General features: G+C 45.2%; 3 protein-coding genes across 4 annotated transcripts; 2 read left to right on the forward strand and 1 right to left on the reverse strand.

The window, feature by feature from the left end:
- Positions 1 to 33,154: 33,154 nt before the first annotated feature.
- LOC127306391 (rab GTPase-activating protein 22) lies at positions 33,155 to 36,116 on the forward strand. Its single transcript, XM_051337018.2, has 5 exons — positions 33,155 to 33,502; positions 33,590 to 33,725; positions 33,812 to 33,861; positions 34,375 to 34,428; positions 34,638 to 36,116. Exons 1-5 carry the CDS (start codon positions 33,354 to 33,356, stop codon positions 35,920 to 35,922), a joined length of 1,674 nt encoding a protein of 557 aa, XP_051192978.1. The 5' UTR covers positions 33,155 to 33,353; the 3' UTR covers positions 35,923 to 36,116.
- A 444-nt stretch (positions 36,117 to 36,560) lies between these two features.
- LOC127306403 (cytochrome b5) lies at positions 36,561 to 38,583 on the reverse strand. Of its 2 annotated transcripts, none has more exons than XM_051337040.2 (4): positions 38,450 to 38,583; positions 38,242 to 38,352; positions 37,130 to 37,196; positions 36,561 to 37,016 (listed from the first exon to the last, which is right to left on the reverse strand). In XM_051337040.2, exons 2-4 carry the CDS (start codon positions 38,326 to 38,328, stop codon positions 36,766 to 36,768), a joined length of 405 nt encoding a protein of 134 aa, XP_051193000.1. In that variant the 5' UTR covers positions 38,329 to 38,352; positions 38,450 to 38,583; the 3' UTR covers positions 36,561 to 36,765. The 2 variants fall into 2 exon arrangements, with proteins under 2 accessions (XP_051193000.1, XP_051193008.1); XM_051337048.2 differs by having other exon boundaries at positions 38,445 to 38,580.
- A 214-nt stretch (positions 38,584 to 38,797) lies between these two features.
- On the forward strand, positions 38,798 to 45,143 carry LOC127306394 (protein HLB1). The gene is made up of 14 exons (XM_051337029.2): positions 38,798 to 39,273; positions 40,129 to 40,251; positions 40,366 to 40,435; positions 40,598 to 40,708; positions 40,961 to 41,044; positions 42,090 to 42,140; positions 43,084 to 43,113; positions 43,238 to 43,300; positions 43,396 to 43,461; positions 43,609 to 43,725; positions 43,826 to 43,861; positions 44,295 to 44,414; positions 44,529 to 44,699; positions 44,791 to 45,143. Exons 1-14 carry the CDS (start codon positions 38,978 to 38,980, stop codon positions 44,899 to 44,901), a joined length of 1,449 nt encoding a protein of 482 aa, XP_051192989.1. The 5' UTR covers positions 38,798 to 38,977; the 3' UTR covers positions 44,902 to 45,143.
- The last annotated feature ends 26,946 nt before the right edge of the window (positions 45,144 to 72,089 follow it).

Below are 72,089 nucleotides of genomic sequence, written 5' to 3' on the forward strand. Positions count from 1 at the left end.
AAGATCATCTATCTGTAATTCTATATGTTGTGTTTGTTGGGATCCGATGGATAGAGAATACTATGTTATGTTGATTATCAATCTATTATCTATGTGTTGTTTATGATCTTGCATGCTCTCCGTTATTAGTAGAGGCTCTGGCCAAGTTTTTGCTAGTAACTCCAAGAGGGAGTATTTATGCTCGATAGTGGGTTCATGTCTCCGTGAATCTGGGGAGTGTGAGAAACCTCTAAGGTTATGGATGTACTGTTGCCACTAGGGATAAAACATTGATGCTATGTCCGAGGATGTAGTTATTGATTACATTACGCACCATACTTAATGCAATTGTCTGTTGTTTTCAACTTAATACTGGAAGGGGTTCGGATGATAACCTGAAGGTGGACTTTTTAGGCATAGATGCATGCTGGATAGCGGTCTATGTACTTTGTCGTAATGCCCAATTAAATCTCACAATACTCATCATATCATGTATGTGCATGGTCATGCCCTCTCTATTTGTCAATTGCCCAACTGTAATTTGTTCACCCAACATGCTATTTATCTTATGGGAGAGACACCTCTAGTGAACTGTGGACCCCGGTCCATTCTTTACATCTGAAATACAATCTACTGCAATTGTTCTACTGTTTTCTGCAAACAATCATCATCCACACTATACATCTAATCCTTTGTTACAGCAAGCCGGTGAGATTGACAACCTCACTGTTTCGTTGGGGCAAAGTACTTGGTTTGTGTTGTGCAGGTTCCACGTTGGCGCCGGAATCCCTGGTGTTGCGCCGCACTACATCTCGCCGCCATCAACCTTCAACGTGCTTCTTGGCTCCTACTGGTTCGATAAACCTTGGTTTCATACTGAGGGAAAACTTGCCGCTGTACGCATCACACCTTCCTCTTGGGGTTCCCAACGGACGCGTGCTGTACGCGTATCAATGTCTTATACATAACACATATGCTTTATTACTACCGTTGACAAAATTGTTTCTATGTTTTCAAAATAAAAGCTCTAGCACAAATATAGTAATCCATGCTTCCCTCTGCGAAGGGCCATTCTTTTACTTTATGTTGAGTCAGTTGACCTACTTCTTTCCATCTTAGAAGCAAACACTTGTGTCAACTGTGCATTGATTCTTACATACTTGCTTATTTGCATTCATCATATTACTTTGTGTTGACAATTATCCATGAGATAAACATGTTGAAGTTGAAAGTAACTGCTGAAGCTTATATCTTCCTTTGTGTTGCTCCGATGCCTTTACTTTGAATCTATTGCTTTATGAGTTAACTCCTATGCAAGTCTTATTGATGCTTGTCTTGAAAGTACTATTCATGAAAAGTCTTTGTTATATGATTCAGTTGTTTACTCATTGTCTTTACCATTGCTTCGAATCACTGCATTCATCTCATGTGCTTTACAATAGTATGATCAAGATTATGTTAGTAGCATGTCACTCCAGAAATTATTCTTTTTATCGTTTACCTACTCGAGGGTGAGTAGGAACTAAGCTTGGGGATGCTTGATACGTCTCCAACGTATCTATAATTTTTGATGTTCCATGCTAGTTTTATGACAATACCTACATGCTTTGCTCACACTTTATAATGATTTCATGCATTTTCCGGAACTAACCTATTAACAAGATGCCACATTGCCAGTTCCTGTTTTCTGTTGTTTTTGGTTCCAGAAAGGCTGTTCGGGCAATATTCTCGGAATTCGACGAAACGAAGACCAAACATCATAATTCACCGAGACGGACCAGGACACCGAAGGAGAGTCGGAGGGGAGGCCTGGGGCCCCCGGACCATAGTGCCGCGCGGGCTCAGGCCTGGCCGCGCCGGCCTATGGGGAGGGCGCCCTGGTGCCCCTCCTGCGCCGCCTCTTCGCCCATATAAGCCCTCGTGACCTAAAACTTCGATACCAATTGACGAAACTCCAGAAAGACTCCAGGGGCGCCGCCACCATCGCGAAACTCCGTTTCGGGGGACAGAAGTCTCTGTTCCGGCACGCCGCCAGGACGGGGAATTGCCCCCGGAGTCATCTCCATCGACACCACCGCCATCTTCATCGCCTGCTGTCTTCCATGATGAGGAGGGAGTAGTTCTCCCCCGAGGCTGAGGGCTCTACCGGTAGCTATGTGGTTCATCTCTCTCTCCCATGGTGTGATCTTTATGTGATCATGAGCTTTGTATCACTATTAATCTATGTGCTACTCTAGTGATGTTATTAAAGTAGTCTATTCCTCCTCCATGATGTAATGTTGATAGTGTGTGCATCATGTAGTACTTGGCGTAGGTTATGATTGTAATCTCTTGTAGATTATGAAGTTAACTATTACTATGATAGTATTGATGTGATCTATTCCCCCTTTCATAGCTATTGTTTACAGTGTGTATGCTATGATAGTACTTGGTCTAAATTGCAACGGTCTATTATGCACTCTAGAGGTTACTTTAATATGAACTCCGGATGTTGTGGAGCTTGTTTACTCCGGCTTGAGGTGTGCTTTTATAGCCCTACACAATGAATGGTGTTCGTTATCCAACAAGAGAGTGTAGAAAGTAGCATTTATTTATTTAGTTATGTGATCAATGTTGAGAGAGTCCACTAGTGAAAGTATGATCCCTAGGCCTTGTTTCTAAGCATTGAAACACCGTTTCCAACAAGTTCTGTTACATGTTTGCTTGCTGCCATCTTTATTTCAGATTGCAATTACTACTTACAATCATCCATATTACTTGTATTCCACTATCTCTTCGCCGAACTAGTGCACCTATACATCTGACAACTGTATTAGGTGTGTTGGGGACACAAGAGACTTCTTGTATCGTAATTGTAGGGTTGCTTGAGAGGGATATCTTTGACCTCTACCTCCCTGAGTTCGATAAACCTTGGGTGATTCACTTAAGGGAAACTTGCTGCTGTTCTACAAACCTCTGCTCTTGGAGGCCCAACACTGTCTACAGGAATAGAAGCGTGTGTAGACATCACATGGTTCTTAAAGCACCCTCGGGCCAGGCCCTAGAACAACGCCCGGATCAGCTGTTTCCACCAAGCCACCCAAATCTCGCACGAAGGTGGTTGATACGCGTACAGCACGTGTCCGTTGGGAACCCCAAGAGGAAGGTGTGATGCGTACAGCGGCAAGTTTTCCCTCAGTAAGAAACCATGGTTTATCGAACCAGTAGGAGCCAAGAAGCACGTTGAAGGTTGATGGCGGCGAGATGTAGTGCGGCGCAACACCAAGGATTCCGGCGCCAACGTGGAACCTGCACAACACAACCAAAGTACTTTGCCCCAACGAAACACTGAGGTTGTCAATCTCACCGGCTTGCTGTAACAAAGGATTAGATGTATAGTGTGGATGATGATTGTTTGCAGAGAACAGTAGAACAAGTATTGCAGTGGATTGTATTCGATTAAAAGAATGGATCGGGGTCCACAGTTCACTAGTGGTGTCTCTCCCATAAGATAAATAGCATGTTGGGTGAACAAATTACAGTTGGGCAATTGACAAATAGAGAGGGCATGACCATGCACATACATGATATGATGAGTATAGTGAGATTTAATTGGGCATTACGACAAAGTACATAGACCGCTATCCAGCATGCATCTATGCCTAAAAAGTCCACCTTCAGGTTATCATCCGAACCCCTTCCAGTATTAAGTTGCAAACAACAGACAATTGCATTAAGTATGGTGCGTAATGTAATCAATAACTACATCCTCGGACATAGCATCAATGTTTTATCCCTAGTGGCAACAGCACATCCATAACCTTAGAGGTTTCTCTCACTCCCCCAGATTCACGGAGACATGAACCCACTATCGAGCATAAATACTCCCTCTTGGAGTTACAAGCATCAACTTCGCCAAAGCATCTACTAGTAACGGAGAGCATGCAAGATCATAAACAACACATAGATTGATAATCAACATAACATAGTATTCTCTATCCATCGGATCTCAACAAACACAACATATAGCATTACAGATAGATGATCTTGATCATGTTAGGCAGCTCACAAGATCCGACAATGAAGCACATAAGGAGAAGACAACCATCTAGCTACTACTATGGATCCATAGTCCAGGGGTGAACTACTCACTCATCACTCCGGAGGCGACCATGGCGGTGTAGAGTCCTCCGGGAGATCAATCCCCTCTCCGGCAGGGTGCCGGAGGCGATCTCCTGAATCCCCCGAGATGGGATTGGCGGCGGCGGCGTCTCTGGAAGGTTTTCTGTATCGTGGCTCTCGGTACTGGGGGTTTCGCGACGAAGGCTATTTGTAGGCGGAAGGGCAGAGTCGGGAGAGTCACGAGGGGCCCACACGCTAGGGTGGCGCGGCCAGGGCTTTGGCCGCGCCGCCCTACTGTGGCGCCGCCTCGTGGCCCCACTTCGTCTTCTCTTCGGTCTTCTGGAAGCTTCGTGGCAAAATAGGCCCCTGGGCGTTGATTTCGTCCAATTCCGAGAATATTTCCTTACTAGGATTTCTGAAACCAAAAACAGCAGAAAACAACAACTGGCTCTTCGGCATCTCGTTAATAGGTTAGTGCCGGAAAATGCATAAATATGACATAAAGTATGCATAAAACATGTAGATATCATCAATAATGTGGCATGGAACATAAGAAATTATCGATACGTCAGAGACGTATCAGCATCCCCAAGCTTAGTTTCTGCTCGTCCCGAGCAGGTAAACGATAACAAAGATAATTTCTGGAGTGACATGCCATCATAACCTTGATCATACTATTGTAAGCATATGTAATGAATGCAGCGATCCAAACAATGTAAATGACATGAGTAAACAAATGAATCATATAGCAAAGACTTTTCATGAATAGTACTTCAAGACAAGCATCAATAAGTCTTGCATAAGAGTTAACTCATAAAGCAATAATTCATAGTAGAGGTATTGAAGCAACACAAAGGAAGACTAAGTTTCAGCGGTTGCTTTCAACTTGTAACATGTGTATCTCATGGATAGTTGTCAATGTAGAGTAATATAACAAGTGCAATATGCAAGTATGTAGGAATCAATGCACAGTTCACACAAGTGTTTGCTTCTTGAGGTGGAGAGAAATAGGTGAACTGACTCAACATAAAAGTAGAAGAAAGGTCCTTCAAAGAGGAAAGCATCGATTGCTATATTTGTGCTAGAGCTTTGATTTTGAAAACAAGAAACAATTTTGTCAACGGTAGTAATAAAGCATATGTGTTATGTAAATTATATCCTATAAGTTGCAAGCCTCATGCATAGTATACTAATAGTGCCCGCACCTTGTCCTAATTAGATCGGATTACCTGGATTATCATCGCAATGCACATGTTTTAACCAAGTGTCACAAAGGGGTACCTCTATGCCGCCTGTACAAAGGTCTAAGGAGAAAGCTCGCATCAGATTTCTCGCTATTGATTATTCTCAACTTAGACATCCATACCGGGACAACATAGACAACAGATAATGGACTCCTCTTTTATGCATAAGCATTCAACAATTATTAATTTTCTCATATGAGATTGAGGATATTTGTCCAAAACTGAAACTTCCACCATGGATCATGGCTTTAGTTAGCGGCCCAATGTTCTTCTCTAACATTATGCAATGCTCTAACCATTCTAGCGGTAAATCTCCCTTACTTCAGACAAGACGAACATGCATAGCAACTCACATGATATTCAACAAAGTGTAGTTGATGGCGTCCCCAGGAACATGGTTATCGCACAACAAGCAACTTAATAAGAGATAAAGTGCATAATTACATATTCAATACCACAATAGTTTTTAGGATATTTGTCCCATGAGATATATATTGTAAAGGTGAAGAATGGAAATTTAAAAGGTAGCACTCAAGCAATTTACTTTGAAATGGTGGAGAAATACCATGTAGTAGGTAGGTATGGTGGACACAAATGGCATAGTGGTTGGCTCAAGGATTTTGGATGCATGAGAAGTATTCCCTCTCGATACAAGGTTTAGGCTAGCAAGGTTATTTGAAACAGACACAAGGATGAAGCGGTGCAGCAAAACTCACATAAAAGACATATTGTAAACATTATAAGACTCTACACCGTCTTCCTTGTTGTTCAAACTCAATACTAGAAATTATCTAGACCTTAGAGAGACCAATTATGCAAACCAAATTTTAGCATGCTCAATGTATTTCTTCATTAATAGGTGCAAAGTATATGATGCAAGAGCTTAAACATGAGCACAACAATTGCCAAGTATCACATTATCCAAGACATTATAGCAATTACTACATGTATCATTTTCCAATTCCAACCATATAACAATTTAACGAAGAAGATTCATCCTTCGCCATGAATATTATGAGTAAAGCCTAAGGACATATTTGTCCATATGCAACAGCGGAGCGTGTCTCTCTCCCACACAAAGAATGCTAGGATCCATTTTATTCAAACAAAACAAAAACGAAAACAAACAGACGCTCCAAGCAAAGCACATAAGATGTGATGGAATAAAAATATAGTTTCAGGGGAGGAACCTGATAATGTTGTCGATGAAGAAGGGGATGCCTTGGGCATCCCCAAGCTTAGACGCTTGAGTCTTCTTGATATATTCAGGGGTGAACCACCGGGGCATCCCCAAGCTTAGAGCTTTCACTCTCCTTGATCATGTTGTATCATCTCCCTCTCTTGATCCTTGAAAACTTCCTCCACACCAAACTCAAAACAACTCATTAGAGGGTTAGTGCACAATCAAAATTTACATGTTCAGAGGTGACATAATCATTCTTAACACTTCTGGACATTGCACAAAGCTACTGAAAGTCAATGGAATCGAAATATCTATCGAACATATCAAAACAGGCAATGCGAAATAAAAGGCAGAATCTGTCAAAACAGAACAGTTCGTAAAGACGTATTTTATTGAGGCACCAGACTTGCTCAAATGAAAATACTCAAATTGAATGAAAGTTGCGTACATATCTGAGGATCACTCACGTAAATTGGCATAATTTTCTGAGTTACCTACAGAGAATTAGGCACAGATTCGTGACAGCAAAGAAATCTGTTTCTGCGCAGTAATCCAAATCTAGTATGAACCTTACTATCAACGACTTTACTTGGCACAACAATGCACAAAACTAAGATAAGGAGAGGTTGCTACAGTAGTAACAACTTCCAAGACTCAAATATAAAATAAAATTAATGTAGTAAAAAACATGGGTTGTCTCCCATAAGCGCTTTTCTTTAACGCCTTTCAGCTAGGCGCAGAAAGTGTATATCAAGTATTGTCAAGAGACGGTGCGTTGACATTCTTACCAGGGGCGTTGCTCTTACCCTTCTTACTCTTATTCCTACTCTTTGGTCTAGGGAATACATGACCGCATCCGGGTGTAGAGGTAAAATTTAGAGTGCCTTTCCCCACATCTATAACTGCTCCCATGAGTTTCAGCAGGGATCTTCCAAGCGTGATTTGTCCTGTCCCTACACATTCAATAACGAGGTAATCAGTGGATACCGTCCTTCCAAGAAAGGTTGTGAAAACACCTTCAGCTATACCCTTAGGAATTATAACAGAGTTATCAGTAAGAGTTATTTCTTCTCCCCCTTCAGTAAGTTCCCAAAGTGTCAAAGATTCATAAATACTTTTAGGCGTAAGGCAAAACTCAGACATAATATCACAACGAGCAGGAAAAGTTTCACCACCAATAGCAACTTTAACGGTAGGCACCCACGTTGAAGGTTCGAAGCTTAATGGAACATAATCATAGTATTCGCGAATTTGGGTGTACACTTCTTTTAAACAGGATATATTTGTTTCAATAGTGTTTAATTTATTATGCATGCTAGCATGAGATGGATCAAAATTATTATCGGAGCTAAATGATGTAATCAATTTCCTTATGGCATTAAAAGCTTGATCCCCATCACATTGAAGGAAATCTCCTCCCACTACAGCATCTAAGGCATATCTATAGCGAAGAATAAGCCCAAAATAAAAGTTACTAAGAAGAAAACTTAGGGTCATTTTAGGTTCAGTTTTACTATAAGAATCAAAAATTCTAGACCAAGCTTCTTTAAAATTCTCTTCACCACCTTGTTTAAAAGTGAAGATTGATTCCTCTGGTGATAGAGTGACAACTACGGGACTAGTCATGATAATAAAAATAAAGTAAATGCGAGTAACTAATTTTTTTGTGTTTTTAATATAGAGTATGCAAACAAGACAGTAAATAAAGTAAAACTAGCAACTAATTTTTTGTGTTTTGATTTAGTGCAGCAAACAAAGTAGTAAATAAAATAAAGCAAGACAAAAACAAAGTAAAGAGATTGGATTGTGGAGACTCCCCTTGCAGCGTGTCTTGATCTCCCCGGCAACGGCGCCAGAAAATCTGCTTGATACGCGTACAGCACGCGTCCGTTGGGAACCCCAAGAGGAAGGTGTGATGCGTACAGCGGCAAGTTTTCCCTCAGTAAGAAACCAAGGTTTATCGAACCAGCAGGAGCCAAGAAGCACGTTGAAGGTTGATGGCGGCGAGATGTAGTGCGGCGCAACACCAGGGATTCCGGCGCCAACGTGGAACCTCCACAACACAACCAAAGTACTTTGCCCCAACGAAACAGTGAGGTTGTCAATCTCACCGGCTTGCTGTAACAAAGGATTAGATGTATAGTGTGGATGATGATTGTTTGCAGAGAACAGTAGAACAAGTATTGCAGTGGATTGTATTCGATTAAAAGAATGGACCGGGGTCCATAGTTCACTAGTGGTGTCTCTCCCATAAGATAAATAGCATGTTGGGTGAACAAATTACAGTTGGGCAATTGACAAATAGAGAGGGCATGACCATGCACATACATTATATGATGAGTATAGTGAGATTTAATTGGGCATTACGACAAAGTACATAGACCGCTATCCAGCATGCATCTATGCCTAAAAAGTCCACCTTCAGGTTATCATCCGAACCCCTTCCAGTATTAAGTTGCAAACAACAGACAATTGCATTAAGTATGGTGCGTAATGTAATCAATAACTACATCCTCGGACATAGCATCAATGTTTTATCCCTAGTGGCAACAACACATCCATAACCTTAGAGGTTTCTCTCACTCCCCCAGATTCACGGAGACATGAACCCACTATCGAGCATAAATACTCCCTCTTGGAGTTACAAGCATCAACTTGGCCAAAGCATCTACTAGTAATGGAGAGCATGCAAGATCATAAACAACACATAGATTGATAATCAACATAACATAGTAATCTCTATCCATCGAATCCCAACAAACACAACATATAGCATTACAGATAGATGATCTTGATCATGTTAGGCAGCTCACAAGATCCGACAATGAAGCACATAAGGATAAGACAACCATCTAGCTACTGCTATGGACCCATAGTCCAGGGGTGAACTACTCACTCATCACTCCGGAGGCGACCATGGCGGCGTAGAGTCCTCCGGGAGATGAATCCCCTCTCCGGCAGGGTGCCGGAGGCGATCTCCTGAATCCCCCGAGATGGGATTGGCGGCGGCGGCGTCTCTGGAAGGTTTTCCGTATCGTGGCTCTCGGTACTGGGGGTTTCGCGACGAAGGCTATTTGTAGGCGGAAGGGCAGAGTCGGGAGAGTCACGAGGGGCCCACACGCTAGGGTGGTGCGGCCAGGGCTTGGGCCGCGCCGCCCTACTGTGGCGCCGCCTCGTGGCCCCACTTCGTCTTCTCTTCGGTCTTCTGGAAGCTTCGTGGCAAAATAGGCCCCTGGGCGTTGATTTCGTCCAATTCCGAGAATATTTTCTTACTAGGATTTCTGAAACCAAAAACAGCAGAAAACAACAACTGGCTCTTCGGCATCTCGTTGATAGGTTAGTGCCAGAAAATGCATAAATATGACACAAAGTATGCATAAAACATGTAGATATCATCAATAATGTGGCATGGAACATAAGAAATTATCGATACGTCGGAGACGTATCAGTGGTGCAAAGGGGAATCTTCGGTGCACGCAAGGGGACGAGGAGGGGGATTGCGGGAGCTGTGGTGCGCATCGGCGAAAAGCGAAAAGGGGGGCGGGAGGATTCTGTCACCTCCCGCCGCGCCCCAACGCCTATTTCTACCCTGCTCTTCCACACTCTCCCCCAAATTTCGAGCTCCTCCTCCCGTCGGCAAGCAGGTAAGAGGCACACAGATCATCCACCGGTGATGGTGGCAGCGGTGGTGACGGCGACTGCATCTGGGTGGCTTCATATTCTTCCTCGTGCAACACTTCTGCACCTCCGGTGATGATTGTAAGGATTCGCTCACCCCGATACCTCAATTATGTTTAGATCTAGGTTAGGAGTTGTTAGATCTTGGCTAGGGTTTGATCTTGTTGCTTGGGTTAGTCCTGAATGTGCTGAGTTATCATGATCTTGCTAGGGTGCCACATTTCCAATTTCTTGTTTGTCCCAAATGTGTTGAGTTATCATGATCTTTTGGTAGGATTTGTGTTGTCCACAATTGCAATGTATTACTAGTCTGATTTATAATGATGTTGGTATGGTTTGTGTTGTCCACTTTAGCCATGCCATTGTTCCCAAGTAGATTCATGTTATATGTACTATGATGTGTGTAGGACTCCTTCTGTGATGAATTTAGCCAGGCGCTTGTCTGCGTTGGGGACTCTTAGATCCCTTCGCAAGTTGCTCCATGCTTGTTTTACACCAATTCATATGTGTTTTGTTTACACTTCGCTGCACTTTTATATGATTTCCGGCAGTAACCTATTAACAAGATGCCACAGTGCCAGTTCCATGTTTTCTGTTGTTTTGTATTTCAGAAAAGTTATACAGGAAATATTCTCGGAATTGGACGAAACAAAAAATCGAAGTCAATATATTACCGAAATGAAGACGCAGTCTGGAGGGGGGATGAAGAGGCGCACCAGGGCGCCCACACCACCCCTAGGTGTGGCATAGGGTTGGCCCGCGCCTAGGGTAGGTGTGGGGCCCATAGGCGCCCCACCAACCTGAATCCTTCACCTATTTATACAACTTCTCGGGAAAACCTTGGAGACCCGAGCCTCAATCCATGAAAAGTTCCATCACGATCGCCATCGCCGAACCCATCTTGGGGGGTCTGAAGCTCTTCCCGACACCCTGCTTGACATAGGCATCCCCAATGGGCCTGCCGAAGATGGTACCCGGAGTTTTACTGAAGGCCCACGACTCGAAGATTATAAATCCCGGAAGCCCAGTCATGAGATAGTTTGGAAACGTAGAATTGTATTAGGAATATTGACTTGTAACTATTACAGGACGGACTCAAATAGTCTCCCGAGCTCTGTAACTTGTGTATCACGAAACCCTCGGCCCCGCCTCCTATCACGAAACCCTGATCAAGTAGTAGCACGTATCTCCAAAAGAGAGTATTTATGCTCGATAGTGGGTTCATACCTCTAGTAATCTAGAAGAGTGAAAATAACTTCTAAGATTGTAGATGTGCTGATGCTACTAGGGAGAAAACAACAATGTTTTGTCTAAGGATAAATCTATTGTTTACTTTACACACATTGCTTAATGCGATAATCTGTTGCTTCCAACTTAATACTGGAAGGGGTTCAGATGATAACCTGAAGGTGGATTATTAGTCATAGACACAGTTGGATTACGGTCTATGTATTATGTTGTAATGCCCAATCAAATACTATAGTAACCTTTATCTTATCATAGCATGCATTGTCATGCCCTCACAATTATCAATTGCCCAACTGTAATTTGTTCACCCAACACATGTTATTTGGAGAGTTACCACTAGTGTAGATAGCTGGGAACCCCGGTCCTTTTGTTATCATCATTGCTCTACTGTCAACTACGCACTGGAATATTTTCCGGTGCCATTGCCTCTATGTTACTACTACTGCTGTTGTGTTACTATTGCCATTGCTCTCATATTACTGTTGCTTTCACATCACCCTTGCTACTAGTGCTTTTTTAGGTGCAGCTGAATTGACAACTCTGCTGTTAAGGCTTATAAGTATTCTTTGTCTCCCCTCGTGTCGAATCAATAATTTTGGGTTTTACTTCCCTCGAAGACTATTGCGATCCACTATACTTGTGGGTCATCAACTACCACCTCCACGCCAAGCAGCCATCCATGAGTTCACGAAACGGAGCAAAAGCTGAACAACGAGTGTCGTCAGCTTTGTCGAAGGGGCTCACTCCGCCGAGAGGACATTGCAGACACGAAGCTCGTAGGATAAACATGTGAGGAGTTTCTGCCAAGGCCATCGAAAGGCATTGCGAGACCGAGATTCCGCCATACTTCACGAACCTTGACTAGAAGCTCTGCCATAGGGATGGCCAAACTTGAGGGGAGAGGAAGAGCACTTGTGTCGCCGAAGGGGATCGATCAACCGAGACCGCACGAGGACAACAAAGCTCAGCACAGAGCCTACAATCATTGTCTTCAAGCTTTCATAGCAGCTTTGAGAATGGAGAACAAAGGCACCACATGGAAGCACCGCGAGGCCACATGCCTCGCTGCCAAATACTCCTCATTGAACAACAACAAGGGGATCCTTTTGTGACGCCTTCGAGAAGGAAGAACGATGCAAGACGCCATCGTAGCTAAGCTTTTGCACGGAACCACCGCACTGGCCGGAGGTGTGTCTCACATACCACGCCCCCAATAGGGCAAGCGACACCAAGCAGCACCGCCGTGGTCTGCTCAGGCAGAGCAAGGGTTTCCCCTCAGAGACACACCTCGAGGCAACTTAGGTTGCATATGAAATGAGGATCCCCCATTAGGAGATGGGGCACAACAGCCAGCCAACCTAGCCAAGGCGACCTTGTGCTGAGAGGCTAACAAGAGAAGGACTAGAAGACCACTCTGACCAGATCCAGATGAATCTGGCCCAGACCATACCACCGGCCAGCCAGAGGCGACAGATCCAAGTTGAGCCCAGGCCTGCAGCAGGCACCACCCCTCGTGTCGTCAAACAACCACCATACAACGAATTGTCACCGCCGCAGATGGCGATGGCCGTGCCGCCAGGACGTACCGAGGAGCCCTCCGCGGGCAGGACCACGACCGGGTGCTGCACCACTCGACGCCCAGCCGCACCTCGCCACATCCACCTTCATCGCTGGGGCACTTCCGGTGAAGGGCCAAGGTGGAGCCCGCCGCGCTGAACGACAGCGAGGGAGGTAGAGGAGAGGGGGGCGATGGCGGCGGTGCTAGGGTTTCCCGCCCGAGCCGCCCTTGGGAGCAACGCGGGGAGGGGGATCTTCTTTGTTTGTAGTTCTATTACTCTGCTATGAATTGGTTCATGGTTATGATCGATTACTTGTTCTTCTTATGTCGTGCTAGTGGTGTTCCGAGGACGGGTTCCAAGAATCTACATCTCATCGTGGATTTGTCAAGACCAAGTCAGTGGCTACTCCAACAATAGCTACATAGGTTATGAAACATTGGAGGAGGCACAAGAAGTGTACCAGAGCTTCTTGAATCATGAGGACATGGCAGTTGAGGCAATCAATCAGCCACTGTTGTTAGCATAGCGATCGCCGGAGGCAGTGCATGTTCTACAAGGAGTACCGGAGGTACGTGAGAGGCAGGTCAAAGATTACATCATCGTCTTCGTGATCATCGTGATCGTGAGGATCTTTTTCTTCTGAATGGTGTGTAATCGTATGTAACATGCTATGGCATGATATTCTCACCCAATTTAAACTAGGGATTTCTATTTTCGTGCCCTCAGTTCCTTAGTTGTGCTCAGTTTTCCCCAGCTCCTTAGTTTTTCCTCAGTTTTCCCCAAGTGCTTGTTTGAAACCCGCAGAAGGCAGCTCAGACGGTAGGATTCCCGTTAAGTTGACCGCTCCGTGCTGACGTGTGGGGCCGCGTCGTGTGGGCCCGCGTCGCGTGGGGCTGGTAGAAAGGGACCGCGTGGGACAGGACGAGATAGCGTTTGGTTGCACGTGAGCAGGAGCTTGGTTTTGTCTCTCTCGGCCATTGGCATTTCCCTTTTAACAGTACCTTTTCTGCCTCCTTCTCTCTGCCTTTTTTCACCTAATTAGTATCAAATCTAGAGAAGCTTGCATTTCTGTCTTTCTTCAATTATTATTTGTGCCTTTTGGCCCTCGTTGTTTGCCCAATATGGCAGCAAATCTAGTAGGGAGCCCAATCTAGTACTCCATCTAGTCCATATGTATGTAGTTAAATCTAGAAGCAAATCTACAGGGAATGTACGATAAATTCACAAGGTCATATAGTAGAATAGGGATAGATAATATAGATAATAAGCTGCATTCAGCAGCCAAACATAGTAGGGTTCGAGGTTCTTCACAGCAGTACAGTACCATCATACTAACAACATAACAACGAGGGATCCCTAGCTAACAACAAAGGGATCCCAACAACAAAATGGAGGAGGCAGTAGCAGCACACGTCCAGGACTCCGCCTACCCCATCTGCCTCTGCCTCCACTTGTTGCTCCCCTTGGGAGCCGTGGGCGTGAGCGGTGGCACGGGCCCCACGGAGATCTCCACCCGCTGGATGCTGCGGAGGTGCATGCCGAGCGCCAAGTGCTTGGCGCGGAAGGAGTTGGGGTTCACCGACGCGCCGACCTTGGGGTTGGTGTGGCCGATGTTCTCGGCATGCGTGAGGACGCAGTTGAAGTCAGTGCCGCCGAGCCTCCTAGTGCAGAAGGGGCACCTGTAGACACCCTTGGCGACGTCGAGGTAGGAGACGTACTGGCCGACCTGCAGCCTCCGCAGCACCTGGCGAGTCTTGACGTCATGGTCCTCGTCGTCGCTGCCGACGTCGCTGCCAGACAGCTGATCCATATCAAACGGGAATTTATTAGTGAATGAGTTGCAAACGTGCATGATAACAAAGTTAGGAAAAACAGAGGCAGCCTCAGTTAGAGTGGACACGATTATATGTCTACAGGGACGGTGTAAGCGAACCAAAGCTCATGCACAACAGATTTGTACACAGAAATGGTTCGCTGAACCCTCCCTGTAAAAATCTGTGCCCACCGATTCATCATAGGCAAAGAAACAGATTTCAGATCTGAACTTGAACACATTCCAGATTATTTGCAAATTAAACTGTTGATATCTTTTGATTCGTGCATAAAATAACTGATTGAGATCCTATGATTACTTGCATAAATTAACCGATTGAGATCCCATTATTACTTGCATAAATTAACCGAACGGCCGAACCCCAAATCTTAAACGAAATCAAGGAGGGATCAAAGCAGAATGGAATAAAATCGGCGCAAATAGTAGCCCAATACTCATCCATCCACAGATCCATCTACACCAGCACAAATAGGGTTCAAAAAGGAATGGGGAACAAAAAAAGGAAGCAAACCGTAGTTACCTCGTTCCATGGGTCCTCTATGGAGGTGTCGTAGCGGTTCGGGGGCGGGACGTACGGCACCGGCTCGTAGGGGTCCCATCCCGGCGGGATCTGGCCGCGACCGGCGGCAGCAGCCTCCGATGCACCGGCGGAGGCAGCGGCGACGTCCGTTGAGGGGACGGCGTCGAAGAGGGAGGCGTCGCGCTTGGAGCCGACGGCGCCGTGGACGATGGGATTGGCATTCTCCTTGTCCATCTCGCCGGCAGAGGAGAGGGAGAGGGTTTTTTGCTTTGGAGAAGATGATGGGACGTGAGAGAGGCGGCGTTGCGTAGGCGAGTGAGAGTGACAGAGATAGTGAGAGGAGGCGTCTATAAAGGCAAGGGGTGGTTAATGCGACCCGCGTCCTACGCGTCCACCGCTGCACGTCTGCACGTCTTGGACTTCTGCAATGCGCCACGCGTCCACGATTGCACGTCTTCAACTTCTGCACCGCGACCGGCGTCTACGCGTCAACAATTGCACGTCTTTCATTTATGCACCGCAACACGCTTCCTCGAGTCTAACCCTGGAAATTTAGATATACTCAGGTATAACCTCGAGCATTATACTAGCATTTTTTGTGTGCTCAGTTTTCCCCTTGAGTGCTAATACTGGCTAGTGCAATATGCTCAGTTTTACCCTCAAGTAGTTGGTCAACAGACAGTCAACAAATGGGATTAACTAGTTAAATGAGTCATTTAATGTGCAAAAAATTCCAAAAAATAGTGGCACATACTCATGGAGTCTTCACCACAAATTGCCAGTTCTCAAAACATAGATAAGTCATAGATAAATCAAGTTTTACCACAAATTGCCACTTCTCAAAGGCCTTCTCAAATCACCTAGTAGCTATGAAGGTGCATGGTTTTCCACAATAAGCCCTTCCCAAAACAGCTTTCCCCAAAACATACTTTGTCTAAATGAGGCCATAATTCTCACACTCATGTATATTTGTATTGCAAATAGTTTGAGATAGGCCAAGATGGGTTTTATTGTACAAAACACGCATTTTCCATTTTTTAAATCTCATATTTGAATCCCTTAGTCTGTTTATTACATAGGTGCCCTTGGTTTCTTGATACTACTCAGTTTTGCCCTCTCCCTCCACAAATTCTCTCACACGTGCAACATTGCCCTGATTGGTCTAGCCCATGTCACGCGGATCGTGCCCGCCGACCGTTGATCGTATGATCTAACGGGCAGGATAACCCCTCTCTCTCTCTGTCGGCGGTTACCTTCCACTCTCTAAGTATGCTAAAGGGCGGTTTTACGTATTTATTTTCACGCGCTAAAAATTATAAACTCTTTTAGGCATTACTTTTCACGCAAAAAATGATAAACCATCACCGATTTGTTGTAGCCATAAATTTTCACGCAAAAAATGATAAACCGTCACCGATTTGTTGTAGCCATTAATTTTCACGAAAATCCCAAATGATAAACCATCACCGATTTGTTGTAGCCATTAATTTTCACGCAAAAAATGATAAACCATCACCGATTTGTTGTATCCATTACTTTTCACGCAAAAAATGATAGACCATCACCGATTTCTTGTAGCCATTACTATTCACGATAAAAATGATAAACGAACCAATCTATCTATCTCTGTATTTGAAGTTTGGAAGGGTTCACCATCTAGTTATGTTAACTTTCGAGGTTTTGACCTGAAAACAAATGGGTATTATAAAGGGAAATAAAAGTTCAAAAAATGTAAAAACGAAACAATCTACCTATCTTTGTATAGAAGATCGTATGTATGATTTTTGAGGTCATTTAGAGAAGGTAGAAAAAAATCCCTTTTGAGAAGGTCGAAAAAACCTAACTTGTTACAAAAGCTGGTTTCAGTGAGACCTAACCAAATTTGGCATACATTATGCCATATCTATAACAACAAGGAATATCTAAAAGGGAAAGTTTCACAAAATTTGAAATTTATGGCGAAAATGATGCCATACATGATGCTGTTTTTCGAGGTTTTGACCTGAAAATCAATTGGATATTATAAAGGGAAATAAAAAGTTCAAAGGGAAATAAAAAGTTCGAAAAATATAAAAATGAAACAATCTATCTATCTATGTATAGAAGATCAGCTGTATGAAATTTGAGGTCATTTAGAGGAGGTAGAATAAATCACCTTGTTAGAAAAGCTGGTTTCAGTGAGACGAAACGGCATGCGTTTAAGCAAAGTGATTTTTTCGAACATCTCCAAATGATCCCAAATGTGCCATACATGATGCCATACGTGTAACAACAAGGAACCCTATCTAAAAAGTGTCAAAAAAGTTTGCCCAACCGTATAGCTCTATCAAAAAGAACCTCACCATGGCGCTAGTATAATTTTGGGCTTAGTTACAAACTTTCGTTACCTAACCTTCAACACGAAACTTGTTTCAAATCACTTTTGGCGTACAAGAAACAAATCCCTCCTTGATTCGAGCACCACAGCCTCCAAACTTTGCCGATGCCGATATCGGCATGGTCCCCTCATTCGATCACTGACACACCAGAGATACCACCGAGACCAATGCCGAACGTACATGCTGATGCCAATGCCGAACATGCATCCACGCCGATGTGGGCACGGCCACGCCGCCCCGCTATGTTGGACGCCACAGACCACCGCGAGGTCTTTCCCTTCGCCACCACACTCTTCTAGCACCCATCTATACACGCCAGAAAGGAGAGACACTAGTTTTCTCTACATTGCTCGCGTTCGTGTCGGACACGGTCAGTCAAAGTTTTGAGGTAGTCGTCGATGTCGTTGACCATTTCTTCTCTTCTTTGCATGGTTAAACGCGTCTAGTTCATATCTATCTAATGCGTCTGGTCTCGCCTCATGCAGTTCTTTGTGGACGTCGATCTCATCTCGGCACTCCGCAGGCCACCTCCTCCGTGCCATCGCTGTAGAGCTCCGTTTAAAAATCTATTCCTACCCGTGTATTGCCCCTTGTATCAGCGCCATGGCCCACTTGTCATTCGATATACCGAAGCCCCACTCGTGCGTGTTTTGGTCAGGGATACAGCGATGCTTACGGTCAAACAAAGATGGATGGTCTGACGTGTCTTTGCGGGCTCTACGTGGCCCCACTAGTCAGAAGATAACGGTCAACCGTCGGGCAACCGGCCGTTACAGCATCTGTGATGGTTTCAGACAAGGTCTTGGGGAAAACTGAGGAAAAACTAAGGAGCTGGGGAAAACTGAGCACAACTAAGGAACCGAGGGCACGAAAATAGAAATCCCTTTAAACTATGGTAAGGTTATGAAACTGTGATTTGTGCAACCAAACAACTGATTCGTGTTTTTGTGCGTCCAAGTTGGACCGAAAGCAGTCAACCAAACAATAGGGCTCGCTTCTCTACCCGGTGTAGAAATGAGCGGCCCAACCGACCAAACAACATGCCGTTTCTGACCCATAACCCGTCTAAGGCGTTTGACGTGGGCACTACCCTTCGTGTAACCGATGTTGCCCTACCCTGTACCATCTAGTTGGAGGCCCATGAAGACACTCGGAAGAAAGGCGGGCCACTAGGACGGTGCACCAGAAGGTTCCTTGACGGGCAAGACAAGGAAGCAGTCGAACAAGGAAAGATCGGATCTAAAACTACTGTAAACCTAGTCGTATTCGGTGAGACCTCTTGAGACCTGGCCTCCTATATAAAGGCCAGGAGAGGGGCTACCGAGGGACACGATCAATCTTAGCAATCTTAGCCAGCAAAAGCTTAGAGCTAGGTGATGTCTACGGGTGCTTCTATTCTTGTAGACAGTGTTGGGCCTCCAAGAGCAGAGGTTTGTAGAACAGCAGCAAGTTTCCCTTAAGTGGATCACCCAAGGTTTATCGAACTCAGGGAGGAAGAGGTCAAAGATATCCCTCTCATGCAACCCTGCAACCACAAAGCAAGAAGTCTCTTGTGTCCCCAACACACCTAATAGGTGCACTAGTTCGGCGAAGAGATAGTGAAATACAGGTGGTATGAATAAGTATGAGCAGTAGTAACGACGCCAGAAAAGTGCTTTGCTGTCCAGGACTGGCGTGTGGTTGATGGTGGTAATATTGCGGACAGTACAGATGCAGTAAACGAACATGTAGCAGAACAATAAGTAAGCGGTGTTTGCAGTATTGGAAACAAGGCCTAGGGATCATACTTTCACTAGTGTAAACTCTCAACATTGCAATCATAAAGGAATATAAATATAAGCACTTCACTATGCTATTCCGAATTACTCTCTGGCAAGATAACGAACTCTAATTCATCATGTAGGCAAACCTTAAAGATGTATTCCCAAGTACTAATGAACACCCCACGCTGTCACTTTGAGCATTCACGGGAGGTACTAACACACCACAATTTCATAGAGACATCCAACTCAAATCATAACTCAGTGAATAAGTATTCTGTGAAATATAGCCTAAGAGACTGATGTCTACGGATGCTTCTATTCTTGTAGATAGTGTTGGGCCTTCAAGAGCAGAGGTTTGTAGAACAGCAGCAAGTTTCCCTTAGGTGGATCACCCAAGGTTTATCGAACTCAGGGAGGAAGAGGTCAAACATATCCCTCTCATGCAACCCTGCAACCACAAAGCAAGAAGTCTCTTGTGTCCCCAACACACCTAATAGGTGCACTAGTTCGGCGAAGAGATAGTGAAATACAGGTGGTATGAATAAATATGAGCAGTAGCAACAGCACCAGAAAAGTGCTTTGCTGTCCAGGACTGGCGTGTGGGTGATGGTGGTAATATTGCGGACAGTACAGATGCAGTAGAACAGTAAACAAGCAGCGATAGCAGTATTTAGGAACAAGGCCTAGGGATCATACTTTCACTAGTGGACACTCTCAACATTGATCACATAACAGAATAAATAGATAGATGCTAGACTCTGCACTCTCTTGTTGGATGATGAACACCACTAACTATGTAGGATTACACGAACCCTCAATGCCGGAGTTAACAAGCTCCACAATATTCGATGTTCATATTTAAATAACCTTAGAGTGCACGACAGATCAACACAACTAAACCAAGTACTAACATAGCATGCACACTGTCACCTTCACGCTACGAAAGGAGGAATAGATCACATCAATACTATCATAGCAATAGTTAACTTCATAATCTACAAGAGATCACAATCATAACCTACGCCAAGTACTACACGATGCACACATTGTCACCATTACACCGTGCAGGTGGAATAGACTACTTTAATAACATCACTAGAGTAGCACATAGATGAATTGTGATACAAAACTCATATGAATCTCAATCATGTAAGGCAGCTCATGAGATTATTGTATTGAAGTACATAGGAGAGAGATGAACCACATAGCTACCGGTACAGCCCTTAGCCTCGATGGAGAACTACTCCCTCCTCATGGGAGACAGCAGCGTTGATGAGGATGGCGGTGGACATGGCAGCGGTGTCGATGGAGAAGCCTTCCGGGGGCACTTCCCCGTCCCGGCGGCGTGCCGGAACAGAGACTCATGTCCCCCAGATCTTGGCTTCGCGATGGCGGCGGCTCTGGAAGGTTTCTCGTACCGTGGCTTTTCCGTCTCGATGTTTTAGGTCTGGGACCTTTATATAGGCGAAGAGGCGGAGTCGGAGGGTGTACGGAGCCGCCACACAATAGGGCGGCGCGGCCAAGGCCTGGGCCGCGCCAGCCACATGTGTGGGCCCCCTGTGGCCCTCCTCTGGTCCCTCTCGGGTGTTCTGGAAGCTTCGTGGAATTTTAAGACTCTGGGCGTTGATTTCGTCCAATTCCGAGAATATTTCCTTACTAGGATTTCTGAAACCAAAAACAGCAGAAAACAGGAACTGGCACTTCGGCATCTCGTCAATAGGTTAGTTCCGGAAAACGCATAAAAATGACATAAAGTATGCATAAAACATGTAGATACCATCAATAATGTGCCATGGAACATAAGAAATTATCGATACGTCGGAGACGTATCAGAGACCCACACGGTGCACACACTGTCACCTTTACACACGTGGGACAAGGAGTCTCCGGAGATCACATAAGTAAAATCCACTTGACTAGCATAATGACATCTAGATTACAAGCATCATCATATGAATCTCAATCATGTAAGGCAGCTCATGAGATTATTGTATTGAAGTACATAGGGAGAGAGATGAACCACATAGCTACCGGTACAGCCCTTAGCCTCGATGGAGAACTACTCCCTCCTCATGGGAGACAACAGCGGTGATGAAGATGGCGGTGGAGATGGCAGCGGTGTCGATGGAGAAGCCTTCCGGGGGCACTTCCCCGTCCCAGCGGCGTGCCGGAACAGAGACTCCTGTCCCCCAGATCTTGGCTTCACGATGGCGGCGGCTCTGGATGGTTTCTCGTACCGTGGCTTTTCCGTATCGAAGACTTAGGTCAGGGGCTTCTTATAGGCGAAGAGGCGGCGTCAGAAGGGGTCTGGGGCCACCAGACACTAGGGCGGCGCCCCCCTGGGCCGCGCCGCCACCATGTGTGGGCCCTCTGTGGCCCCTCTCTGGCGGCTCTCGGGTGTTCTGGAAGCTTCATGCAATCCTAAGACTCTGGGCATTAATTTCGTGAATATTTCCTTACTAGGATTTCTGAAACCAAAAACAACAGAAAACAGCAACTGGCCCTTCGGCATCTCGTCAATAGGTTAGTTCCGGAAAATGCATAAATATGACATAAAGTATGCATAAAACATGTAGGTATTGTCAATAATGTGGCATGGAACATAAGAAATTATCGATACGTCGGAGACGTATCACTAGGTCACCTTAGCGATTAGCCATCTCGACGAGATCTCAGCCGAACTATTCGGCACCCCATTGTAACCCATTATCATCATAATCAAGAACAGACAGGCAGGACGTAAGGGTTTTACCTCATCGAGGGCCCCGAACCTGGGTAAATTGCTCTCCCCACTTGTCTGTGAACCGATGTCTCGTGTCAGCTTGCAGGATTCCATCAACCCTAAGCCCCTATCGGAGGGCATTGACGAGTAGCACCCTCGACAATTGGCGCCGTCTGTGGGGAGCCTGTCGGCACAAGGAAAGTCATCGGCAGTACCAGTCACGTCCGCAGCGTTCTTACTCGAATCACCGACACCGGTAGAGTCAAGAGATCCAATCCGCTGCGGGTCCTTCGAGTTCGTACCGCGCCGCAAAGCACTTCACCCAAACTCTATGGCACCGTCTCACGACACGGAGGCTGTTTTCGGTGGCGTCCACTTCGTCATCGACTCCGGAGGTTTCCTTCGCCTCCCTAGGGCCGGCGCGTCCGACTCAAAGGCCGTACCTCCGGAGGGTGTCCCTTCAGCGACAACCCTAAAAATTCCGCCCAGGAGCATACAAGAGAGCAACCGAGGGGGTCTCGACACCACGGCTGGACAAAGGAAGAGACGAAGAGGCTCACACCGTGAGGAGGAAGGCAGAACAGCAGTTCACCCTCGACAATTCGAGCAAGGATGCCACGACACATCATCAATCAGGGGCCGCACCCGTTCTCCGTACCTTTCGGCTACAGAGCAACTCGAGGCGCCATGTTACCTCCACTCCTACATTGATCCAAAAGATGGTCGGGAGAAGTCTAGTCATTTGTTGAGGAACTGTCGACACTTCCTAGAGATTCGGCAGTTCTGTGATGATCTTAGAGCCGAAGCTATATCAAGAGTTCACATGATGGAGAAGAGGGCAAGGTCCTACGACCATCCGCCAGAACCGTATGTACCAGAACCATACGAACCAATGGAAAAAGATGAATATGTACCAGCCGAAGTATTCCCAGAGCTACGCGGACAAGTCAACATGATCCATAAAACCAGCTTTTCAAAGAGAGAAATCAAGAAGTTCTCCCGAGAAGTAAAATATGCGGAAGTCGCCATAGTTGATATGCCTGACTTCATCGACTGGTCAGAACAAAGCATCTCCTTCAGCAGGGCGGATCACCCGAAAGCTGTCCCAAGGCCCGGCCACGCGGCCCTTGTCCTTGAAGCACAGATTGGAGGGTACAATATGGGCAAAGTATTCATGGATGGAGGAAGCGGCTTGAACCTGCTATTCTCCAGCACAATGAGGGCAATGGGTTTAACAGTCGACATGCTAAGAGAATCTGACACAGGGTTCCACGGCATTATACCGACTCGACCCGCTTACTCGCTCGGCAGAACATCATTGGACGTAGTCTTCGGCACGCCCAGTAATTTCAGGAAAGAAAAGATCAAGTTCGAATTAGTCGACTGGGAATCTCAGTACCACGCCATCCTCGGCAGGCCTGCGTTTGCTAAATTCATGGTCGTGCCTCATTATGCATACCTGAAACTGAAGATGCCAGGCAACAACGGAACCCAATAACCGTTCATGGCAGCTTTGCTCGATCAGACAACTGCGACAGGGAGTTCCAGAAGATCGCCTCGAAGTTTGGAGCCAAGGAAGAACTCAACGCGATTGATACCGTTACAGACCACACACAACCACCAGCCGACAATCGAAACGTAAGATCCGATGAGTTCAACACTGCAAAGGAAGCTAAGAAGCTGCAGGTGCACCCTACTGACCCGAAGAAGACGGTCAATACTTCGGCTGACCTCACTGACGCATAGGAAAGCGCGCTCATCGAGTTCCTCAGTGAGCGCTGGGAGATATTTGCATGGGAACCATCCGACATGCCAGGTATCCCCAGGGAACTCGCTGAGCACACCCTAAATGTTGACCCGACGGCCAAACCAGTACAGCAATCAATGCGATGATTTTCCGAACCAAAGAGAAGAGCAATCGGCGAAGAAGTTAATCGACTCCGCAAGGCAGGATTTATTCGAGAGCTTAAGGAATCTGAGTGGGTGGCTAATCCCGTCATGGTGCCGAAGAAGGACACGACCGCCCTCCGCATGTGCATCGACTACACCAGCCTTAACAAGCACTGCCCGAAAGATCATTTCCCGCTGCCTCGAATAGACCAAATAGTCGACTCCACGGCCGGATGCGACCGTCTCTCTTTCCTCGATGCATACTCCGGGTATAATCAGATTAAACTAAAGAAGGAGGACCAGGAGCTAACCGCGTTCATCACTCCACACGGCGTTTTCTGTTACAACATCATGACCTTCGGGTTGAAAAATGCAGGAGCAACTTACCAACGCTGCATGCAAGCCTGCCTTGGGGAACAGATTGGAAGAAACATTGAAGTTTACATCGACGACATCGTGGTGAAAACAAAACACGCAGCCACGCTCATCGATGATTTGCGGGAAACTTTCGACAATCTGGCCAGATAGAAAATCAAGTTGAATCCCAAAAAATGCTTCTTCGGAGTGCCAGGAGGACAAGTACTCGGGTACTTCATATCAGCCAGAGGAATCGAAGCCAATCCCTTGAAGATCAAAGCTATTCTTGATATGGAGCCGCCAAAGAATCTGCACCAAGTGCAGCAGTTGGCAGGCCGACTAGCAGCGCTCAACAGGTTCATTGCAAAGCTAGGGGAGAAAGCTTTGCCCTTCTACAACTTGATGAAAAAGTCGGAAAAGTTCGAGTGGACAAAGGAGGCACAGGAATCCTTCGACAACTTGAAGAAAATCTTATCGACCTCCCCAGTGCTTGTGACTCCGCGCGAGAAGGAGACGTTGCTCATGTACATAGCTGCAACAGCACAAGTCTTCAACAGCGTTTTAGTCGTCGAACGAGAAGAAGCAGGGAGAGTTCATGGTGTGCAGAGGCCCGTTTACTACCTCAGTGAAGTGCTCACTCCTGCAAGGCAGAGGTATCCCCATCATCAGAAGCTGGCATACGCAGTATGGAGGTCAGCCCGCAAGTTGCGGCACTACTTCACGGAGCACCCGATTACCGTTGTAAGTGAAGCACCCCTGAAGAGCATAATGACCAATCCGGAAGCCACAAGTCGAGTGTCTCAATGGGCTATCGAAATAGCGCCATATGACATAACTTACGTTAATCGAACAGCGATAAAATCCCAAATCCTCCCAGATTTCGTGGCAGATTGGATCCAATCACAGACACCAGCAGCACCCGACATGTCGGGGTCATGGATAATGTACTTCGATGGGTCAAAACGGAGTACAGGTGCAGGAGCAGGAGTGGTGCTGATATCACCGCAGGGAGATAAGATGAAATATATACTACGTATGAATTTCTCTCTGCCGATGAACAATGAAGCAGAATACGAAGCGCTGTTGCACGGAATGAAAATGGCAAAGGCGTGTGGTGCTACCCGTCTAGAAATTTATGGAGACTCAAACTTGGTGGTGCAGCAGTCGATGAACCTGTGTGACGCAGTCAGCGACAACATGATCGCCTACCGGCAGCTGTATCAGAATATGGAAGATAAATTCGAAGGATGCGAGCTCAAACATATCGGCAGAGCCAGTAATGAGGAAGCCGACACTTTGGCAAACATCGGGTCTACGTGCTCCCCCACCCCAGACGGAGTGTTTTACGAAGTGATCACTCAACGATCAATAAAAGAAAAGACGTCGGCACCTCCAAAACCATCGGCTGATGAATTAGAGGCAAGCTCGCAGCAAACTCCTCCGGCTGAAGAATCTCCAACCCCTCCTGCCGAACAAGTCCTCCTCCTCGAGCCACTATGGACCAAGCCGTTCCTAGCGTATCTGACAAAGCAAGAGCTGCCAGAGGACTCTGTGGAAGCAAGGCGAATCGTCAGACGTTCAAAGGCCTTCGCCGTGGTAAATGGTGAGCTTTACAAGCGTAGCATCTCAGGGATCTTCCAAAGGTGCATCGCCATTGACGATGGAAAAGCACTGTTGCGCGAGATACACGAGGGAACCTGCGGGCATCACGCAGGGAGCAGGGCCCTTGTAGCAAAAGCCTTTAGGGCAGGATTTTACTGGCCAACGGCTGCGTCGGATGCTAGAGATCTAGTCATGAAGTGCGATCCCTGCCAACGTTTTTCACCAAAACCACACGCTCCTGCAACGGACCTAATGACAATACCCTTGGCATGGCCCTTCGCTCAATGGGGACTCGATCAAGTTGGACCGCTGCCAAGATCGTCACCCGGAGGACACACGTACTTATTGGTTGCAGTCGACAAATTCACTAAGTGGATCGAGGCAGTACCTGTGCGAAACCAAAAAGCTGAAACAGCGGTTCAATTCTTCAAGGGAATAACTTGTCGATTCGGTATGCCCCACAGCATCGTCACAGACAACGGCTCCAACGTTGATTCCGAGGAGTTCAGGAAATTTTGTGATGATGGAGGAATCAAATTGAAATTCGCATCAGTCTCTCACCCCCAGACCAACGGCCAGGTGGAAAGGATCAATGGTCTAATAGGAGATGGCCTCAAGAAATGCCTTACAGCGCGAATGAACTGGGTCGAAGAGTTACCATCTGTACTCTGGAGTTTGCGTACCACACCCAACAGGTCGACTCAATATACTCCATTCTTCCTGGTGCACAGAGCCGAAGCAGTTCTACCGACCGACGTCCGATTTGAAGCTCCTCGAGTGACAGCATACACAGAGTCCTCCTCCAACATCGCGCTACAAGATGCTGTCGATCTCCTTGACGAAGCACGAGATATCGCCTTGGCAAGAACAACGGTATACCAGCAAGCGCTGAGAAACTACCACAGTCGACAAATACGCAGTCGAAGTTTCAATGTTGGGGATATGGTGCTTCGGCTGAAGCAAAAAAGATCCTTGAAGCTAGAATCTCCATGGGAAGGACCATACATCATCACTGAAGTGATACCAGGAGGAGCATATCGGCTCAAAAATCCAGCTTCAGGAAAAGACGTCGAGAATCCATGGAACATCGCGCAGTTGCGACGATTCTATACATAGGACACGATTGTTTTTAATCATTCAACAGCCTATAAGGTTGCTTTTACATTATGAATAAAGATCTAATCAGATTTTCTACCTTTTTTTTTCCTGCTCCAGGCTTTAGCACCTGAACATAACGTTTGGGGCCCCTACCATCGGCTCTAACTCCCATCGGGAGCGTTGGCCCAAAAGAAATGTGCTCACACAGTGTCATTAATTAAATACTCTCAGCGAGAGCTAAGATTAATGACACACAAAAACAACCAATCCAAGCCTCGAGAAAATACGCGAGTGCTGCAGTCGATGGTTACATTATCACAAAATAAGGCTCAAACCGGTGCACCGCGTGACGAAGCCAAGCTCTCGCAAAAAATACATATCGACTTCGCAATAACATTGCGTAAAATTCAACGAATTCGTCGAGTAAGCAGGTTGAACTGATCACTCAACCGCACTCGACAATAAAATATCAATCAAACTAACATAGCGTGCAGCGCACGCAGTAAACAATCTTATGCAGATACAAGGTTATTACATTCGTGATTGGGTTCCCCGGTCCCAGTGGGCCTTCAGTTCCTTTTCAAGGCATGACTCCATCCGAGAAACAACGGTGTAAGCAGGACCTCTAGCAACATCATAATACTGGCCTAAATCCCTCTCAGTATTCGCTACGGCTCTCAAGTCTAAAGATGGATGGCACGCCAATATCGAAGCAAAGGCAAGCTCAGCACCAGCCAGAAGCTCTTTCCGCACCAACTGTCGAATCCTCTCAGGAGACTTGAATCGGGTGAACAGGCCAGACAAGGTTTCGGGTGCTTGGTCCAGAGGAAACAAGGTGTTCCAAACCATCGTGAGATGAGCATAGTACTTATCAAAATAGTAATGCGCCTTCATCACCCGGTACTTAAACTTCGCCATGACGATAGCCTTCGGACGATGCAGCCATAAACCATGCGTCGGGTGCGCAACATCGGTCATCGCCTCAACCTCTTCATGAATCTTCTTGTTCTCTTCAACTGCATCCGAAGCTACGACTGGAAAAGGAACGAATGTCAGTTAAAAGAACATTCAAGCTATGCCAGAAATCAGAAGATGGGCTAATACTGACAGCCCAAACTTTCGGTAGCAACATGAAGACCATCGAGAGCGTATTGTTCGACAGCAGTCGCTATCTCTCCCTTTTTCTTCACCAAGGCTGCCATCGCGCGAAGAGAAATGATGTCTTTATTTAGACAAGACACCTGATCACGTAAGCGACGAACAAGGCCTGACTCGTCATTACTCGAAGGGTTCGGAAAGAGCTCGGCACGGGAAGAAGATAAAGGAATCTGCAGTACAGTCCCTAGTTCAGACCAAGCATTAACATAAAAACTCCCATCGGGAGCGCTCAGCATACATTATACAGACAAAAGGATGTTTGAATTGGCAACAGAGCCGAATTTTAATTGAGCTACGTCGAGTTACGGATGATCTTATTTACAACAAGTCAAATAACAGTTCAAGGGTTCGCTGACGATGAACCAGGGGCAGACTCAGGAACAGGCTTGGCTTGTGCTTCATCCACCAGCTTCAGAAGTTGGTTGGCGCAAGTTATTGCCGATCTTTTGAAAGGCTCAAGGTCGACCAGATGGTTGTCATCATCAACAGGTAGTACCTTAGAAAACTCCTCCAATTCTGACCCCATCCCATGGCCCATAAGTAAATGAAAAGTAAGAACCGCCCCAACCAAGCGGCTACGGCGTTTCAATACCTCCACGGGCTCGGAAGGATCAACAAGGAAAGCATCCACCATCTCGTCGAGAGTCTTGTCCTGCTTCATCTTCGGGAAGATCATCGAGTATAGCCTCGACAATGCTCCCTTGGTCTTTTGCAGTAGTCCAAGGACCTGGACATTAGACTCAGCGGCAAGTGACAAGGCATCGGCTGTGGAGTCCTCCCGAAGCTGATGACGTCGGCTGACAGTTATATTGGCGGCCTCTGAAAGAAAGACATATCAGTAATCAATGAAGAAACACCAATAAAAAAGCGGGATACCATGGGTTTTTACCTAATAAATCCTTGACGGATTCACGGAGGACGCCTTCCTTCTTATCGACTGTAGCCGCCGCTGCACGCCTGGCATCTTGTTCATCCTTCATCTGCCGCTTCAGCCTCTTCACTTCCTCCTTCAACAAGGCGTTCTCATTCTTGGCATCGGTAGCAAGCCTGTTGGCCTCAAGCACCTGGTCAGCCGAAGATTTGATGGCCTTCCGAAGTTGGGAGTTTTCAGCCTCGAGGCGAGTGAATTGCTCAGCAAAATCCGCCACAGCATCGACTGTAACGTAAATCGGCTGCAGCCAGAAAAATCAAGAGGAGTCAGTTGGCAGAAACTCGACAAAGCCAGATAGATTAAATACTTACATGATCGCGGCCAGTCGACGGAGTGGGAGCATCACCAGGAGGAATGACTTTCAATATTGGAACCTTCTCCACACCCGTTCGCGAGGGAGGTGTTGACTTGGCGGGAGAAGGATTTGACTCCTTAGCCGATGCTGCCCTCTCAGAGACTAACTTGGCCCTCTTCGCGAGAGGAACATCGTCATCATCAGAGCTACTTAAGTACAGTGCACAGTTAGCATGCAGGATGACAAGAAATAAATCAAGAAAAAGAGTATAGATGCTCACAGGTCCAGATCATCTTCGCCCGCGAAGAAACTTGTTGAACTCTTCTTAACAGGAGGAGGCGAAGCAGCTTCATCGGCATCATTATCTCCTCTGCTAGGACTTGATTCAGCCGATGTGATAAAGTCATCATGTACCTGCTTACGACGTCTGCTCCTGAGGAAGGCGTCATCTTCGGCAGCTTCCTCCTCTTGGACATCGATGTCCTCAAGAACATGCTGAGCGTCCTCGGTTCCCTCAGAATCATCATCATCATCCTCTAGTATCACGCCGCTCTCGGGTGAGGGAGGATAACATTGGGCAACGGTGGGAACCTGTCGAAGGAGAGAAACTTGTAAGACACAATAGAAAAAGAAGTAATGACAGCAAGTGGAAAAAGACAGGGGACCACCTCGGTCGGAAGATGGTCAGAGTCATAAGGAGGACGAGCCGATGTCAGGATAATGTTGTCCTTCGTACTGAGGCACGTCAGCCGACGAACCTCGTCCCGCAGCTCATCTGCCGACAGGTCGGCAGAACTGATCCTCGATTTGTCGGTCTTACCGGTGTATAGACATAACTGGTGGGGTTGAGACATCAGCGGTTGCACTCGACGTTGTAGGAACACTGAAACTACTTCAGTGCCGCACATCGTCAAGCCTCCCGCGTTCTTCAGAGCGATGACCCGCTCAAACAGTCTGTCGGCTGTCGCCCTTTCTTCCGAAGAAAGAGCGTTTTGCCAGGACTTTTTCTTCTGAGCCACCAGAACATCATCAAAATGCGGAAGATTTGAGCGCCGCCCGGGCACTATGGGGTCGCGCAGATAAAACCACTTGTTGCGCCAGCCCTGGACGGACTCCTTCATTGGATAGTCGAAGTAGTTGACCTCCTTCTTAACGACAAAGCCAACGCCACCCACGACGGGGGGGCCATTGTTGCCGTAGTGGCGCTTTACGTAGAAGATCTTCCTCCAAAGACCCCAGTGAGGGTCAATGCCGAGGAAGGCCTCGCAAAGAGTGATAAAGATAGAGAGATGGAGGATGGAGTTTGGGGTCAGCTGCCAGAGCTGGATCCCATAAAAGAAAAGAAGGGAGCAAAGGAACTCATGGGCTGGAAGAGAGAGGCCGCGGGCGAGAAAGGCAACGAACATAACAGTGAAACCCTTCGGGGGCTTTGGGCGAGAAACCGCACCTGGAAGACGAATATCATCTTCAGATGTGGAGACGAAGCCGAGGGCACGCAGCCTGTTGATGTCGCGGTTGGATATGGTGGAGGCGCTCCAATCATGGCTGACCTTAGCCGCGTCCGAGCTGCTGGTGCTTTTTCTTTTGCCCATGGTGTGCGAGGCTTGAAGAAGAAGAAGCAGAGGAAGCAAGAAGGTTTGGGCGAAGAAGATGAGCAGTAAAAAGCGTGAGAAGTAAAAAATGGAGGCCCTCTATTTATGCTGCAACAAATTTGTATGAGATCGTGGCCATAACTCCACAGGTATCGTGGGAGGTGGAGCGGATCTGGTTATACACGTGCCACTTGATGGAGAACGGAACCGCCGGCCCATTATTCCCACGTTGTGCAAAAATCGAGGGGACGCCTCGGTCGCCGCGCGTGCATTTGTCAAATCCTACAAACTGCCCGCGCAGGACTAGGGTGGGCCCGTCAGGTCAAGTCTTGTCAATCAAACCACCGCAGCTGCACGACAGCGGTGACGTCACTATCGCCAGCATTTGAAGGAAAAATGAAAAGTTATCGGATGAAGGACTTGAGTCTACGCCCGGCTGCAGACATCCGTACCTAGACTCGGGGGCTACTCCCATCGGGAGCGCTGACGCGCACCCGATAAAATGAAGACTCGAAGGAAAAATGTTTTGGAGGAAGAGATAATTGCTCGACTTAAGTCTGCACCCGGCTGCAAACACCCGCGCCCAGACTCGGGGGCTACTCCCATCGGGAGTGCGTGATACGCACCCGACAGAATGAGCAGTCGAAGGAAGAAGGGATTGAAGAAAAATTGTTTGAATAGCTCGAGTCTGCACTCGGTTACAAGCACTCGCACCCAGACCCGGGGGCTACTCCCATCGAGAGCGCGTGACGCACACCCGATAGAAGTTTTTTGCACTCCAGGATCATGCCCCGGGACTTGATTCTGTGTAGGGTAACGTTGTTTTGCCATCGGCAGTTAACCAACAAAAGTTGGGAACGTTACTCATTATCCCTTGCATAAAGAAAATATATCGGATGATCTATGAAGATTTGCAGAAAAAACTTTGGCAGAGCAAAATATTCGAGTGGTACAACTTGAGTCTACGCACGGATTGCAAGCATCCGTACCTAGACTCGGGGGCTACTCCCATCGGGAGCGCCCGATAGAAGAAGGTGAAGCAGATTCAAGATGAACAAGGACAATGAAGGAGAAGAACATCAGGAGGAGACGTGTTTTAGTCTCTACCCGAACTATCTTCGGCTAGACACTCGGGGGCTACTGACGTGGGCACTACCCTTCGTGTAACCGATGTTGCCCTACCCTGTACCATCTAGTTGGAGGCCCATGAAGACACTCGGAAGAAAGGCGGGCCACTAGGACGGTGCACCAGAAGGTTCCTTGACGGGCAAGACAAGGAAGCAGTCGAACAAGGAAAGATCGGATCTAAAACTACTGTAAACCTAGTCGTATTCGGTGAGACCTCTTGAGACCTGGCCTCCTATATAAAGGCCAGGAGAGGGGATGCCGAGGGACACGATCAATCTTAGCAATCTTAGCCAGCAAAAGCTTAGAGCTAGGTCACCTTAGCGATTAGCCATCTCGACGAGATCTCAGCCGAACTATTCGGCACCCCATTGTAACCCATTATCATCATAATCAAGAACAGACAGGCAGGACGTAAGGGTTTTACCTCATCGAGGGCCCCGAACCTGGGTAAATTGCTCTCCCCGCTTGTCTGTGAACCGATGTCTCGTGTCAGCTTGCAGGATTCCATCAACCCTAAGCCCCTATCGGAGGGCATTGACGAGGAGCACCCTCGACAGCGTTCTTCTCCCTAGCACGATGGTACACTAAGGGCTCATTTGGTTACAGAAAACCCGGCGGGATCCCAACCTTTTTCTGGGGAGATTCTGCCCCTAGTTCGGAGGTCGGGAAAATAATCCCGGAGGTTTGCTCTCGTTTCTGCCTATTTTCGGCCGGGAATATTTACCCGGGGAAGTTTGGCCCGAATAGCCAAACGAGCCCTAAGTTGGTCCAAGCTACCAAACGGGCCCTATATCTACTTTGGCAGATCGAAGTTGCTGTGCCCTCACCAAACCGACGCATGACGTGTCGCACCTGACTCGAGTCCTCCCATGAGGCCCACGAACACGGCCCGGTCGGCCAGTGTCGCACGCACCACTTCGTCGAAATCTCGAGACGAGACAGCGAGAATCGCAGACAGAAAGTAAAAGGACAATCCCGGAGGCCGGAATCCGAAATCGATCGAGGGTCCGAACTGGAGGTGGGGGATCGCGGCGGCGGCGGGGGGAAGCACCGGAGGGTAGCCGTGGAGCGAGCCGGCGGGCATCTGCGCCCGATGTGGGCGTGGGGCCTCGCGGAGCGCGCCGTCGCCGGCCTCCTCGGCTCCGCCGGCATGAACGGCGGCCGCTGGAACACCGCCGTCGCCGTCGGGGTCACGGCCGCCGCCGGCATCGCGCTCGTCGCCATCGTCGTCTCCTCGCGCAGGCTCGAAACAACCTAACCCTCCTCCCCCTCCAGCTAAAGCTGCTCCGTGCCCTGCCCCTGATTGCTATACGCGCGCTCTGGATGCAGGGGCGGGATCAAATCGCCGTGGCGGCGACGGAGGAGGAAGCCCGTGCTTGCGTCCAAGGAATGGCGCAGCTTGTTCACGCCGGAGGGGAAGCTTTACGACGGCGGCGTGAAGCTAGTGAAGAGAGTTCGGAACGGAGTAAGATGTAGATAAGCTTAGTTTCTCTGTTATTTCTCTTGTGAGTTTCAGATTTGTTGGACTAAGCTATATGCTTTTTGTGGCAGGGGATTGAGCCGAGCATCAGAGCAGAGGTCTGGCCGTTCCTTCTGGGAGTGTAAGTACTCTAAAAATTTGTGACCTGGGGACAGCTGCGTCTATGCTTACAGATGTATACTTAGATCAACGAGACACACGCACATTAGTCATCAGGAACCCATGCTCTTTTGTATTTTAGCAAAGGATTCAATCGGTACATGCATGTTTCCTGCATTTCAGTGAAGCATTGTTGTCCATATTACAGTTGTGGGGCTTGAACAAAAACATAATTGGTGCCAAGTTAAGAGAAACATACTCAATTTTTCTATTTTTGCTAGTATGTAACTGGTCAAAATTAGTGTTTCCTCAGGATATTTGCAGGCCATCTGACCTCTGCTTCCGCCCAATAGACTCTAAACTAAATCGATTAGGGAAAATCATGGATATGTTATTTGTGCACATGGTTCAACCTTCTCTTTCCATCACAGTATGAACCGATATATTGTTACAGCTAGAGATACTTGGTAGTCAGGGTTTGCCTGGTAGTCAGGGTGTTTACTTCCAAGTAATGGATTTATTTACTCTCATGCAGTTACAGCCTGGACAGTTCACAAGCTGAAAGGGAAGCAGTTAAGGAGCATAACAGGTAAATCATGATTTTATTTTTCATATCCTAAATGCTTGCAAGAGGACCTTTCCACTTAATAGTCTTGCATGGTTTCCGCAATCCACACTATTGTTTTCTTTACTACTACAGAAACACATTGCCCCTTGATTACTGAATATGGAGTGTTAATTAATGTTGTTTCCTGGTTGTCTAGAGCAAAACTTGACAACGCTGGATGATTTATGTAGGAGGGGATATCTGCTATTGAGGAAACATTGCTTGCGGAAAAACAATGAAGAGAGCAAACGACTTAATGAAACAGCTGCAGTTAGCCATGAACAGAGCATTAGTCCTGGAAAAGTCAAAGAGTCTGTTACTTCTCTTGGATCTGAAGAACAGCCTGAAAAAGAATGTGTGGAAGAGCATGTCAAGAGTGAGGAAGAAAATTCTTTTGCCATTTTAGAGCAAGAAATCCAGGATAATACGGCTAAAGCAATCCCAGAGAAACAGACAGATGAAAACCTCTGTTCATCTAGCTCAAGCGATGAGGATGAGAGTGAGCAAAGTGATTTGACCCATGTAGAAGCATCCCATAATGATGTGGCCTCAGTGCACCAGTCTTCAGTTGTGGAAGAAGAAGGAAGTATGCCCAAATATTCAAACACAGGGGGAAATAGAGAAACTGAAACTGACCTCTCTAAGGCTGCTCGTCCTGTGAAGTCTTCACGGACAGTTGAGGATTTTGATACATGGCAACGGATTATTCGTTTAGATGCAGTTCGAGCAAATGATGAATGGGTTTCATACTCTCCATCCCAAGCTGCAGTTACCAGGGAGAAGGCAATTGAATCTGCTCAAGCTGTTTGTCTCAAAGACTATGAGCACTTGGAAGCGCACAGGATTCATCATGCGTCACGTCTTGTTGCAATACTTGAGGCGTATGCAACCTATGACCCAGAAATTGGTTATTGTCAGGGCATGAGTGACCTCCTAGCACCTCTCCTTGCTGTGCTAGAGGAAGACGATGAAGCCTTCTGGTGCTTTGCCGGTTTCATGAGGAAAGCCCGCCACAACTTCAGACTTGATGAAGTGGGTATTCGCAGGCAACTTAACATGGTCGCCAAGATAATAAAAAACAAGGACTTCCGTCTTTACAGGCACTTGGAGATGCTCGAAGCTGCAGACTGCTTTTTCGTATACAGAATGGTGGTTGTAATGTTCAGGAGGGAGCTCACTTTTGAGCAGACCCTCAGTCTCTGGGAGGTGATGTGGGCTGATCAGGCAGCAAGCCGTGCTGGGATCGCAAGATCGTCCTGGGGAAAACTTCAGCTAGGAGCCCCTCCAACAGATGACTTGCTACTGTATGCAATTGCAGCTAGTGTACTGGAAAAGAGGAAATTGATTATAGAGAGCTATAGCAGTATGGATGAGATCATTAGGGACTGTAACAATATGGCTGGGCAGCTAGACATTTGGAAGCTCCTGGATGACGCCCACGATTTAGTGGTAACCCTACACGACAGGGTTGAGTAGCGGGATCCGCCCATGCTTATTGTGTATCATTTATCATGGCAGTTTTCACGTTACCATATGTTTGTTATACAATACAATGTCTTGTATGCTCAGACATGTTACGGATAGAAACAATTTTTGCCTCGTTTCCTGGTGTGCCCTCTGTCTGCATGTGGAAATTGGCACCTATGAGGAAATTTGTGGATCTTATATCATTTGCTGTCACTTGTTTGATTGTGGATGCTATGCTGTATTTGTAACTACTAGAAAAACCTGTGCCTGACGTGAGGTGCGGAGGTAAACGTCTTGCTGTCCTGAAAGATGTTTTAGTTCAGTTCATGCAAAGATAACTGCAGAAAGACACTCTGCTTTCATGAACACAATTCCCTATTTTTGATATTGACCAAACATCAACAAGCTTGCAAATGTTTATTGACTTTGCACATACTTATTTGCCCTTAGCAGAATTTCAAGGATTTTCAATAAATATATTGAAAACAAGGAGGTTAGTTTGTGAACAATCACAAAAATTGTCGGCCATCCAAACAATTCTCGTCTGAGATCGAGGTTAATTCATGAATAGAACAATTATTTTTGGCAGTTTGATTTCCACCATCACCCACTATCGATACTCCAATTTATCATTCTGAGAAAAAGGGTAGTATAATTGTCATCAATTCTTTTGTGCTAAGCATGTCTCAGTCCTTGAAATCAGACAATATTTTGGCAAACAATACAATGTTTGATCAACGAGATAACAACTGCCAGCACCAACACATATCATCATTATTATTATTAAAGCTGTTCTAGCTTAAACCATATCACTGGAAAGCTATCACTCCAGAGCAAATCGCTAACAACAGCCTACTCAGATTTGGTGTAGTGCCGGATACCAAATGCAAGCCCCAAGATCATAATCGGAACAAGGAACTGCAAGATCTTAATGAGGAGGTCACTGTCCTTGGCTTGGCTTTGGGCCGCTTGTTGAGGAGGTACAAAGGTACGCTTTACTGGGATGGTTGAGGCATCAATCTGCCCGATGTGGTACTTCTCCATCATCTCCCTTGCGGATTCACTGTGCCCGATATCTTCGAAATCGCTAGTTGCATCTTTTCCTGGTTACATGGGGGAGTAGGGATCAGGTTCGAATATTAAAATGACTTGGCGGGATTAGAAACTTTGCACATAGTCTCAGCAACCATTATGAAATGAAACGAAAATGACTTACCGGTTACTGCTAGCAGTACCTCATCTCCACCAGGATGCTCATCCATGAAAGGGGTGACATCATACACCTGAAATGTTAAATGGCAAGAGATGGTACAGTCGATCACATTTTGCATCATATACAGGAATATCGTCCAGTAATTATCCCAGGCCCTGTTGGCTTAAATTTTTCGCTTCAACATGATCTAATCTTGTCTGGAGAAAACTCTAGACCATACAGAGTGTCAAAATAATAAAAACTCTAGACCACACAGCCATACAGGTCATACTGGACCAAGGCCACATATTGAAAAGGGCACAAACAAAGATATCAGCCACACATAATGCAGAGATAGCATTTCGGTGGGGCTGCCGAAATTAAAACCACACCCATGTGAATTTAATCGCCCTGATACATCTTAACTGGCAGATATCTCTCACCATGAATGACTAGAAATATGAAGGTTTGCAAAAGAGGAAGCAGTTTTACTTTACTTTTTCCACACATTTGCACTATTCATCCATATGGAAGGGGTTGTCCAGTTGATTAGTCTTTCTGTTTTGACTTAACTTTCCCAGCAGGTTATCTAGAACGAAACCCGGATACCGCACCAGGCCAGGTGGACCGAGCCCAGGTTGTGTGATCTATCTAAAATTGCACAAGGTACATGTAGCAGCATGAAAGTGAATGCTGTTGCCGGTCTCGAATTAAAATTTCACACCCTATTGGCCCTCTGGTTGCTATGTTTTGATCTAAGAAAACGTATCTGCAGACATGCCAGCTAAGTATCAGCCGCTGAACAGATCTGATTGGTGGGATCGAGCAAAAGTTTAACAAGAATCACAGAATGGGCCGATAGCCACATAAACTCCAAACCTTATCTGATCCCAGCAGATTCGATTCTACCTCGTCAAGAATCCTAGCATCTGCTATCCCCCCACCCAAGCATCGAAATTCGAATTATCCACTAATCAGAGAGCACCTGGAACTGCATCTACAGGTCGACAGCCTTCGCAACCAGAAGGGGGATGGAAAACCCCCAGCGGCCGTCAACAAGAACAACTAGTTACAGGATTAGGTGCTAGAAAAGTAGAAATATGAAATTCCAGGGGCACCAAGGGAGGTCGGCTGACCTTGCCGTCGATGACGAGCCAGCAGTCCTTGGCGACGCTGTGCTTGGCGACCTCCTCGAAGCCGAACACCTTCTTCTCGCCGGCCATGGCTCCGCACCACACGCCCGCGCCCTGTGGGGTGAAGGATTCCACACCACAAGCAAAGAAATCAAATCAGCACCTAGATCCACGAGCCGTGCGGGCTGGGTTGTCCGTTGGGTCACCTCACCTGCGTCTCGCTCGAGTCGCCGGTGATGGGGATGGGGTCGGTGGAGTGGCGCACGCACCGAGGCTGGTGGTACGACGAGGAAATGAATGAATCACGCGCTTTGGACAGCTCCCCCACCCGCTCCGTCCGCGTGCGTGCGTGCGTGCGCGGTGGTGCCGGAATCTCCGGTATTTCAAGGCCGGCGCGTCCGATCGGCCAGGGGGCGGCGGCGTTTCCCAAGATAGGCTCCGCCGCTCCGCCCGCCCGTGGGCTGGGCCGTGCTACCGGGCCGCTTCTCCTCTGGGCTTCGACCCTCGGCCCGTCACGGCCCGTTGCCTGGCGACTTAACCGTTTCGACACGTCACCCTTCCCCTCCGCTGAGTCGCGCCCGCCCTCGCTCGCACCATTTCTTCTCCTTCCGTTCGCGCAGTCGTACGAGACGCGAGAGGAGAGTGACCAGACAGACCAGTTACACCGCCGCCCGCCCGCCCGCTCGCGTTCCGCGTCCTCGCTCCCAGATCCCGGGCCGGACTCCGATCGGCTCGTGCCATGGAGGAGCAGCCCACCGCGCGACCCACACCCGCGGACGGCGCGGAAGAGAGGGCGCCGCCGGTGGAGGTGGAGGTGGAGTACGGGGATGAGGAAGAGGAGGAGCCGCCGCGATCGGCGACTGCCAAGCAGGAGGAGGCGAACGTGGCGCTGGGCGCCGACGGGTCCCGGCCGTTCACCACCAAGGAGGACGCCGAGGCAGCAGAGGCGGATGGGAGCGGAAACGGCGGAGGCACGGGGTCGGCGTTTGGGGAGGGAAACGGGACCTTATCCGCCGATGAGGGATCCTCGTCCAGGTTCGTACGCCCTTGTGCCGTTACGTTGGATTTTCTTTTTTTGCCTGCACGAATATTGTCTTTCTGGAAATGTTGCTACAGTAATATATCTATGCGATAGTAGGGATGAGCACGTTTTGTGTTAGCTAGTTACATTAAAAAAAGGCACAGTGCAGGGTGAAGCTGCCTGACTTTATATCCTCGCAAGTTGCAACTATATCTGCTTTGCCACGTTTATCCTATGTTCAGTGATGAATGGAAGCTTACCATCATCTCGCTCAATATTAACGATGAGCTGTTGTAGTTTCTTGACGTGGGTCTTACGATCTTATCAGGGTAACGGTAATTGGCATGCAATTTTAGTGCAATTCTGCAAGATCATAGATGTCGGCATTGTGTTTTCTTGTCCACAATGGACAGTCAACTCTATTTCATTTTCCATGTGTATTGATAGCAAAGTTTTTTATTTCCAGGCATCGACTAAGCTGTATTGCTGCTATTGCATAACCTGACCAAATTAAAACCCAGTCACATAACCATTAAATCATTTGTCAACATTAGTGCTAAGAATTATGGGTCCTAAATGTCTGATAAAATCCATCAATGGCTTAGGAAGTATTCATTATATACATCAGCCTACCTCTTTCCGGTAGATGGTCAAGTTGGCAGCTTTAGTATTCATAAATAGCTCTCAGGAGGTGCACTTTGTATGCTTAAACACTAACATTGTGCAGGTGCGCCATCAATTGATCTAACGCCATGAATCAACTAGTTGACTCTTTGCTCATTTGTTCTCTACACTGAGTTACTGACCAAAAGTTTGCAATGAGTGCCCTTCATCGTAACAGTTCTATTAATTTTTCCAATCCTTTCCAGCCAAGAGAGTTTGCAGCAGTCTTCAGCCCATCATGATGTAGCCATGGACTTGATAAATAGTGTCACTGGAGTTGATGATGAAGGTCGTTCTCGCCAAAGGATTCTTTCTTTTGCTGGAAAAAGGTTTGCTAACCTTGCCTGATTAACCTTTCCTCTCCCAAGTTTGTAATGACTCCAAATTTTGATGAACTTCATCTGTATATATTTTATTACTAGTTTTAACGATTTTTTATGCAGATATGTAAGTGCGATTGAAAGGAATCCCGATGACCCCGACGCATATTATAATTGGGCCCTAGTCCTTCAGGTAAAAATATAGCCCTTGAACCATATTTGTATCATGACATTGTTAACACTGACTGTGACCAATGCAGATTTGAATTTCATTGTTTAAACTAAGCATGTAAAATGGACATCACAATATTACTTTCAGTTTTAGATAAACACCCTTTTCAAACTATTAATATAGGAGAGTGCCGATAATGTGGACCCCAATTCTGGTTCCTCCAAAGATTCATTGCTTGAGGAGGCTTGCAAAAAGTATGCTGAAGCTACCAGACTTTCCCCAACTCTTTATGACGTAAGTTCCTCATTTGTTACATTAGTTTGAAATATGAATTCTTAGATATTATAATTATCTGGGTTTATATTATCCAAAATAAGCCAAATGGTAATTATTTAATCTGTGAGCTCTTAGATCATCCTACAAAATATTATCTCATGGTTCTGATGGAGAAATGCTACCTGTCAGTCACTTCAGATAATCGTGCTTTGTCAGGCATGTCCACACTTTTACTATGTTGATACTGTGGCACATTACTTTTTCTTTTAGGCATACTATAATTGGGCTATTGCTATTGCTGATCGGGCTAAAACACGAGGTCGAACTAAAGAAGCCGAAGATCTCTGGAAGCAGGTTAGTTCACATGAATCACATATCTACAGTCTTTGGCCGTGTTAAACGCTGAGGTTTTCCTATGCCACTGTCTGATATTACTTGATCTGTAGTGGCTGTGAGGCTTGTTCAGTGATGCAATTTTAAATCATTATGTGGTTTAGATGATCAAATTTTGCGCAATTTTTCCTTGACTTGTAGCTTAATTTGAGCTTGTAATTATTTGTTGCACATACCGATGTGTTTTGTTCTACATAATACTCCCTCCATCCTGTAATATGTCATGTTATTACAACCTGCTAACTCATATATTGGTTGTAATAATGTCTAATATTACGGGGCGGAGGGAGTATATAATTACTTTGCTGCCTACTACCCCATACTTAATTGAAAAAAGTCACAGTTTGGGCCAGTTGAATACCAAGCAACGTGAAACATCATTACTTTGCATGCTATACTTATACAGTTATCTAACGACACTTGAGGATTAATTTCTAATATATTTTTCCCAGTTTTTTTTTACCTTAGCCTTATTAGAAGTTGAGAAAACATCATTTATTTGAAAAATGAACATCCCTACAGGATTACAAAAATGATCTCCCCGTGTATTTTATTTCCTGTCAATATGCTTGGGATTCAGGCAGAATCTACCCAGGAAGCACTTGGTAGATTCTGATTCTGATTCACATGTATAACCATGATGATTTGGTCAAATCCACCTTCTCTAAATAGTCTTGGAAGGAGTTGTCCTAATGAGTGCTTTTTGTTGTTGCTTAAGCGCTTATTCGCTGCCCTAAGAACTTGTTAACTTTCGGCACGTGCTAAAATAAATGGAAACTGGAATTGCGCCGTTCCAATGTTACACCAGCTTACCTTCTTTGGCTCCCACCCAAGGACCAAGATAGATGACATTCCTGATTTACTTACCGGACTTTTCATTAATATATCAGAAGCTTCATAATTATCTCTTTTCTTATGCCAAATATATTGCAGAACTGTTCAGAACTTTTAAGTTCATAGATGAAGTTTGGTAGCATGCAATTTTACAATTTACCTTTTTATGCAGGCAATACTGAATTATGAGAAGGCTGTCCAGCTAAATTGGAATAGCCCACAGGTCACCTCTTAATCTTTTTCTCATCTTAAGTTCTAGACTGCACATCAAATGATGAAATAGAAAGAAAAAGAAATGGTCCTACTTGAACTGTGAGAAAAAAAATACGGTCAATGTTCAGAAGGGTTCAATATATGTTAACACCAGGTACACGTTTGAATTTCCATCGCATGAGTTGCAGGATATCTTCTGTAGAGGTAGCCCTACTATATTTGCATTTGAAGATTCTGTCTTTGAACGACCTATTGAGTTCATCTAAGATAAAGGCGTCATTGAGCATTCACTCTTCCCCTCAAATGTCCAAGAGTATAGAGAACAAATGGAAAAAAATGATGTTCAAATGGTATCATTAGTTTTGTTTATTCTTGTCACCTTTTATGAAGTTATATTAAACTACTTACTCCCTCCAGTTCATATTAATTGACTCTAATATAGATGTATCTAGAAATGCACGTCATAGTCTAATTTCTATTACTATAGACTATAGACAGAAATTCAAATCATTTTCTCGAGCCGTATGAGGAGAAAACCTCCTATACGTTTCTAGGGGGGGGCGTTATTTATCTACCTCTATCCCAATAAGCTGTCTATTGAATCGTTGCAATTGATGTCCGATCTCGAATAGAAGGAAGAGATCTTCGAAAAGTAGGTTTTTATGATCCGATAAAGAATCAAACTTGTTTAAATGTTCCAGCTATTCTCTATTTCCTTGAAAAGGGTGCTCAACAGTCAATTAATATGAATCGGAGTATTACTTTTGTGTTTACCCGTCCTCGTTGTGCATTTTGGAGGAAAAGCTATGAGATGAAATATTATGAAATCACTAACTGTTGTAATTTCTTAATCTTGAGTTATTTTAGCATTCACTGATGCTATTTTCAACTCTTCCTCAATAACAAGTGTTAGTGCTACTACTACCTCAACATTGTTGTTTCTTTGATTTCAGGCTCTGAATAACTGGGGTCTTGGACTACAGGTATATTTTATCTTGTCGCCTGTCATTATCTTTGCCTTCTCAGTATGGAATGTCCCTACCTCTTTGCTCATGAGATATAAATGCTATGTTTTTCTTTCATTAAGAGTATGAGTCTGCAATGCAGGAACTGAGTGCCATCGTTCCTGCTCGGGAGAAACAAACCATCATAAAAGCAGCTATAAGTAAGGTATATGAACTTTTCAATTACTTGTTCTGGGAGGATTTTCTCATTGAACGATATACCAGTGATAATCTATTGGCACCTATCTTCTGTCTTGGCAGTTCCGTGTTGCTATCCAATTGCAATTTGATTTCCATCGGGCAATATACAACCTTGGAACTGTTTTGGTATGTTTCCTGATATACTGCTACTGTTTTTGTGCATATTGATATGCTTTTAATGTATTTGACATGAGTGCTTCAGTTTGAATACATTGCCTAAACAAGTTAAACTTAATAAAAGAATTGCTTTCTTTGTCATTTTTTATGTTACAGTATGGCTTAGCCGAGGATACCATGAGATCTGGGCGGCCAGATGTATCCGCTAATGAGCTATACAGTCAGTCTGCCATCTATGTTGCAGCAGCTCATGCATTGAAACCAAATTACTCGGTACTTGTTTCTGTTTTTTTTTCTGATAACTGCACCTTGTTTCCTTTTTTGTTTGTTAAAAACACAAGAATCAACAGTGTGTTATTTTCTTCTAATGCAGGTCTATCGCAGTGCTTTGCGATTGGTTCGCATGATGGTATGACTCAGTTGATTTATTTCCTGACACTATATTATTTGCTGGTTGTTACCTGATGATAGGTACTACCTCCGTTCCGTATGAACTGTCGCAGATTTGCCTAAATATGCATGTATCTAACGCGTCTAGATACATGCGTATTTAGACAAATCTGCGACAATTAATATGGAATGGAGGAGGTAGTATTTATGCAGGTGCGATATGGGTAATTTGTTCCAAACTTGGTTGTTTGTTTACTGAAATGCTTTGTGAAGTCCTATTCATTAGCGAAAATCAAGCAATCTGGGAGCTAGGGGGATTTGAACTTAATTAATCTTTGTTACTTTTAATATTTGTTTGTACTCATCAGTTTTTGGCACATTCCTGTTCTCTATTTCTATTAATCATAGAAGAGTAGTTCGGAAAGATAACTTTGTCATATTAAACGATGCAGCTACCTTTGCCGTATCTTAAAGTGGGATATTTGACTGCTCCTCCAGCAAACAATTCCATTGCACCACACAGCGATTGGGAGAGGTCACAATTTGTTTTGAACCATGAGGGACTCCAGCAGGTTCATCCTTGTTGTATTGGACACTTACTCACCTGCAGTTTGGAGTTACTAATTTTGTTTCTGCTCTTTCTAGCACCTTGCTATTTGAATCTAATGTTTTTCTTTTAACCGTAGGTCGATGGCTCTAACCAGCCTCCATCACAATCGCCTGGCAATACTGACGGAGGAAGAAAGCCTACCAGAATAGCTGTTGCGGATATTGTTTCTGTGGCAGCATCCGCTGATCTAACATTGCCACCTGGCGCTGGCCTTTGCATAGATACTGTTCATGGGGCCAGATTCTTGGTATACATTTGTCCCTTTATTTCATTTTGTTCTGTTGAAACGAATACAGAAAATGTATGCTTCTAAAATTTACAAATGAACTCTGTGACAGGTTGCTGATAGCTGGGAGGCTCTTGACAGTTGGCTAGATGCTTTATGCCTAGTCTACACTATATTTGCAAGAGGGAAAAGTGACGTTCTTGCGGGTATTATTACTGGTTAATATCTCATACAGAAAAACTGCAAAATGAAGAGCCTCGGAGATTGTCTAGGTTCCTTGTCACTTGATTTTCTGCTGTTCACTTCTCATATGTCTCCCTGCGTCGATTTGTCTCCTGGATTATGTAAAGTACATAAAAGTAGAGAATCTGTTGATCAGTGACTCAATTTCTTACTACTGGTAAGAAAATGTTCTGAATCGTGCCTTTACATAAAATGCATTAAGATAAAGGAAATTTTGTTAAAGCTACACTTCTTTGCCACCTACTCCCTCCATATCACAAATGGATGACCTTTTGAACACCGACTCTCTCTTCAAGATATATGGTATATCACAATTTGCGAATCATTTTTTACCTGATGAGGATCAAGTTTAAGTAGACGCTTATGCCATGCATGACCGAACTTTAAGAGCAACTCTAACAGATCTCTTATATATATTTGATCCTTAAAACACATATAAGGGGTGCTTAAATATTGTTTTAAGGTATTGCGCGGGCTTCGGCAGAACAGATCTCGCAAAAGTAAACTGTAAAACTGAATATTCCATTTTTTTTACTCGGGATTTTCAATTTCCAGAGTGTCCCATACAGGGTTTTGCGACAACGTCCCTTGCTCATCAGTTCTCCTTAGTCTCCGCCATTTGCATAATGATGTAATATGCAGATATAACAGAGAAACAATATGATTTCGTCATATGCCAAGCAACAAAATCCTCTTCCATACTTTAGCTCAATGGTATCCGAACGATTCTTGAGACATCCATAGGATTAGAATTTTCCCGCAACGTTTCCTCATCCCATTGTCAAGTAACCTGATTAGTTAGTTTATCCACCGTGCCTCGCAGTTTGGACCATGTGATCAGGGCTAGTTCGAATCCAAGGATCTTGCCAAATGTTGATCCAAATAAACACTTTTTTTTACAATAAATAAACACTCTCTTGAAAGTGTTTAGACCTGCAATGATGATTTGCCAGGTGAATGATGATCCATTCTTTGGCCCCACCTCCTTCAAGAAATCCCCATGAAGGTAGTATTTAGCACGAAGTACTTGAGCACAGAGGAAATCTGGGTTGGATATCAACCTCCAGTAAATTAAAAGTATGAAGGTCCCGGAAACCCATATCGCCCATTTTCTTTGAAATGCATAGTTTTCACCAAGCCATCCAGTTCTCCTCCCCACCAGAAAGCTACAATAGCACCCATCATCTTTGACAGAGCTTCTTCGTTATGTTAAATACCTACATAGCATAAACTCGAATTGACTGTATAATGGTCTAGAGTAAAATTTCCTTCCCACCCATAGACAAGAATTTTTGTTTCCAACCTTCTAATCTTTTGATAATTCTTTCCACTAGATAAAGGAAGCTATCAGTTCTCTCTACGCCCACAAGTACGGTAAGACCAATATATCTATTGGGCAGAGCCTCTGTCATTATATTCAACTCGGTACACACAGTTACCCAGAGATCAAGGTCCACATTTGGGCCAAAGAAAATACTACATTTTGCTTCACTCGTCAATTGTCCCGAGCTTGCACAATATTGTGTAAGTCATATCCACTTTCATAAGCGTTAGGGAATCCTCAGCAGGGAGAAAATGTGAGACTGATGGAGCATTTCTGCAAATCCTGACACCTTCCATGCCGCGAACCTCCTCTCTATGAGCTAGTAGACTCGAAAGTTCCTATGCACAAAGCAAGAACAAATATGGTGATAGGGGATCTCCCTTCCAGGAATAAACGAAAACGTCTCATGATCAATGAATCTGATTTTATACTTGACAAATTTGACACATGACATAAGAAGTGCTATAAATTGTTCGTGAAATCCTAACCGAATCATCATGGTTTCCAAGAAGTTCCATTCAACCGTGTCATATGCCTCATGCGTGTCAAGTTTAGCACACAATATCCCCATTTAACTTTCTTCTTATTCTTGATGGTATGCAAGCTCTCATAAGTCAGAAGTACATTATTTTTTATTTCTTTTAGGAACAAACACAACACCACCGATAACTTATCTTAACCTCAAAGCAGTCATTTCAGATATTACCTTATAGAAAACTTTGCATAAAAGGTCTACATTGAGCGATCATCTCTAGGTTTGCAACTTTTGGCATGAGAACGATGACAATATTGTTCCAACCTTCAAGAATAGTTTTATTGTTGATTGCTTCCAAAATTCCACATCACCCAAGAAACTCCACCATTTTTTGAAGAAAATTGCATGTAGCCCATCCACACCTAGTGTCTTCATGTCACCAATTGAAAAGAGGGTTTTTTTAACCTTCTCCGGTCCATAAGGCTTCATCATTAGCTCCTTACTAACGGCCTCAGTAACCTTGGGCACCACTTTTGCAATAAGCTCCAGGTCAGGTTCATCAATTTCAGTGGAAAAAGAGTCCTGCAAAATTTTGGGATATAAGCGGGTTTAGATTAGAGCAACCTTCAACCTAGCTGCCATTTCCATCCCTTAGCCTTTTGATTCTATTCTTCTGCGCCTTTCACTATCAAATTTATGAAAATGCGAGGTATTCTTATCACCATGATGTAGCCAATTTACTCTGTGACCAATGAATCTCCTTGTTTTTTAATAAATCCTCAATTTCTTTCGGTAACTTCCTTTGTTGGTGAATAGTTTCATCATCAAGTGGGCCACTAACCAATTTTTTCCATCTCCTTCTGAGCACTAGTAAAAAAAATCTTCTTTTTGGTGCAGCACCGTTATGTCCCGTTTACGAAGAAGATCATGTACAGGCGCAAGTTTTGCCAAGCTATCAGTTGGACTCCGAGTCCTGGCATGCTCGTAGGAATCCTCAACAACCTGATGGAAATGGGCCTCTTTCAGCCACTTCACTTCAACTCCGAGTAAGGCAGGCCAATTCCTTTCTACCTCTTCTCCATTTTCAAAGCACATCATTATTGGTCGATGATTTGACATGTCGTATATTCCATATTCTGCGGAACAATATCTACGAGCATCAAATTCCATCCTTCATTCGTGAGGGAGAAATCAGAGAGATTGCAGTCATCAATTGCATCTCTAAGCGCTTGCATACAAAGGAGCAAGTCGAGAGTTACCTCCCTCCTTCTCAAAAGGGTATGGTATCTCATTGAAATCACCCATCACTAGCCGGGGCAGTGTCGAGCTTGCATGTAAATCTCTCAAATATTGCCAAGATATATGTGCTTATCTTGATCATCAACGACTTGCATGTACCGTTTAATTAATTAATCTGCAACTGATGCAGGTTTCTAGCACGGTCCAGCAAGTTCCATGTGTACAATAGAGCATGACCGTGATGGGCCTCATGGCTCCGGAAGACCGGAACTCAGTTGTGCCTAGCTAACTATGGCGTGGGCCAATACCTCGGGCGGCCCAGACATTGTGGTTTTGATCGTTTCGGCACACAGCTCATATATACTGTATACCCTTCTCTCAAAAAAAAAAAAAACTGTATACCCTGTTTCTTATGTGCCTTCCTTGACAGCCTTGTACCTTGCTCATACCATTTCTAAAAGAAGTGTCTACAAAGAAGAAAAAAACTCTGCGTGTCAACGCATACATTGCGAAGCAAAGTCGCCGAGAAAACTAGTGTCACGCAAACGCAGCAGCGCACGTCAATGCGCGCTTTCAACGTCGTCGAACAATTATCGTCGCTTTCATGCCATCGCCACCGTCGCCATGGTTACCTCTACATCAGCATTTACGAGTTCAACGATGGTTACAGAGGTTATGCATACCGCCATCAGAAGTTCAGAACCCCCGGCCGGCCCCCTGTACGTATATACGTACCCATCAACCATCCCAAAATAACCACGAAAAGTCAGATTAACTATGGGCGCCCGATCGACGGAGACGTGCACGCGCGTACCGGTCGCTGTACGCATGTATGTACGTACGACAGCGGAACACAGGGTTTAGAGTGGAGCCCATCTTACTGTCTTACACAGCAAGTTGGGACACGGGCGGAGCCAGCCGCAGCTTTCGACGATCGGCCAGCATTTTGAAAACAAGCTAGACCGCCGAAATCTTCCGACGATATTCCATCGCGGCATGATGCCGTGCGAGGAAAATGCTGTCGCATGCAGCAGCTCGTAGGGACGGTGATGGCGATTTTGACCTGTAAATCCGTCGATTGGAATTGTGGTTGGATAGCTCGTTCGTCGTACTAGATCCGATGCAGACAGCAGGCGTGTAGTAGTCGATCGCAAGTCTGCAAGTGTTAGTCGGGCATTTAATCATGTCCAGATGGGCTAGCTCTATCTCTCTTGAAAATCCAGGCATCCTAAGAACTAAGATCGTTTTCGCCCTGACAGCGACGCAAACGAGCATAGGCATACGCTTATCTCATGCATGATCACGGAAGCGACGGCGACGGTTTGTATCGGCCAGCACGTAGGAACGACGACATGGTTACAACTCATGCACGAGGGTTGCTAGCTAGTGCTTAACTATAACTGGATTATTACGACTATTATAGTATAGTATATGTTGAATGTATACGCAAATTGCCATATGATTTAATCCAAACAAATAATTGACAAAACTAATCACGTAGCAGAGTAGATAAATAAATAGCATCTAAAAAAGATAAACATATCGTATCTACTCCAAACACTAGAACTAGAAACTCTAGTAAGATCCAACAAATAGCTAATGAGAGTCACATACGGTGCAGCTTGAGCAGCGGTGGCGAGGGCATCATCATCGGTGTTGCCTCCCATATTGAGGTCGCCGAAGAGATCGTCGACATCCGGAAATAAGTCGTCATTGAGGAACTTGTCGTCGGACGGCATCGTGTTGGCGGTAGTCGCGTGTAAGCGCTCTTCAAAAACTTGATCACCCCTCACCTGCACAGGTCTACGAGAGGCAGATTTTCAGAGGCCTACTGTCTTGTTTGTCGATGCATGCCAAAGTACATGGTGATGAAGACGATGGTGGAGAAGCAAGATTCTGGAAGGAGGCAGACGCATATGTATCGTGTACAGTCTAGGATTCGCGTCGGAGTTTAAATAGTGCGGTTCGAAGAGGTTGTGGGGCGCATCCCACGTCCGAGTCAGCACAGCCGTGATCCAGAAAATCAGGAACAAACCAGTTGAATTAATGTGTTCGTTAATGACTCATAATTAATAACATGATTAATTATGAACAACAAAAATATAAGCTTGGCTCGGTGAGATACCCGCAACCCGTGGCGCATCGTGACGAGGTGGGCGCCGGAAGACTATAACCATCCCTCTTATAAACCACTCGACATCTCTCTCAACTAGCAATGTGTGACTAAAATTTAATCTCGCCCATTTCCATAGATGAATGGGTCAAAGAGAATTTCAGAATTTATACTCTCACTACTAGAAAAAGGCTTATTAGTGGCGCACCACTTTTCGCTATCAGTGACGGTGCGCCACTGCTAACTATTAGCAGTGGCGCACCAGTGGTGCGCCATTGGTATCTGGCTTAGCAGTGGCGTATGCCACTACTAGCTCCATGGTACGCCACTGCTAAAAGTGAGAGGTGCACCACTAGATAAAAATTAGGTGCACCACTGGTAATTTTGAAATCTGGATCCAGATCTGGATCTGAATCTGGTTGATGCATGTAAAATGCATACATGAACTTTATCCTTTATCATACTGAATTATGGTAATACCATGTTTTACATTGATTTATGGAAATTTACCAATGATCCCCTTTATTTGGGCTATAACGCTTCAGAACAGAAAAACCATGTTTTGTGTATTTTTCACTTTCAGAGATCTATATGGAGTCAATTGACCTGGGATTTTTGGAGCGTCACTTTTTCATTGGGAGAAGCAACACGGGCCCTGGAAGCTCACCTGGAGAGGCCTGAGAGCCAAAAGAGACCAGGTTGCGTGCCCAAACCCTTAGGGTGCGCTACCCCCCTATATCAGTCGTCGATCGTCCGTTTGCCCTGATTCTTTCACGAACCGACGTATTTTGCCCTAAAAATGACTATATATATGAACTCGAAGTGTTCTCGGGAGGAGAGCGCCGAATAAACATAGAAACATGAAAACGGAGGCTGCTGCAGAGAAGATTGGAGGGGGAAGCTCCGCCGGGATCTCCACCTTCTCCAGCGTCTTCATCATCACTATGACCAAGAGGGAGTAGTCCACCTCTGGACTACGGGTTTGTGGCAGTAGCTTGATCTATTTCTCTCATGTTCTTTATAGTTCTTAGTGTCATATGATCTACCTATCATGATTATGACCATATTTGTAATATGTATGTGGTGGATCCTTATTTTATGATGTTATTTTATGAGATATGATCTTATTATATGGTGAGATGTATTGACAGATGCATATTATGTAACTCGTTCTTAAGTATTTGTTATGATCAAACATATGTGCAAGAGCGTGTGTGGGGTGATGTGTGTATTAGATGGAGTATCATGGTTTCAGTGATTGGATAGTGACAATATGTTCAAGATCTATTATGGCTTTGCATTTCTTTTGCTACCTCACTAGGGATAAAGTGAATGCATGTGATATGTTCATCATGTGATAGTACTGATGATCTTGGCATATTTGATATTCAAACTTTATGTCAAAGTACTTATTGCTATGCTCTGTTAATTCTTAATACAAGATTGATGAAGTTTCTTTCTTGTGGAGTATAAGAGAGGTGTGTTGCATCATCTGTATGTTAGGACGCGATGCTCGTATTAATTCTGATCTTACATATAAAATTATGTGCACCTTCATATCTCATTGATGAATTGTTTTTGTCCACCACAATTTTAAGAGAGAATAGTCAAGTGAATCCATGAACCCTGGTCCACTCTTTATCATAAGAAACACCTTTATATTGCTTTTAATCTGAAAATACAAAAATATTTACTTTTCTTATTTGCATTCAAAACACCAAAAACAGTCAACCTCTTTACAATTTTTATTTAGTTATTTTATCTAGTTTACTTTTTACTTTTTTTATTTCTACTTGTGTTATTTACTTACACGAAACCTTGTGCTTGACAACCACACAGTAGAGTTGGGGACACAAGGCATTTACTTTACCTACAGGATTGCTAGAAGAAGAGAGAGGATAATACTCTTTCATCTAGTTCCCCCGAGTTCGATATAAACCCTCGAGTCACATTTGTGGGAAAATACTTTGCTTACGCAACACTTTGCACTTGGAGTCCCAACGTCGTCAAGACATATTCTAGTGTCGTTGCCAGGGAACTGAGAAGAGTTACACCATAGAAAATTTTCTGGCGCCTGAAGACATTTCTGGCATCGTGTCTCACCAAAGCTTGGGGAAGTAACATCACTGTGAGCTCTCTTATCTCTTTTAGATTTTGCATCGTATTTTATTTTCCTTGTTTTTAGTCTTTGTTTGCTTTTTTAGTTTTTGTTTGTTAGTTCTTTTTCTTAAAAAATTTAAAAACCATAAAAATGAAAAATGGAAAATATCAAAAATACTCATGGTATGGCTACTAGTCAAGATAAAAATGTCACTTCGTAATATGAATATGAAAATGCTATGACATTTATGAAATATAGAGAATCATGTGAAGGGAAAAGACTACAAAGTTCCTTAAGACTTCTAAATAAAGCTTCTACTGGGTTGCTTGCACATTATGAAAGTGAAAGGACACGGATGTTGCCTAGAGGAGGGTGAATAGGCGGTTTAAAACTTTTACAAGATGGGCTTAACAAATGCGAAATAAAACTAGCGTTTATTTTGTCAAGCCCAAAGCCTATATACTAAGGTTCACCTACGTGCACCAACAACTTACGCTAAGCAATACAAGCAACTATGTGGTAGCAAGATATATAACTTCAAGCACGATGGTTATAACAAATTAAAGTGCATAGTAAAGAGCTCGGGTATAGAGATAACCGAGACACGCGGGAGACGATGATTTATCCCGAAGTTCACACTCTTGCGAGTGCTAATCTCCATTGGAGAGGTACGGTGGCTTAGTGCTCCCGAACGCCACAAGCGGCTTCACCTTGAGGTGTGGTTTCTCGATGCACACCAACGTCACAAAGGCCTCACCCCAAGATGCGGTAGTCACACCACACACCGAGCGCCACGAAGGCCTCACCTTATTCTCTGGTGACCCTTGCCACAAAGGCCTAGGTCACGGTTCCACTAAGGGATTTCCTTCGAGGTGGAAACGGAGCCTTACACAAAGGTTGAGGCACACATCCACAACTTAATTGGAGGCTCCCAACAAATCAGCACAAAGTCCTAAAAGCCGTCTAGGGTTCCAAGAACCCAACAGAAACAAGCTCCTCACTTTCACTTCCACGAATCACCATGGAAAGCTCACACCGATGCACCAAATGCAATGACAATCGCCGTGGAAATCTCACACCGATGCACCAAATGCAATGGAAAATCCTTCACTCCCAAATTCCACCAAACCTACAAAAGCTTGTGGGAGAAGAAAAGAGGAAGAACAAAGGAAATTCACAAAGAACTCCAAGATCATGATCTAGAGGATTCCACTCACAAAGAGAGAGATTTGATTGGTAGAAATGTAGATCTATATCTCCTCTTACTTTTGCAAGAAGATTCAAGAAGCATAGGAGGAATGGAGGGAAAGGGGAAGCTCTCAAGGTCAACAATGGTGGAGAGCACAAAGGGGAAGAGGTAACCAGCACAAGGAGGAAGAAGGGGGTCTTATATACCCCCTCCCAATGGAATGTGACCATTTGGGACCTCCCGGGCCGGATTATCCGCCCTCCCGGGCTTCGAAAAACATCTAAGGACTTAAGCAAACTGCTCGCAGTAAGGGGTCCGGATATTTGACCGGATATATTGAATTCGGGCCGGATTATCCGCCCCCCCTGAAAACTGGCAGAAACATCAACACGAGAATGAACATAACTTGAGCATATTCGGATTCTGATTTTGATGATCTTGGGCTTGTTTTGAAGCTAGTAACAAGCTCGACAAGATCATGCATGGAACCATCATAGTCCAACAAGAGAGGATAGAAACAAATGATAAAAGGTTTGACCTATATATAAAAGACAAACCGGTTTAACCTCCAACCTTGAAAACGCAACAAGTTTCCCATGCAAAAAACCGTTTTCAAAGAACTAGAGCTTATTGTGAGAATAAGCACAAGATAAAAAACATCACACGAATAAGATCCAAGTAACAACAAAGAAAGATGATGCAAGGATGCAAAGGTTTAAGATATCCGGAGGATACGATCGAGTTACTCACTCGAGAGCCCTCTTGATAGTACGGAAACTAAACTATAGAACGGTCTCGAACTACACCATGACACCGGTAAGAAAGAAACTCTATCAAGAGCAAACCTTAACCTTGCGCGTTCCTCTTGGGCCCGATGATGACAATCTTGACCACAACAAGATGGAACGCCTTTCTTGATTGTACTTGCTTGACGAGTCTTGTGGATTGCTCCCCCATAATCCACCATGGGAGAGCTTCTTCTTCGGCGCACCTTCACATATCCATTATCACCATATGGATTGCAAGCTTCAAGCATATGATCTCTTCGAGTTGGCTCATCTTGAACCTGCGCTTCATTTATTCATTCTTCATCATGTTGATGTCTTGAAGTTAACTTTGAGGGCTCACTTCATCTTCATCTTCAAGACATACTTGACACTTGATGTTCTTCATCAATTTCTTCTTATTGCAACCTTGAAGCCAACATATGGTTCAAGCATTGCCTATGGACAACTCCTACAAATATAACTCAATGCAAACGTTAGTCCATAGGGATTTTCATCAATTACCAAAACCACACATGGGGGGTCCATGCACTTTCAATCTCCCCATTTTGGTAATTGATAACATCTCTTTGAGAGGGTTTATATAAGGAATTTAAACAACAAACAAGTTGAATACATAGAGCAAACTTCCCCATAATATATGCACGTGTGAATGAACTTGAATTTCATTGCATATATTGGCATTCAAAGCCTAGTGGAGTTTGCTCTAAATATTAAACTATGCAAAGCAACATGATGCAATGCATGAAAGGCAAATGCTTAAGCACAAGTTAAAGACATAAACCAAATTCCTTTAAACCTTCCAAACTTCTCCCCCATTGGCACTAATTGCTGAAATGGGTGAAAATTTTAGAAGGCCAAAATAGTGAGAGTTCCTCCATATGGTATGCATTTCTCATAATTTGAGTGGAATCAAATTCACGTATCAAATGACAAATACTCGGAAAGAATCACACTATAACGAGGATCAAAGATTGCAAAAAGATAACAAATTCAAGGCGCTTCAACAAATAAAGCAAGCAATCAAAGAAGGTACCAAGTGAAAAATAGATATTATTATAAGATCAAGAAGAGTGCTTTGAATAATATGAGGAAGCTCCCCAAGTTTTGTGCACAAAACTAGAAAATTTTCATTGGAGTATAAAGTGCACAAACATGGACTCATAGCTCCCATAATATCATTCAAAACAAAAGATACCAAGTGAATTACAATCTAATGGTCACTACAAAATAGTGCTTTAAATAAAATGAGGAAGCTCCCCAAGGTACATGCATAAATTAGATTGTTGCATTTGAATACAATATGCATAGTATGGAATCCTCACTCCCTCATTACTATTTAAAACACAAACATTTGCAATAGATCATAGATACAAAATTAAGCTTAACACTTGCAACAAATAAATGGTTGAGCAACAAGTAAGAGGTATCATAATAAAAGGCTCAACCAAGAGAATATATGAAAGGCATGACAAATCATATTATAAGACTATTACAAGGATGAGCAAATAGCATCATCATAGTCTTCAATGAATAATATTACTTAGCATGACCAATCAACACATAACAAATAAATAAGATATCAAATAGAGATGTATCATCTCTTATGTGTATAAGTTTCTCTAAGTGGGCAATATCGCGAAGATTTTTATCCATAAAGAAACATGTACACACAAATAGATACATAAGAAATATAACATGATATCCAAGACAAAGTCATGCAATATACCAACAAGAAATTTTGCTTAATAGCATGGCCAAATGCTCAATATTATCTTACCGTGTGATGACCCACAAGTATAGGGATCGCAACAGTCTTCGAGGGAAGTAAAACCCAAATTTATTGATTCGACACAAGGAGAGCCAAAGATTATTTATAAGCTTTAAAAGATGAGTTGTCAATTCACCTGCACCTGAAATAAGACTTGCTCGCAACAGTTTATCAGTAGTAACAGTTTTATAGCAGTGGTAGTAGTGAAGTAACAGCAGTAGCGAAATAAAAACAGTAGTAGCGATGATTGCGGTAGACATCAGGATTAAAATACTATAGGCACAAGGATGGATGAACGAGCGTTGCATGAATGAGAGAATCCATATAATAGCAAGACATATGCATTGCAAATAATAATGATATAAGAATCCTAGCATAATATAACCATAGGCGTGTGTTCCTATTTAGTCGTGCATGCTTGCAATGAGAAACTTGCACGGCATCTTTTGTCCTACCAGCCCGTTGCAGCGGCTCTAGGAAAACTACTGGTAATTAAGGTACTCCTTTTAATAGATTACCGGAGCAAAGCATTAACACTCCATGAACACACGTGATCCTCACATCATAGTCATCCCCTCCGGTTATCCCAATTATCATCACTCTGGGGCCTCGGGTTCCGGACAACAATATGTGTATACAACTTCCAGATATGATCAAAAACAATAATTATCATCATGATTCAATAACAGGTTCAGATCTGAGATCGTGGCACTCGGGCCCAAAGTGACAAGCATTAAGCACAACAAGTTGCAACAATGTCAAAAATACTAACAACGGATACTAGGAATTACTCATCCAATCTCATCCAATCCCTACCATCTCCTACAACTCTACAACGGGGAATTACTCACACATGGATGGGAGAATCATGGATGGTTGATGGAGAGGTGTCAGTGATGGCGATGGCGATGGTCTCCTCCAAATCCCCATCCCGACAGGGTGCCAGAATGGAGCTTCTGGTCCCCGGATTGGGGTTTCTGGTGGCGGCGGAGCAACATAACTCTTTTTGGAAAAACGTCGAACCCCCCTCGATTTTCAGGTCAGGAGGCTTATATAGTGCGAAGTAGAGATCGAAGGGGTGGCCGAGGCGGCCAGACCACCCCTTGGCGCGGTCAAGGCCTAGCCCGTGCCAAGGGTGGGTGTGGCCCCCTCGTGGCCCCCCTCCGTCTCGTCTTCTGGCTCCGGGAGTCTTCAGGTGAAATATGGGTTTATCTATATTTTTCGGGAATTTTCCTGAAAGTTGGATTTCTCCGGAATTTTCCTGAAAGTTGGATTTCTGCACAAAAACGAGACACCAGAGCAATTCTACTGAAAACAGCGTTAGTCCGTGTTAGTTGTATTCAAAACACACAAGATAGAGGGCAAACAACATCAAAAGTGTTCGGAAAAGTAGATACGTTTTAGACGTATCAACTCCCCCCAAGTTTAGCTTATTGGTTGTCCTCAAGCAATTCAGTGACAACTGAGTGCGATAAAAAAAACTTTCACGAACCTATTGCTTCATATGATGTATATATTCTCACTACATGATCAAATGCTCAGGCAATTCGTAATAAGAAGCATGCAACTAAGAATACTTAATAGTTATGCAAGTCATGAAAGGATACCAACACAATAATAAGCAACATGAAACATAAGTATTTGCAGGATTGCAATGTTCATAATATGATATGATAAAGTGGTATCTCGCTTTCCCTATTTGTGGAGCAAAACATAAATGCCGGGGCACCTCTGAAGCTCAAGAGAAGACTAGAAGTAAAAATATCGAAAGATTCAAGCATCACAGTTATACCACAATTAATCTTATTCTGGGACAAGCACATTAAACTAAGAATGATAGCTATGCTTTCAAGAAAATGCTCGAAGAACGGATGGTGACTCAACATAAAAGTATAAGATTGGCCCTGCATAGAGGGAAGTAAGATTGCTCATGTGCTAGATCTTTTCATTTTGAATGCAATAGGAGTGTTGAAAATATATAATTTGAGAAGTGCAAATCATGTCAACGGTAGTGATAAATAATATGGCTTATGCATCAAAATTCCTATAAGTTGCTTGCCTCATGCATAATATACTAATAGTGCTCACACCTTGTCCTAATTAGCTTGGATTTACATGGATTTTCATCGCATACATATGTTTCAACCAAGTGTCACAAAGGGGTACCTCCTTGCCTCCTGTACAAAGGTCCTAGGAGATGAATCTCATTTGATTTCTCAATTTTGATGAATCTCAACTTTTTGGACATCCATACCGGGAAAACAGGGACAATAGATATTTGGACTTTCGTCCAGCTGAAACTTCCACCATGTGAACATGGCTTCAGTTGGCGGCCCAATATTCCTCTCTAACAATATGCATACTCCAATATTTTCAACTCATGGTAAATCTCCGTTACTTCAAACAAGATAAGCATGCATAGTAATTCACACGATATTCAACAAGGGCATATTGATGGTGTTCCCCATGACAGCATGTTTATCACACAACAAGAAACTTATAAGAACTAATAATGTATAAGTAACATAATCCTTACCACAATAGTTTTTTAGACTACTTTCCCATGAGCTATAAATTACACAAAACAGGTAGTAATGTTTGAAAGTTTAAAGGTAGCACACAAGCAATTCACTTTGGAGTGGCGGTGAAGTACCACATATATGTATGTATGGTGGACACAGTTGGTACTTTGGTTTTTAGTGGTTGGATGCACGAGTAGGGCTCATACTCAGTACAAGTGAAGGCTTAGCAATAGACTGGGAAGCGACAATCAAGAAAGCTGTAGCTCTCATAATCATGCTTGCGACGGATAAAATTAACGGAAGCATAAAGGTAATACAAGAAATCCGAGTCAAGATAAATCATCAAGACTTAAATGACTTTTGTTTCGTCCAATTCCGAGAATATTTCCGTCTCCCCTTTGGACTCCGTCTTCGTGATAGCAAAATAGGAACTTCGGTTTTCGTTTCGTCCAATTTCGAGAATATTTCCAGAACAACTTTTCTGAAATACAAAAACAGCATAAAACAAGAACTAGCACTATTGCATCTTGTTAATAGGTTAGTTCCAGAAAATGCATAAAAATGCCACGAAGTGTAAACAAAACATATAGAAATTGGTGTGAAACAAGCATGGAGCATCAAAAATTATAGATATGTTTGCAACGTATCAGAATATCACACTAATATGATTGAAGTATGATGAATATCATAAGCTTGGGGATCCCATTACATCCCACTGGAATCATTTAAAAACTCCTGGTTTGAGCACCTCTAAACTCTGTTTTGTTTTAGTAGCATAGAGTTTTTGCGAAACTTGAAGCACTTTTTTTTAGTTGTGTCTAGTTTTGTTTTCTTTTATGAGAGGACCATAATATTGAGTGTTTATAATTCGTATGCATGAGCTACTGGACCAAGCTCTTTATCTCTGAATGTTCAAAGTAAAATAAGTTGCATGCTTATAAAAGAAAAGAAGGAATGCCTGAAAGCTAAAATTTATTTTGTGTATGGTATCTCTAGTTTCACATACTCTATTGAGTGATGTTTTTTTATGTGCCTTATCAGTGCTACTTCTTGCTAGTATACACATATGTTTAATTTTAAGTATCATTGTTTGATGGTGAATGAATAGCCTATGGATACTGACGTGGGCATTACCCTTCGGGTAACCAATGTTGCTCTACCCTATGCGGGCCAACTAGAGGCCCATGAAGATACCCGATGGCAAGATGGGTCACTAGGACGGTGCGGTGGAAGATTACTTGAAGTACAAGACACGGAAGAAGTCGAACAAGGAAAGATTAGAGATAGATCTACTGTAAACTTACTCGTACTCGATTAGACCTCTCGAGACCCGGCCACCTATATAAAGGCCAGGAGAGGGGCTATCGAGGGACACACAATCAATCTTAGCAATATTAGCCAGCAGAAGCTTAGAACTAGGTTACCCTAGCAACTAGCATCTCGAAGAGATCACAGCCGAACTATTCGGCACCCCATTGTAACCTGTTTTCATCATAATCAAGAACAGACAGGCAGGACGTAAGGGTTTTACCTCATCGAGGGCCCCGAACCTGGGTAAATCGCTCTCCCCGCTTGTCTGTGTACCGATGTCTCGTGTCAGCTTGCAGGATTCCATCAACCCTAAGCCCCTATCGGAGGGCATTGCCGAGGAGCACCCTCAACAATTGGCGCCGTCTGTGGGAACCCTGTCGGCACAAGATCGGTCATCGGCAGATCCAATCATGACACCAGCGGCTTCGCCAGCAGCTTCATCAGCGACTTCATCGACACCATCATCACCAATCCTGGGAAGCCCGATTCGATTCGGCTCCTACGAGTTTACTCCACACAGCGATTCCTCCCGCTCGAACTTCTCAGATCTACAAGGAAACATGGAGATGACCTTCGGCAGCGTCCATTACAACGTCAACGCAGAAGGAATCCTTCGATTGCTGGAATCCCCCACTTCCGGATCGGCGAGTTCAAGTGCGCCATCGTCACTCGACCTATCGGCTGGTCTGACGGGATCGACGTGCTCACCCATGCCCTCGACTCCCCGCTCGGTGTCCTGCATGTCGGTAGGGTCTGATGATCCCACATCTTCGGAATTAACTTCGTACTACTGCCTGAACTGCGACACCAGGCACGGGCTGGGATCGAGCGACACGCCGTTCATCCGCAGCGCCCAGTATTCATCGGGAGAGGACAGTATCGACAGCATCATCCAGGGAACCACCCGAAGAACGGCACACCATCAGGTTTATGTCGCCAATAACACGGGAAACGCAAGGCGCAGAGGAGACGAGGACCATACTCCCCGTTCCAGTAGAAGGGCAAGTTTCGAAAACAGTGCCAGCAACCGCGATAGCGATTACACCATCGCGGATGAGGAGTGGGCAGCAGCAAGGGCAGCAGTACTCAACAACACACCGCTCCCCGCAGGAACTTCGGTTGGAACCCTCAATGCTTATCGCTCTATACTAGAGAAAAACCGGGAGCACCTATCGAAAGAGCAAGCCACCCTCGAGAGACGCCTATCCGCGGCAGATCGATCCAGCGAACGATGAAGGGGCTCGCAAGGGAGTGCCTCCCGAAACACTCAGGGAACAGGCAAGCACTGGTCGAGACTATCCAGACTTTCGGAAGATGACGCCAGAGAAATAACATCGAATCTGACCAAATCCTTTATGACTATGGATACCGCCGGCATGCCACGACCGAAAACCGTTGCAGGAGCAACGGCCAACCTCGCCGCATACCTCATCAACCAGCGCCCCGAAGGAACCATGGCTCAAGCTCATCGAGGTGCCCTGGAGAGTCTCGCGATATTGGGGAACAACCTAGTCCCGCCAAAGGAAAAGACAACTGTACAAGGCAGTGGGTCGAAACATCACGCGAGAGATGCTCGGGACGAAATTACCCAGAGCAAGATCGACAAAGCAAGGTGACGACGCGCCGCTAGGAAGGACAACGATAGCGATTCTTCGGATGAAGATCAGGAGTACGACGGCGAGCTCAGGGGAGCCGACTGTCTAAGTTACAAGATCCGCGAAACGATGCCGCCCAAAAAGTTTAAGCCTACCCCTACCGACGCTGCCAAGTACGATGGGCAGCAAGAACCAAGATCCTGGATAGACGACTACCTGCAGACTGTGATCCTGCACAAAGGAAACCAGATAGCAGCAATGCAATGCTTACAGCTCTACTTGAAGGATTCAGCGCGAGCCTGGCTAAGGGGGTTGCCGAAAGGTTCCGTTAAATCATGGGACGACCTAGTAGATGCCTTCGTTGCCAATTTCCAGGCAACATACAAGAGGCCCGTCGGGATCGAAGAGTTGCGGAATTGCCGACAGAAGCAGAAGGAGTCGATGCGTTCATACATCGGGAGATTCACAAAACTCCTGAACGCTGCCGAAGACGTATCTGTCGACAGAGAAATCGACGCTTTCAGCGATGGCGTTCAGCGGGAGAGCTACATAGAAGAACTTGGGCACAAAAAGCCAAAAACTATAACCAAGTTAATGGAAATCGCCAACAGTTGGGCTGATGGCGAGGACAATGTACGAAGGCCACGACAGCGCAGTGACGACGAAGACGAAGACTAGCCGAAGCACGACTCGGGCGGCCGAAGGGATCGTCACAAAAGAAGGAAGAACCGTAACTATGATGATAACAATCTGGTAGCTGCAGGATATTCCGATCGACAGGACGATCGAGATGATCGACACGACGGCAATCGAAACAACTCTGGGAACCGTGGCAGCTATAAACCACGACAGCAGAGGACTCCTGAATTACCCTACGCTGAGTAGATCAACGCCCCCTGTTACCTACATTCGTATGTCGATTCCAAGGACGGCAAAACAAAGTCGAGCCACCTGCTCAGGGACTATCGGCAGTTCCTAGACATGCACAAACTCATCCAGCAGTCAGGCCAGCAACAGCTACCACCGCCACCCCCACCTCCACCGCAGCATCAAGTCCAACAGGCTCAACCTCATCAACCCAACGAGGCATTCCCACCACCACGTGGGCAGATGAGCATGATCCACAGGACAGGTGTTTCGAAAAGGGAGATGAAAAAGCTCACCCGAGAGATCAACTTGGCAGAAAGCATCATGGCAAACATCCCCGAGTATGTCGAGTGGTCTTCTCAGAACATTACGTTCAGTCGAGCAGATCACCCGACGACCATACCAAAACCAGGACACGCTGCCTTGGTAGTCGAAGCACAAATTGGGGGGTTCAAGACGAGTAAAGTCTTCATGGACGGTGGCAGCGGGCTAAATCTGATATTCGTCGACACAATCAGAAGTATGTGGATCACTATGAGGATGCTGGAAGAAACAGACACCTGCTTCCATGGGATCCTTCCAACCACACCGGGCTACTCTCTTGGCAAAGTCTACTTGAATGTTATCTTCGGCAGAGCCGACAATTTCAGGAAGGAAAAGATCGAGTTTGAAGTGGTGAACTGGGAGTCACAGTATCACGCTATACTCGGGAGACCAGCGTATGCCAAGTTCATGGTTGTGCCGCATTATGCATACCTCAAGCTGAAAATGCCTGGGAACAACGGGACAAACATCACAGTCTATGGAAGTTTTTCACGCTCGGACAATTGCGATCGCGACTTTCAGAGGATTGCTGCAAAGTTCGGGTCACAGCAAGAAGTCGTCGACCCCTTACCCAAGCTGTCGTTACGTGAAATGAAGGAGGAAAAAGATATCAGGGAAACCAAGAAGAAGCCAGCCGCTCTTGCCCTTAAAGCTTCGGCAGCGGAAGCTTCGGCAGTAGAAGCCTCGGCAGCAAAAGGTTCGGCAGTTGATGGCACAGAAGGCATAGGAGACAGCAAGACACTGACAACCACTGCCCAAACCCCTGATGAAACCAGCAACGCTGCAGCAACCACTAACGTGGTGACGAAGCCAGAAGAAGAGAAGAACCCCTTCCTTGCTTAAGCAAGTTATCAGCCTTTATTTTCCTTTTTCCTTTATTTTAAACAGGGCCTTCCTTTTTTCGCCCTCTAGCCTCGTGCTTACCTTATTAAATGAGAACTTAAAGCTTCAATTTCTTGATAAGCATTGTAGTAACTACAAACTTCTAAGCCCCATCACTATGCAAACATAGTACGAGGCAGAAGATCGCGCTTCAAAAAGCCTCTACGAGTGCTAAAAGACGTTCACCTTTCCCTCCGCTATAGATGCCTCTACGAGTGCCGTAAATAGCAAGAGTTTGGAAATACATATAAACAACAACCCACGTTTGATATTTTACTTATGGAAATATCAAGGAACAACGGGCTCATCGGCAGAACCACTACACTCGAAATATTCGGGAGTGCCTGTTGAAATTTAAAAACGGTTGAAAGCAAAGTTGCGCATACAACAGGTTTAGCAAAACCTGCAACACGAGCTGATCACTCAAATGATTTGCTAACCAACCAATATACATACATTTAAACGAGCAACTAAGATTCGCTCAAGTCAAAACTTGCCAACGGCAATAACATGGTAACAGTACATATGCATGTATCTACCGAGTGAGAAGGCATCATTACATAATCCAAACACTCGGATAAAGTAGCCAAATTATCTATTTACAGACATTAATCCCTGAAATCACCCTTGCGGAGTTCCTCTTTCTTCAGGCACCCTTGAGTCCTCCTCGAGTTTGTCGACAATTATGTTGGCAGGCAACAATACCTTCGGATACAGTGCCTCCAAGTCTCCAGTCGCGTTGGCAATCGACAGCAAACCTGCCGAAGGATAATGGGCAAGTACAAGGGCAAGTGTAAACCTGGCCCCCGCAAAAACTTGCGCACGTACCAAGTCTCGAATCTTCTTCGCATTACCAAATTCAGACATCAAAGCAAGGAGCGTCGGGGGAACTACGTTCAAAGGAAACATTGTCTTCCAAACCACCCTCATGGCCTTGTAGCACTTGTCAAAAAAGTGGTGGACCTGCTGAACCCGATCTTGAAATTGCGCGACAGCCGAAGCCTTCGAGTGCTCTCGCCAGAAAATCTCTTCGGCTGAGGACAGCTGAGTTAATGCATTCACACGCTCGTGAATCTGTTTGTTCTCTTCTGCGCGGTTCAGAGCTATGACTGGCACGGAAATAAACAAAGGATCAGATAAAACGCTATCGACAAAAGGGCGCAGAGATCAAGGAACTCACAGTTCAAGCTCTCGGTAGCTTTATGTAGCTCAGTAAGAGCGTACCGCTCCACATCGGCTGCAATCTCGCTCTTCTTGTTGACAATCGCAGCTAAGGAATACGTGCTGCGCAGGTCCTTTTCCATCTGGGTGATCCGATCCTTCATCCGTTGGATTCGATCACCTTCAGGAAGAACGCCCGAAGAGTCATCAACAAACGAGGGCACCGGGAAAACCTGCAGGCAACAGCGTTAAAAGGATGATGGATATGGACAAATTAAGCATCCAACGTAACTCCCATCGGGAGAAATACAAGAAATTCCTATCAGGAGAAGTACAAATGAAGATATTATGACAAAAGTGTGCTGGCAACATTGCCAGCACAGTGTTCATTACAAACTTAAGTTCTTGCAACAGAATGATGTTTCATACTAGCCCAAGGATGAAATCGTTACAACAGTCAAGGAGCCTGAGTTTGAGTCGACAGGCTGGGGCCAGCCGATGTTTTTCCTGACGAAACTAGTTCAAGAAGCTGGCGAGCACAAGTACGGGCAAACACTGTAAAGGCGCTTAAGTCAACAAATCGCCCATCTTTTTCTCTCGGCAGCTCCTTAGTCATCTCTTCGATGTCAGCCTTAAAGCCGTAACCCATCATAAGTTGGAAGGCAAGGAGGGCACCATAGGTACGCGAGGTACGCTTGAATACCTCAATAACTTCCTTGGTGTCGACTGCGAAGGCATCAATCAGCTGCCCCAGAGTTTTCTCCTGCTTGATCTTGGGGAATATCATCGAATGCATCCGCGCCAGAGCACCCTTTCCCTTGTCAAGAAGCTCCCGGGTAAGCTGGTGGGTGGCAAGAACCATCGACACACCATTTGCCGGGGAATTGCTCGGAACTTTGTCCAAGGCAGTAGCAGGGATGCTGGCGGCTTCTGCAAGAAATTCAATTGGAGGAAATCATTGATGAAGAAGCGGATCCATAAAAAGTAATAATCTACAAGAGATGTATGAAAAAGCTTACCAAGTAGAGCCAAGGCAGATTGACGAAGGAGTTCATCCTTTTCTGCTGCTCGAGCTTCCTCCTCCTTCAGCCTCTCTTTCAGCTTGCTCAGCTCATCTTTTAGGGAGTCGGCCTCCTGGCGAGCTATCGCAGCCTTTTTAATGGCACCATCTAACTTTGAAGAGGAAGACTTAGCTTCCTCCTGCAGTCGAACCTTGTCTGCCTCCAGAGAGGTAAATTGAGAGGCGAAGGCTTCTAAAGAGGATATCACACCTCGTAGATCCTTGAACAAAGGGGATGTTTTAAGATCATTAGGCAAGACACATTCCAAAAAGATTCCTGTTGCATTCGAGAAGGACTTACAGAAGGAGGAGCTATGGTAGCAGCAGGAGCATCTTTCCCTTTAGAAAGGGAGGAAGCAGTCGATGCTTGCGCCGCGGGAGCAGCTTTAGGAGCCGAAGCTTCGGAAGCTGCGGCGGCCGGCGAAACAGCGTCAGATCTGACCCTCTTAGGCGGAGGCTCAGCAAAAACTTCGTCACTACAAGGAGGATTTGATCGACCAAAGTTATGAGAAAAATATGAGAAGACCAAGGAACTGAGTATAGTAAAAAGAAGGGAAACACTTACATGTCAAGAAGATCATCTTCATCGGCAAAGCCGCCGATTGATCTCTTCGTAGGCAGAACCCTGGTCTCCTCCACAACTGCATTAACAAAGGCATCGTGATCAGCGTCATCATCGTGCACTGATCCCTCTGTGTCGCAAGTGTCATCGGCTGATGGAGGAAGATTGGTATGAGCGGTTTCAGAATCTATCGGGTCATCGTGACCGCTTGTTGGGCTTGTATGCTCAACAGTATGAAAGTCAACAGGTTCTGAAGAGCCTCTTCCCTCGGAAATGTCATTTGGTTCTGAAGAGGCTACGAGGGTCTGTTGAAGAAAAGACAGATGAGAACAACGGTAATTATGTCAACTAGGAAAATAGTAGCATAGTAAGAATTTGAGAAGGGAAGTTACCTTTGGTGGTGGATGATCGGCATCGAAGGGAGTATACGGAGACATCAATGGGATCAAGTCTTCTTGGCTGAAGAAAGTGAGGCGACGGACTTCATCGAGCAGTTCTTTTTCCGACAGTTCGGCAGCGTTAATTCTGGTCTCATCTTTTGGACCCGAATATAACCACATTGGGCGAATTCTAGCCATAACTGGTTGGACTCGACGTTTCAGAAACACTGCCGCTACTTCAGTGCCGACCATGGTTTGGCCATCAGCTTCTTTGATCCGAAGAAATCTGGCGAATAACTCATCGGCTGCTACTTTTTCATCGGGAGAGAGAATATTTTTCCAGGAATTCTTAGGCTTGGCTTCAAGGACATCGATAAAGCGAGGAAGCTGAGATTCGGGTGACAAGGAATCCTTGGCGTAAAACCACTTCAATCTCCACCCTTGCACGGACTCTCTCATTGGGAAATTGAAATAGTTGACATCCGAACGAGCTACAAATCCCACTCCTCCGGTGACAAAAGATCCGTTACTACTGCTGTATCTCTTCACATAGAAGATCTTTTTCCACAACCCAAAATGAGGCTCAATGCCCAGATATGCTTCGCAGAGGGTGATAAACACAGCAGATTGAGTTGGGGGTGAGTTACCATAGTTGGAATTCGTAAGTTCGCAAGAGATGGAGGAGGAATTCGTGAACGGGGAGCGAAAGACCTCGATATAAGAACGATAAGAATATCACGGTAAAACCAGCAGGGGGATTAGGTCAGGAAATCGCACCTGGAAAGATCACATTCCCCTCATCGGAGGAGATCAATCCCAGGCTTCGGGATCTCTTCTCGTCACGCCTGGTGACGGTTGAAGCTATCCAATCTCCGGGCCTGGGTACTGAGCCTGGTGGCGCCGGCGGCACCGGAGCTGGGGGAGGAGCGCTCTCCTTCGGAGGAATCAAGGAAGATTTGGCGGCGGTGCCTCCGCTCGTAGAACTGGCGGCGGCACTAGGGTTCTTCTTCTTCACCATCGCAAGATCCTGGAAAAGCTGAAAAGCAGTGGTGGCGGCGCAAGTAGCTGTGAACGGGAGAAGAGGAAGAGCAACGAAGGGATGAATGAAGGAAGAGATTAGGGATTTCTATCTCATTGGGAAACTTAAGGAAAGCCTCGTACTGCTAGTGGGTCTTCTCTCCAGTTAATGGTTGCGGAAATCGAGGAGGTGCCTCGTTAATCGTGGAAGAGGAGCGGGAATTGCTCGAGAAAAGGGCCGGCAGATCGCGTCTTATCAATCAGAATCGAGGTGTCAGAAAAACGTCATCAATGACGTCATGAGGAATGATTGCATACGAAGAGATAAGAAAGTATCGGGTGATCAACTTGAGTCTACGCACGGATTGCGAGCATCCGCACCTAGACTCGGGGGCTACTCCCATCGGGAGCGCTGGACGCGCACCCGATAGAATGAGGACTCGAAGGAAAAACTTAATTTGTTGCCCGTGCCCAGACTCGGGAGCTACTCCCATCGGGAGCGTTGGACGCGCACCCGATAGAACTTTTTTTTCGCACTCCAGGATCATGCCCGGGGACTTGATTCTGTGTAGGGTAACGTTGTTTTGCCATTGGCAGTTAACCAACAAAAGTTGGGCACGTTATTCGCTATCCCTTGCATAAAGAAAATATATCGGATGAACTACAAAGGCTTGCAGGAAAGACTTCGGCAGAAAAAGATGTTTGAGTGGTACAACTTGAGTCTACGCACGAATTGCAAGCATCCGTACCTAGACTCGGGGGCTACTCCCATCGGGAGCGGTGACGCGCACCCGATAGAAGACAGAAGGGAAGCAAAAATGATCAAGGAGAAGGACTTCAGAAGAGGACATGCTTCAGTCTCTACCCGAACTATGTTCGGCTAGATACTCGGGGGCTACTGACGTAGGCATTACCCTTCGGGTAACCAATGTTGCTCTACCCTATGCGGGCCAACTAGAGGCCCATGAAGATACCCGATGGCAAGATGGGTCACTAGGACGGTGCGGTGGAAGATTACTTGAAGTACAAGACACGGAAGAAGCCGAACAAGGAAAGATTAGAGATAGATCTACTGTAAACTTACTCGTACTCGATTAGACCTCTCGAGACCCGGCCACCTATATAAAGGCTAGGAGAGGGGCTATCGAGGGACACCCAATCAATCTTAGCAATATTAGCCAGCAGAAGCTTAGAACTAGGTTACCCTAGCAACTAGCATCTCGACGAGATCACAGCCGAACTATTCGGCACCCCATTGTAACCTGTTTTCATCATAATCAAGAACAGACAGGCAGGACGTAAGGGTTTTACCTCATCGAGGGTCCCGAACCTGGGTAAATCGCTCTCCCCGCTTGTCTGTGTACCGATGTCTCGTGTCAGCTTGTAGGATTCCATCAACCCTAAGCCCCTATCGGAGGGCATTGCCGAGGAGCACCCTCGACAGATACTATTGCATGCTTTTAGACCTCTTGCTGGCCAAAAGATTTGAATTCTTACACAAGCATAGACTTGTTTCCAAGCTCAACTCAAATCCAATGCCTATCATACCTACCTATATAGCACTTGCTATTCCAAGCATAATGTGTGTGTTTTGCCTCCAACCTTTTCAAAATTTCCTTTTTGTGTAATTTAAAGCTCATAAGAAAGTACGGTTTTGTAGGAAATACCACTATGCATGTTGTTGGTTTGACGGATTATGAGTAATGAGCTAGACCGTAACCGTGTTTGCTGGGGAAGTCTTTCAACATTGCACTTTTGGGGTATTGCGCCCTGCGTTGATCATCATTTATTTTGTTTTGTTGATGGATATTTCTTGTGAAATAAGTATAGGTTATTTAAGCAAGTAAGCATGCATTGTTAGAGAAGAGCAATGGACCGATAACCGAAACCATGCTTAATCATGGTGGAAGTTTCAGCAACGAGCATCCTCAATAGGAAGAGTGAAAAAAGAGTTGTGTGAAAAATAGTTGTGTTAAAAAAGAGTGAAAAAAAGAGAGTGAGAAAAGAAACAAAAAGAGTATCCTATTGCTCATGCTATTTGGGATCCTCATTTTGGTCAACCCGCTGTGGAAGCCTTTACTCGAGGAGGTGCTACTGGTCAAGTTAACATCGCCTATTCTGCAGTTTATCAGTGGTGGTATACAATAGGATTACGCACCAATGACGATCTTGCACTTCCAACTTGAAGAGGAAGAATCATCTCTCTTTGCATCTTCAATAGAGATAGGAAAAAGGATCTTGACCTAAAGCCTTCGACCAAAGAAAGGGGGAGTTGGTGAAGTGATAACCCACTGTAGGGATTCGTAGCATAGAAAACAAAAAAATTCCTACCGCGAGAACGCAATCCAAGCCAAGATGCAATCTAGAAGATGGGAGCAACGAGGGGATGAACGAGACTAACCCTTGAAGATTTCCAAAGCCTACAAGAGGAGGCTCTCGTTGCTGCGGTAGACGATCACTTGCCGCTTTCAAAAGCGCGTAGAAGATCTTGACGGTGCCACAATCGGGCAGCACCTCCGTACTCGGTCACACGTTCGGTGTTGATGATGACGTCCTTCTCCCCGTTCCAGCGGGCAGCGGAAGTAGTAGATCCTCCTTGGAATCCCGACAGCACGACGGCGTGGTGGCGGTGTCGATGGAGATCTCCGGCGGAGCTTCGCTAAGCATATGCGGGAGATGTGGTGGAGGAGAGGTAGCTAGGGTTTTGGGGAGAGGGGGCTTGGGCGCCGGCCCTCATAGGGGTGCGGCCAAGGTGGAGCCAAGAGTGGCCAGCCAGCCCCTCCTCTCCTCTCTTTATATAGGTGGAAGCCCCAAGGATTAGGTCAAAAGTCTCCGAATAAGACCCCAACATAAACCTTCCATATGACCAAACCTAGGGGGAGTGGGACTTCCCCCTTTCCTTGGTGGGGTGGCCGGCCACCATGGGGAGGAGTCCACTTGGGACTCCTCCTCCCTTAGGCTGGCCGGCCAAGGTGGGTGGAGTCCCTCTGGGACTCCACCTTCCATGCTGATTTCTTCCGGACTCTTCTAGAACCTTCCAGAGAAAATACCGGATCATTTTCAAACCTAGAAAATGACTTCCTATATATGAATCTTATTCTCCGGACCATTCCGGACCTCCTCGTGATCTCCTGGATCCCATCCGAGACTCCGAACAAAACTTCGAACTCCATTCCATATTTCCATATCTACTTAAACGACATCAAACCTTAAGTGTGTCACCCTACGGTTCGCGAACTATGTAGACATGGTTGAGACTTCTCTCCGACCAATAACCAATAGCGGGATCTGGAGATCCATAATGGCTCCCACATATTCAACGATGACTTAGTGATCGAATGAACCATTCACATACGATACCAATTCCCTTTGTCACGCGATATTTTACTTGTCCGAGGTTTGATCATCGGTATCTCTATACCTTGTTCAACCTCGTCTCCTGGCAAGTACTCTTTACTCGTACCGTGGTATGTGGTCTCTTATGAACCATTCATATGCTTGCAAGCTATTTAGACGACATTCCACCGAGAGGGCCCAGAGTATATCTATCCATCATCGGGATGGACAAATCCCACTGTTGATCCATATGCCTCAACTCATACTTTCCGGATACTTAATCCCACCTTTATAATCAACCATTTACGCAGTGGCGTTTGATGTAATCAAAGTACCTTTTCGGTATAAGTGATTTACATGATCTCATGGTCGAAAGGACTAGGTAACTATGTATCGAAAGCTTATAGCAAATAACTTAAATGACGTGATCTTATGCTACGCTTAATTGGGTGTGTCCATTACATCATTCATATAATGATATAACCTTGTTATTAATAACATCCAATGTTCATGATTATGAAACTAATCATCTATTAATCAACAAGCTAGTTAAGAGGCTTACTAGGGACTCCTTGTTGTTCACATAACACACATGTATCAATGTTTCAGTTAATACAATTATAGCATGGTATGTAAACATTATCATAAACACAAAGATATATTATAATAACCATTTTATTATTGCCTCTTGGGCATATCTCCAACACCCACAAGTATAGGGGATCGCAACAGTCTTCGAGGGAAGTAAAATCCAAATTTATTGATTCGACACAAGGGGAGGTAAAGAATACTTATAAGCCTTAACAACTGAGTTGTCAATTCAGCTGCACCTGGAAAAGCACTAGTAACAGGGGTGATGTGAAAGCAGCAGTAATATGAGAGCAAGAGTAACAAAGAATACAAAGAAGAGTAGCAGTAATATGAGAGCAGTGGCACCAGAAAATAGTTGATACTACTTCCAATGACATATAGGACCGAGTATATGATGATGAGAGATGGACCGGGGTTGCCAGCAATCTACACTAGTGGTAAGTCTCCAATAACAAGTGTTGGGTGAACAAATTACAGTTGGGCAATTGATAGGATTGAAATAGCATTAAGACAGAACATCAAGATTATTAATCATGCAGGCATGTTTTCCATATATAGTCATA

Source organism: Lolium perenne, chromosome 1 (genome assembly GCF_019359855.2).
Source record: "Lolium perenne isolate Kyuss_39 chromosome 1, Kyuss_2.0, whole genome shotgun sequence".
Classification (NCBI taxonomy): Eukaryota; Viridiplantae; Streptophyta; class Magnoliopsida; order Poales; family Poaceae; genus Lolium; species Lolium perenne.

Bases quoted from the DNA above. Each gene is read 5' to 3' on its own strand.
- LOC127306391 (XM_051337018.2), top strand. From the start codon at position 33,354: ATGTGGGCGTGGGGCCTCGCGGAGCGCGCCGTCGCCGGCCTCCTCGGC. The intron at 33,726-33,811 runs GTAAGATGTAGA...TTTTTGTGGCAG, and splicing joins TGAAGAGAGTTCGGAACGGA to GGGATTGAGCCGAGCATCAG. The intron at 33,862-34,374 runs GTAAGTACTCTA...ACTCTCATGCAG, and splicing joins TGGCCGTTCCTTCTGGGAGT to TTACAGCCTGGACAGTTCAC.
- LOC127306403 (XM_051337040.2), bottom strand. From the start codon at position 38,328: ATGGCCGGCGAGAAGAAGGTGTTCGGCTTCGAGGAGGTCGCCAAGCAC. The intron at 37,197-38,241 runs GTCAGCCGACCT...TTAACATTTCAG, and splicing joins GGCTCGTCATCGACGGCAAG to GTGTATGATGTCACCCCTTT. The intron at 37,017-37,129 runs GTAAGTCATTTT...CCATGTAACCAG, and splicing joins GGTACTGCTAGCAGTAACCG to GAAAAGATGCAACTAGCGAT.
- LOC127306394 (XM_051337029.2), top strand. From the start codon at position 38,978: ATGGAGGAGCAGCCCACCGCGCGACCCACACCCGCGGACGGCGCGGAA. The intron at 40,436-40,597 runs GTAAAAATATAG...CTATTAATATAG, and splicing joins ATTGGGCCCTAGTCCTTCAG to GAGAGTGCCGATAATGTGGA. The intron at 44,415-44,528 runs GTTCATCCTTGT...TTTTAACCGTAG, and splicing joins ACCATGAGGGACTCCAGCAG to GTCGATGGCTCTAACCAGCC.